Here is a 60,677-nt window from a genome sequence, read left to right on the forward strand (position 1 = left end):
TCAAGAATGTAGAAAAAGAACAGTAAATTGAATCTTAAGGAAATAGAAGGAAGGAAAAATAAAGATAAGAAAAAAAGAAAGCAAGAAGAAAAAAATCACAATACAATTGATTGATACATACAAGTTATTTGAGAAAATTTTTTTGGCAATTCTGATCAAAGAAAAAAGAAGAGACAATAAACAACATTGGGAATTATAATTATAGATATAAAAGGCAATAGGAAAAATATAAGAAAATACAAGTCAGAATTTTATAACACTCAAATTGAAATTTCAGACAAAATGGATCATATATTAATAAAATACAACTAATCAAAACTGGCTCAAGAAGTAGAAAACTTGAATAGAACAATAAAGAGATAAAAATTTTACTCAGGCCGGGCATGGTGGCTCACGCCTGTAACCCCAGCACTTTGGGAGGCCGAGGTGGGTGGATCACTTGACGTCAAGAGTTTGAGGCCAGCCTGGCCAACATGGTGAAACCTCGTCTCTACTAAAAATACAAAAATTAGCCCGACATGGTGGCACACACCTGTAGTCCCAGCTACTCAGGTAGCCGAGGCATGAAAATCACGTGAACGGAGGTTGCAGTGAGCCAAAATCGTGCCACTGTACTCCAGCCTGGGTGACAGAGCGAGACTCTGTCTCAAAAAAAAAAAAAAAAAAAAAAAAAAAAAAAAAAAATCTTACTGCTTAAAAACAAACAACAAAAGGAAAGAAAGACAATTACCGTGCTCAGGCTATTATTTTTAGAAAAGTTCTTCCCCAAGCCTTTAAGGAATGGAAAAATTCTCTTGTTATATAAACTAATTCCAGAACACAGAAAACTTCCTAACGCATTTCATAAGGCTAGTATAATTATATTATGCATTTCATAAGGCTAGTATAATTATAATACCAAAAACTGAAAAAGGATGGTATATAGAAAAAGAAAACTATAAACTGATCTCATCTACAGAAATGTAAAACCAGATATTAGCAAATTGAAATCCAGCAGTTTATTAAAAAAAATTGTCACTACCGTGTGAGGTTTATTGCAAGAATTCAAAGGTGGTCCAATATTTAAACATTTTTATTGTAATCTACTATATTAAAATCATTAAAATATGATAATCTCAATAGGAACCATAAATTTTTTTGTTGAAATTAAACATCCATTCCTGATAACAACTCCTGGCATTCTAGGAATAGAAGTTTCCTTAACTTGGCAAAGGATTTGTGTAGGAGATGCATAGAAATATTGTACTTAATGATGAAACGTGAAAAGCATTCCTGTTATATTCAGGAGCTAGACTCTGACTATAAGGATGTCTGTTATCACCTTTACTATTCAACATTACTCTGGACTTCTTGTTACATATAATAAGATGAAAAGATAACATGAATAGTATAAAGTATCAGAAAGGAAAAATATTAAACTGTCATTTACAGACAATATAAATATCTTTTGAGAAAATCAGAGAAAATCAACTGACAAACTTTTATAACTAATAATACAAATTCATTAGGGTGGCCTGATACAAGGTCAACATTCAGAAATTGTAGCTTTGCTTTGCACCAGCAATACACAAATGGAAAATGGATAAGAAGCTTCTATGTTAGAATAGAGGGAAGATACCATTTCACCAGATCTCTCCTAATATTCAACAAAATGCAGAAAAAACAAAACAGCAGAAGAGTGGAGATGATCATCAGCAACCAAAGAAAGGGGCACATTCCAATGACGTAAACTTCAAAATATCTCAGCCAAGTAAAGAAACAGGAGATTCCAGAACTGGGCATTGTGGTGCAGTGTAACCAGGCTCTTCCATTCCTCAGAAGCCATATAAGATACAGGAAGCACAAGACAAAGAATCTAAACAAGAAAAAAGCGTACCACAAAGAACAGAAGGAAATTTCCAAGTACTTTAAGCTATAGAACAACTTAATAAGAATATGAACTTAATAAAACAAGAATGCAAAGATGAGATGTGAAAACAGCAGAATTAGGTAAAAAGGAAGATTGCAAACTAAAGAACCCATTAGGACAAAACAACATTATAGAATAAATTATAAATAGAGTGAAATAGAAACATGTGGCTAAAAATTGAATTATGGACAGAGGAAGGGCTTCAGATAATTACATTGACGGGAAATGAAAAAGAAGAAATTAAATGAAATAACTATATGTACATATATATGTATATACATACACACACACATATATATATTCTTAAGAAAGAATAAAATGTTTAGATCTAAATAGCATAACATGTCCTGGGAAGTTTGATTGTCATTTGAAAGTTTGTTATTTCACAGTGCTAGAATCTGAGATGATATTTTATCTTATTCTGTGTACTTTATTGCATTGCATTGCTTCTTTATAATGAGCATGCATCATTTTTATAAAAATAGTGAAATCATTTTTCTAAAAAATGTAGAGAGAATATAATGTACAAAAAGCCACATTCATAATATTAACAAAAACTATGAAATATTGGGGAATACAGCTAATAAGAAATGTATAAAATCTATAAAGAAAACCACACACACACACACACACACACACACGAAAAATGACAATTTTCCTGAAGAGCACAAAAGAGGATGTGAATAAATTTTAAAAATACTACATGACCCTGGGTGAAAATACTTTATTACTAAGATTTTAATTATTCCTTAAGTTGATCTATAAATTCCTTTTTTTTTTTTTTTGAGACAGAGTCTTACTCTGTTGCCCAGGCTGGAGTGCAGTGGCACAGTCTGGGCTCACTGCAACTTCCACCTCCAGGGTTCAAGCGATTTTCATGCCTCAGCCTCCCGAGTAGCTTGGACTACAGGTGTGCGCCACCACCCCTGGCTAATTTTTGTATTTTTAGTAAAGACGAGGTTTCACGATGTTGGTCAGGCTGGTCTTGAACTCCTGACCTCAAGTGATCCACCTGCCGTGACCTCCTAAAGTGCTGGGGTTACAGGCATGACCCACCACACCCAGCTTAATCTATAAATTGGATGCAATCCTAATGAAAAGTCCAACAAGATTTTTTAAAAATGAAACTTGGAACTTCACTTGAAATGCCCAAGGATATCCAAAAATAGTTGGAAAAAGCAGGGCAATGAAGGATTTGTCTTCCCCGACACCAAAACTTGCTACAAAACGACACCATGTAAAAGTGTGATATTGAGGCAGTTTATATATATTATCAGTGAAACAGAAAAGTCAATCGATGAAACAGATCTGAGTATAAATGAGAATTTAACATATGGTTAAGTTAGCTCTTTAAATTTATTGGGGAATAATGGACTATTATATGAATGGTGCTAGGATTTGGAGACACACACACACACACACACACACACACACACACACACACGCAATGACCCAGAAGCCATACAAGAAAAGGTTAATGTTTTGACCACATCATAATGTAAAAATTCTGGAGTTAGGTGCCATGGCTCCAGAATCCAAAGTGCTGGGATTATAGCCCTGGCTCATGCCTGTAATCCCAGCACTTTGGGAGGTCTGGGTGGGAGGATCTTTTGAGACCAGGAGTTTGAGACCAGCCTGGGGAATATAGTGAGACCCTGTCTCCACAAAACATAAAAATTAGCTGGGCGTGGTGCCATGCATTTGTAGTCCTAGCTACTCAGGAGACCGAGGCAGGAAGATCGCTTAAGCCCAGGGGTTCGAGGCAGCAGTGAGCTATGATCACGCCACTGCAGTCCAGCCTGGGCGACACAGCGAAACCCTGTCTAAAAAAGTAAAAATTCTGAATATCAAAAATACCATAAAATTAAGATGTTAGTGATAGATTGAGAAAATATATGTACAACCTATGTAACAGAAAAATAACTAATATACAGAAATATGTAAAGAACTACAAACCAGTGAAAAAAATACAGCTGAATAGGAAAATACTCAAAGGATATTAACTAATACTCAGAGAAGAAATGCAAATGGATGTTAAGCATGTGAAATTATGCTCAAGATAATAGATATTTAGGAAAATGTGAATTAAAAGGACAATCTTGGCCAGGTGCAGTAGCTCACACCTATGTGATCCCAGCATTTTGGGAGGCCGAGGTGGGTGGATTGCTTGAGCTCAGGAGTTCGAAACCAACCTGGGCAACATGGCAAAAACCCGTCTATACCAAAAGTACAAAAATTAGCTGGGCGTGGTGGCACGCGCCTGTAGTCCCAGCTACTGGGGAAGCTGAGGTGGGAGGATCACCTGAGCTCAGGAAGGTCGAGGCTGCAGTGAGCTGTGATTACATCACTGCACTCCAGCCTGGGCAACAGAGTGAGAACCTGTCTCAAAACAAAACAAAAAAAAGGACAATCTTTTGTTGACTCTTATATTGGCAATAATTACTAATACAGACGGTCCCGAATTTATGACAATTCAACCTTTGATTTTTTTACTTTAATTGGTGGTGCAAAAGCAATACACATTCAGTAAAATCTGTACTTCAAGTACTCATACAACCATCCTGTTTTTCTTTCAATGTAGTATTCAATAAATTATGTGAGATATTCAACACTTTATTATAAAATAAGCTTTGCATTAGATGATTTTGCCGAACTGTCAGCTAATGTGAGTGTTCCGAGCATTTTTAAGGTAGGCTAGGCTATGATGTTTGGTAGGTTGGATGTATTAAATGCATTTTAGATTTATGGTATTTTCAACCTATAAGTTTATTTGGACATGACCCCATTATAAGTTGAGAAACATTTGTACACAGTGTGCATGAGAGTGTGGGGAAATAGATCCTGTCTTATGTTTGATGGGGGTATAAATTGGCCAAGCCTTTTTGGAGGACAGTTTGGTGGTATATCCATTAACTATATAAAATCTCACATCCTTCTTTTGGCAATATCAAATGTATAAAATCTCATACATTTAAGCAAATAATTATATTTATAGTAGAATATCCTAAAGAAATTCTTCTACCTGTTGGCAAAGCTGTATGTGCCAGATTGTTCATTGTAACCTTGCTTTATTAGCTCCGGATCCAGAACTCATAATATGCAGCAGTTAAAAAGAATGAAGCAGCTTTAAATGTACTGGTATGTAGAGCTCTTTGAGACATAATTTTAAATGAAAAAAAAGCAAGTTGCAAAACAGTATGTTAATTATGATCCTGGCCAGGTGTGGTGGCTCACACCTGTAATCCCAGCACTTTGAGAGGCCCAGGTGGTCGGATCACTTGAGGCCAGGAGTTTGAGACCAGCCTAGCCAACATGGTGAAACCCAGTCTCTACTAAAAATACAAACATTAGCTGGGCATGGTGGTGCACACCTGTAATCCCAGCTACTAGGGAGGCTGAGGCATGAGAATCGCTTGAACCCGAGAGGTGGAGGTTGCAGTGAGCCAAGATCGCACCACTGCACTCCAGCCTGAGTGAAAGAGCAAGACTCCATATAAAAAAAATCTCATTTATATATTTTAATAAGACATGTATGTGTATATCATGTATACAAAAGGTTAATACACCAAACTTAAAATGGAGAGGTAACTGTGATTTGGGTGAGGATAGGGGAGTGAAAGTGGTACTAGTGCTTTTTCTGGGTTTGACTATTCTTTTCTTTTCTTTTCTTTTCTTTTCTTTTCTTTTCTTTTCTTTTCTTTTCTTTTCTTTTCAGAGACAGGGTTTCACGCCATTGCCGGTCTGGAGAGCAGTGGTGCAATCATAGTTCACTGTAACCTTGAATTCCTAAGCTCAAACAATCTTCTTGCCAAGTAGCCTCCCAAGTAGCTAGGACCACAGGCATGCACCACTAAGCCCAGCTATTTTTTTTTTAATAGACAGGGTTTCCCTATGTCGGGAAACCTATGTAGGGTGGTCTCAAACTCTTGGCCTCAAGTAATGCTCTTGCCTCAGACTCCCAAAGTATTGGGATTATAGGCGTGAGCCATCACACTTGGCCTTGGGTTTGAATTTTATACTAGAATTGTACTCTTGTGGAATTTGTATGTAAAGTAAACAGCAAATATTAAAACACCCCAATTATCTTTCCACTGGGATACACAGAGCTAACTCCATCAGCCACACTGTATAAATATAACATGAGTTATTTAATCTCTCCCCTATCAATAGCCATTTTATGTTGCGTCAGGTTTTTTTTTTTTTTTTTTTTTTGACAGAGTCTCACTCTGTCAGCCAGACTGGAGTGCAGTGGCGTGATCTAGGCTCACTGCAACCTCCATCCCTCGGGTTCAAGCCATTCTCCTGACTCAGCCTTGCAAGTAGCTGGGGTTATAAGTGCCTGCCACTGCGCCTGGCTAATTTTTGTATTTTTAATAGAAACGGGGTTTCACCACGTTGGCCAGGCTGGTCTTGAACTCCTGACCTCGTGATCCACCTGCTTCGGCCTCCCAAAGTGCTGGGATTACAGGTGTGAGCCACTGTGCCCGGCTGCGTCAGTTTTTTCAAACCTTACAAGCATTGCAAAAAAAAAAAATTCTAGTAAATATATCTTTGTGAAACTGTGTAGGCATATAGGTTGGCTAAATTCCAAGGAATAGAATTATTGGGTCAAAGAATTTGTGAAATATTATAGTTATCATTTAATAGAGTTTGCCAAATTGCCCTATATAAAAAGGTTGCATCAATATCTGCCTCCAACAGAGTAGAGGAGTGCCCATTTCTTGACAAACCAGTCAACAATATTATCAAGTTTCTAAACTTTGAGAAAATCATACTTGAAACATGGTAAGGCATAGTTGCTTTGATTTGCATTTCTTTGTTTGAGCATCTTTTCATATGTTTATTAGTAATCTATTTCTTTTCTGTGAACAAATCTGTTCATGTCTTTTGGCACATTTTTCTATTGGGTTGTTTATCATTTTACTAATGATCTGTAAGAGCTTTTAGATTATTACAAGTTAGCCTTTTGACAGTCAATGTTTATGGTTTTTTTTTTTTTTTACTTTACCAAAGTTTAAAATTTGTATGCAATTAATTTATCAATATTTTCCTTTGGTGGAGAAAGTAAGTTCGTCACTTTCAATTGAGTTCTGAAAAGCCATTAGTAAGATTGTAAGGCACTAGGACTTCCTTTCTTGGCTCCTGAAAGGGCCTCCTCCACACAGGGGCCCCTCACAGTGGAGCCCCTCCCTCTGGGGTGTCCTATTTCAATGTTCTAAGAAAGAGGCTGCCTGGAGGGTCTATATTTGGAGTATGACTCCTCAGCGGGGACAGGTGGATGCGTGGGGACTAACTTCTGCATATTTGGTCCCTGAGTTTTGGGATTATTCTGAGGGGCTTGTATGGGAGGTGCAGTGAAGTTGTAACACAAGGCAGGACATGAAAAAACTTCTTTTTCTTGGCAATTGCTTGGGATCCTGTACATTGCCCTTCCACTTGTGAGGGAAAAAAATAATGACACGGACATCAGGTGTGTTGCAGTGATTCACAGTCATCCACAGACCCTCACCACCATCTCCACTGGAAAATATTGAACACTCGCCACTGCTAGGGTAGTGTGTAGTACATGAATGGCAGACACCGGCGAGATCTCAAGTGTTACGACGGATGAAAATTCCACCTGTTAAGTCTCCTTTCCATCCAAGCTCTAGCAGTTGGTTGTTCCATGGGTGTGGTGAGGCTGATCTGATTACATGCTTATGTAAAATCCAAATAAAGCCCCTTGAATGGAAAACAGGTTAATTTGGGAAGTCGCTAGTAAAGCAGGTTAATTTGGTAAGTCACTAGTAAAGCACTAGGCTCATCAGGAGTTGGGTCTTAAATATATCCTCTAGGAGTCTTCTCTGAAGAAGGTCTTAGACACCTGAAAAAAGATGCTGAGTTCAGCCAGAACTTCAAAAGTTACAAATCACCTGTGTAAAATTGTCAATATTAGAAAACGAAATGTCTTTCCAAAGATTAACTTATAGATCATATTGAATACGTGCTGGTTTTGTTTAGGACAATTTTGTATTTAAAATGTCAAGAATTACTAGTCAATTTTGAAAGCTGTAAAATAGTTTGCAGTAACAGAAGACATTTTAAAATGTGGCACAAAATAATGTAAACAAAAGAATGAGTCTTTTGTTATTTTTACACCCTGAATATTTTTTGTGTCAAATGAAAATGGCTATACTGTATTTTCTGATTACAATATTAGAAAATAATGTCATATTAAAAGAAAAAAGAAGGAACACAAAAAAGAAAATTAAAGCTCTACTTGCACCTTCTGCTTTCCTTCCTGATACCCCCTTCCACAGCCCATTTGGTGCAGGCATTGTACTTAGAGAGGGCAGGTCGTGTAGGGGGCGGGTGGGGAGTGCTGGTCTTATAGTCTAAGAGAGAAAGAAGTGATTACTCAAAGAAGAAACATAAAAGGCCACAGCCAAGGGCCGGGAGTGGGTAGGGGGATGCAGACCCTCCCCTGTAACTGAAGATGGGTAAACTCCAACCACAAGGCGATGATGCCACTTGTGGGCCCTCAGATTGGAGAGGACGGAGATGAGTGACAACGGCGTGCGCACTGGGGCACCGAGCACAGACCAGAGAACGGGGATGTCTGTGCGTGCGGAGTGGAGGAGGGGGGAGTTCCTGGTGACTGGCCGCCGGCCCTTGGTGGGTGGTAGGGGGTGCTGGGGAGGAGGGCGAGCTCGGCGGTGACGCGCGGTCCTCACGTGACCCGGAGCTGCAGAGCTACGCAGCCTTCGTTGCAGTCGTCACTCGCATCTGGCTACCAGCTCCCCGCTGCCCTGCGCTCGGCGGGCTGGCATCGGGCCCGGGGAAAGCGGAGCAGGTAAGGGCCCCGGGGCCCGCGCGCCCTGGCCAGGCCGGCAGAAGCTCACTGACCCCGGCAGCGGTTACGGGGCTTGAGGGGGCGGTGGTCTATGCTGCCTCAAGTTCGAGGAGCCTTTGCCTCTGATTCTCCCTAGCCCCCTTGCCCCCGCCTACATCTGTGCAGGCGAACCGTGGGCTTTGATTTGTGGGGAGATTGTCTCTGCCAGAGGGAAATACAGAGATTGAGATGCCCATCGCTCTAATCACTGGCCACACATGTCCGCTCGCTTCCTGCTCAATTTAGTGGAAGGGATGCGCCACGTTGGCGTTTGCAGAGAAAATGGTGGGCCTTAGAGACTGGACGGTGGGGTTGGTAAGGGTGGTGTCTCAGACTGTTGGGAGGGACGTTTGATAACCAGGTTCCTGAACCCGGAAAGGCGAGTATTGGGATCTATGTCCTGGGCTCTAGACCAACACTAAGTGGTTTTACTCTCTCCTGTCTGTCGGACAGTAGTTCGGTGTAGCACTGTTTGCGGCGAGGAGAAAGGAAGGAGAGGAGAAAACTGCACTGGATCAAGGAGGTTAGTGTGAGTACAGACACTATCTAAACCATTGGAGTTCCATATGAATTCTATGACAGGAACTTAGGTGCGGCTGTCTGATTGGGATGTGGGGTGGGGCTAGCTTGGGGACTTTCCCTAAACTGCATTTTACTTACCAAGCTTAGGACTTTTAAATTGTATGTTGAAGACCAATGAAGACAGCAAACTTTTCTACAGATGCTTTTATTTGCATTTCAGATAATATTGAGAAAAAGATAAATTATATTAAAGAATATTATTATTATTATTATTTTTTAGATAGCCTTTGGTGGGGAAGGATAGTGATTTTGTAGAAGCAAAAGGCTTCCCCTATAGCTTTTCTCTTCTGCTGGAGACTCCTAGAGATAGGTTGAAAGGGACGTGGACAGCAGTAGGTTGTGGTTCTAGAGTATGGGATCTGGGGGCTCCCATCTCTCCTGCCATCCTTCAGTTTTCCAGATCCCTCTACCTACCTGACCATCTTGGTGAAGGAAATGGTGGGCTTTTGGGGAAATCCCTAGAACCCTACAGGTGGTTTTAAAATAATTTGCCTTGTCGGGCCTAGTAGCTCTTGCCTGTAATCCCAGCACTTTGAGAGGCCCAAGCAAGAGGATTGCTTGAGCTCAGGTGTTCAAGACCAGCCTGGGCAACATAGCGAGACTTCATCTCTACATATAATTTAAAAATTAGCTGGGTATGGTGGCACAGTCTGTAGTTCCTGCTACTTGGGAGGCTGAGGTGGGAGGATTTTTTGAGCCTGGGAGGTCGAGACTGTGGTGAGCCATGATCTTGCCACTGCAATCCAGCCTGGGTGACAGAGTGGGGCTCTGTCTCAAAATAAATAAAAAATAAAATAAATAAAATAAAATAAAATAAAATAAAATAAAATAACGTGCCTCTGTCTGTTGCCTTTTACTTTTCCTGCCTCCCTTTTCCATCCTTCACATTTCAGTGCTGGGGAAGCCCCAGGCTTTTTTTTTTTTTTTTCTGCCAGCAAATGGGTCTCTAAATCCAGGCAGGCAGGTACAGGGACCTATGTCTTAGATGGTAAGTGTCACAAGTACTTAACATCCACTCTCTTCTTTTTCTCCATCTGTTCCAAGGTCTTCCCATAGGCCTGCAGTAGGGCTGTTTACCATTGGAAGCAAGGGAAAGAGGAGGAGACCAATCTAGAAGCATGGAGGTTGGTGTGAAGTGGGGGTAGTCTCTGGGGATGACAAGAGAGGGTGGGCATAGGAGGTGGGTGAGATTTAAGAGGGTCTCAGTGGAGTGCTGGATTGCCACGGTGCTGCCATGCCTCCTGTGGATTTCAGTGCAGGAAATGATAGGAATATGGGGGTAAGGGTGGGCTGGAGTATGACTGGGGGAAGACTTGATGGGGGGACCATGAGATGGTACACATTAGTATATAGAACCTGGGCTCTGGTGAGGCAGACATTGGGGTCAGGGATCAGGTTGCTTGTCTGTTCTACCAGGGACTCGGTTTCCATTACCTACTGTTTGTTTACTTGTCCATAGATCTGCCTGCATGTCTGCTGCAGGGCTTAAGATCACTGGAAGCAAAGAAACAAAGAGGAGATTGCTCCTGATCGGTATAGACTGGTAAGAGTGTGGGGACTGCCTGGGTAGACCTCTAGAGTGGGTGGTGGAGACCAGTGTGCATCCAGTAAGGACCAGTGACCAGTCTGGAGGATGAGGATCCTCAGTCTCTCCTTTTCCAGCCACCTTTCCCACCATCCCTGTCATTTACTCCATACCCTCACCTTAATTCTGGTACAGGGAAAAGAGTGTGACAGTGTCTTGGGGAGTGGGGTGGACTGAGAAACGTAGAAAGGTAGTTTGCTAATAATATGTCTGTCCCATCAAGAACAAACTCTCTACTCCCATCTGTCCCTCCATCTGTCTGTCTGTCTCTAGGTCCAGAGATCTCATGAATTTATATATCTACTTTAGGGTGTATTGCCAAGAGAAGCAAGAGGAGAGGAGGGAACTGCCTCGGATCATTACAGGTTGGTATGAGGGTGGGGCCCTGTAGACAGGTGACCAGAGTAGGTCCAGTAGAAATCAAAGTCTGGGACTTCTCGGTTGCTCCCATTTATCGTCAGACCTCCTACCATCCTTTCCACTGTTCATTTGGTGTATAGAAATGTATATAGAAGTATCTTGGAAGAAAATTATTGGGCATTGGGGGAGGTGGAGAGAAGATGAAATAAGAGGAATGGAGAGGCTGCTAATCATCCTCTCTTCCACCAAGCACATGGTTCTACCATTTTCTGTTCCTCTGTGTATCTATCTGTATGATGCAACAAAATCAGAAGAGAAATTTTAGTCCATTTCCTTCCTCCACTTCTAGGTCCACCTCCAGAGGCAGCTGTAGTGGCCTTTGAGTGGCTGAAGACCAGCACCCTCACAGGCCTACACCCACAACTACCACTCTCTTTACCCCAGCCCGAGTGCGCTCTACCATACCTTGTTCGTGCTTTTAGCAGGGGTGATTACATGGGCCGCATTCAGGAAGTGGGCTGGGTGACTGCAGGACTGGTGATCTGGGCTGGCACCTGCTACTACATTTACAAATTTACCAAGGGAAGAGCCCAGAGTGTGAGGACTCTTGCCAGAAATGGATCCACAGTTAAGATGGAGACTGTGGTTGGGGTACAGAGCCAGACCTTGGCCATAAATGAAGCAGAGATTAAGACTAAACCCCAAGTTGAGATTGGAGCAGAAACTGGAGCAAGAAGTGGGCCTGGGGCTGAAGTAGAGACCAAGGCCGCTGCTATAGCCATACACAGAGCCAACTCTCAGGCCAAGGCAATGGTTGGGGCAGAGCCAGAGACTCAATCTGAGTCCAAAGTGGTGGCTGGAACACTGGTCATGACAGAGGCAGTGACTCTGACTGAGGTCAAGGCCAAAGCCAGGGAAGTGGCCATGAAAGAAGCAGTGACCCAAACTGATGCTGAGGCTGGCAAAATAGTTAAGAAAGAAGCAGTGACACAGACCAAGGCTAAAGCTTGGGCGCTGGTTGCCAAGACAGAGGCCAAGAGAGAAGCAATGACCCAGACCAAAGCTGAAACTCATATATTGGCTGAAAAAGAGACAGAGATTAACAGAGTAATGGTTACACAGAGTGAGACCTTGGCAGCACCCAGGGAAGTGGCCAAGATGGGGGCCACGAACAAGACTGGAATTGTGGATGAAACCAAGACAAGAGCTCTGGAAGAGACTGTGAGTGTGGCTAAGACTCAGTCTGAGGCCAGGCCTGGTGCCACAGTTGATGCTAGGGGAAATCTCAATGGCATGTCCAGGGAGGTGGCTGGAGTGGACATGAAGTCCTGTGCACAGTCTCAGGCTGTGACCAAGATCCAGGGTGATGACATGCCTGGTACTGGGGTTGAGGACATGGGGAATTGTAAAACCATGTCTAGGGCAGAGTCTGGGGCAGACACGAGGGCTTCTGCTCAGCCTCAAATTTTTGCCAAAACCCAGACTGAGGCCATTCCTGGGGCAAAGATTGATGCCGGGGGTAACACCAATGCCATGTGTAAGGTGGGGGCAGGGGCAGATGTGAGAGCTTGTATACAACCTCAGACTGTGGCCAAGAAACAGGCTGAGGTGACGTCTGGTGCCAGGGTTGATGGTAGGGGAAATACCAATGTCATATCTAAGGCAATAACTGGAGCTGACATGAGAGCTGCTGCTCAGCCTCAAGCTGTTGCCAGTACTCACGCTGAGGCCATGTCTGATGCCAAGGTTAAGAACAGAGGCAATCCCAATGCCATGACTAAAGCAGGGGCCAAGGCAAACTTGAGGGCCAATTCCCAGGTTGAGGCCTTGCCTGATGCCAGGGATAAGAGCAGAGGCAATCCCAATGCTATGGCTAAGGTGGGGGATGGGACAGACATGTTGTCCTGTACACAGCCTCAGCTTGTGGCCAGTGTTCAGGCTGATACCTTGTCTGATGGCAAAATTAAGGTCAGGGGCAATGTCAATACCATGCCTAAGGAAGGAGCTGGGGTGGATATGAAGGCTCAAGGTATGGCCCAGAGCCAGGGTGAAGCCTTACCTAATACTAGAGGTAAGGCTAGGGGCAAAGCCAAAGCCAAGTGTAAGACAGGGCCTGGGATGGACATGAAAACCTGTACACAACCTCAGGCTGGGGTCAAGACCCCAGCTGAGGCCTTGCTTGATTCCAGGGTTGATGGTAGGGGCAATCCTAATGCCACTTCTAAAGCCGGGACTAAGGCAGACCAGAGGGTCTGTGGTCAGCCCCTGGTTGTGGCCAATCCCCAGGGTGAGGCCTTGCCTGGTGCCAAGAATAAAGTCAAGGGCAATCCCCATACTGTGCTTAAGGTGGGAGCTGGAGAAGGTACAACAGACTCTGCCCAGCCTGAGGCAGTGGTCAGTTTCCAGGGTGAGGCCTTGCTTGGCACCAAGAATAAAGTTAAGGGTAGTCCCAATGTTGTGCTTAAGGCAGAAGTTGGGGCAGGTGCAATGGGCACTGCCCAGCTTCAGATTATGGCCAGTTCCAAGGGTGAGGCCTTGCTTGATTCTAAGAATAAGGTCAAGGGTAATTCCAATGCTGTGTCTAAGGCAGGGGCTGGGACAGATACAACAGGCTCTGTCCAGCCCCAGATTGTGGCCAATTCCCAGGGTGAGGTCTTGCCTGGTGCCAAGAATAAGGTCAGAGGCAATCCCACTACTGTGCCTAATTCAGGGGTTGGGCCATATACAACAGACTGTGCCCGGCCCCAGGCTGTGGCCAATTCTCAGGGTGAGGTCTTGCCTGGTGCCAAAAATAAGGTCAAGGCCAATCTTAATGCTGTGTCTAAGGCAGAAGCTGGGATGGGTGCAACAGGCTCTGTCCAGCCCCAGGCTGTGGCTAATTCCCATTGTGAGACCTTGCCTGGTGCCAAGAATAAGGTCAGGGGAAATTGGAATGCTGTGTCTAAGGCAGGGGCTGGGATGGATACAAGGGGCTCTGCCCAGCCCCAGGCTGTGGCCAATTCCCAGGGTGAAGTCTTGCCTGGTGCCAAGAATAAGGTCAAGGGCAATCCCAATGTCGTGTCCAAGGCAGGGGCCAGAGAAGATACAGTGGGCTCTACCCAGCCTCAGGTTTTGGCCAGCTCCCAGCGTGAGACCTTGCCTGGTGCCAGGAATAAGGTCAAGGGCAATTCCAATGTTGTGTCTAAGGCAGGGGCCAGAGAAGATACAATGGGCTCTGCCCAGCCTCAGGTTGTGGCCAACTCCCAGCGTGAGACCTTGCCTGGTGCCAGGAATAAGGTCAAGGGCAATTCCAATGCTATTTCTAAGGCAGAGGCTGGGGCAGGCATAATGGGCTCTGTCCAGGTCCAGGTTGTGGCCAGTTCTCAGGGTGAGGTCTTGCCTGGGGCCAAAAATAAGGTCAGGGGCAATTCCAATGCTGTGCCTAAGGCAGAGGCTGGGGCAGATACAGTGGGCTCTGCCCAGCCCCAAGCTGTCGCTAATTCCCAGAGTGAGACCTTGCTTGGTGCCAGGAATAAGGTCAAGGGCAATACCATTGCTGTGCCTAAAGCAGGGACTGGGGCAGGCACAAGGCACTCTGCCCAGCCTCAGATTGTGGCCGGTTCCCAGGGTGAGACCTTGCCTGGGGCAAGGGACAAGTCTATGTCCACTTCTGAGGCAGAAGCCACAGCAGAAGATGAGGCCTATGCAAAGCCTGAGGCTGAGGCTATGCCCACTTCTGAGAGTGAGGGTGGGTCAGGCACTCAAGCCTGCAGAAAGACTCAGCCTAACATCCATGACTACTACTGGAATGGGATTGGTGTTGAAGACTGGATTGCTGCTGAGCGGTGGATCAAATTTAGGTTTCAGACCATGGATGGAGACTGGGAAAATAGCGTGTCCTGGGCTGATGATGAGAATGAAGCCAGTATTGGGTCCTGGAGTGGGGCTAGTGATAAGGCTGGGATTATTCGGTCTTGGGCTGTGGCTTGTGATGAGACCAGTGTTAAGTCCTGGGCTGGGGCCAGGGCTGAGAATGTGGTTGGTATTGGGACTTGGGCTAGAGCTGGGGAGCAGGCCAGTGGAGGGCTCTGGGCTGGGGGTCAGACTAGTGAGGGGACCTGGGCTGGGGACAAGGCCAGTGGAGGAGCCTGGACTGGGGCTGAGAACCAGGCCAGTGGGGGGTCTTGGGCTCTCACTGGGAATCAGGCCATTGGAGAGCTTTGGGCTGCAGGTCAGGCCAGTGATGGGTCCTGGCCTGGGGGACAGGCCAGTGGGGTGTCCTGGGTTGGGGAAGAGGCCATTGGAGGGTCCTGGACTGGGGCTGAGAACCAAGCCAGTGAAGGGTCTTGGGCTGGAGCTGGGGCTGGGAATATGAGTAGTGTTTCATACTGGGCTGGGGTTGTGGATCAGGCCGGTGGAGGGTCCTGGGCTGGGACTAGTGATCAATCTGGTGGTGGGTCCAAGCCTAGATTTGAGGATCAAGCCAGTGGAGAAGGGTCCTGGGCTGGGGCTGGTGCTCAGGCTAGTGGAGGGTCAATGTTGGGGCCTGAGGACCAGTCCAGTGGAAGGTCTTGGGCTGACACTGCAGACCAAGCCAGTGGAGGGTCTAGGCTGGGCCACGTAGATCAGTCCAGTGGTGGGGCCTGGGCTGGGACACTTGATCAGTCTGGTGGTGGGTCCAAGCCTAGATTTGAAAATCAGACCACTGAAGAAGGGTCTTGGGCTGGGGCTGGTGGCCAGGCTGGTGGAGGGTCCAAGGTGGGGCCTGAAGACCAGTCCAGTGGAAGGTCATGGGCTAACTCTGGGGACCAAATCAGTGGAGGATTCTTAGTTGGGATTGTGGACCAGGCCAATGGAGGGTCCTGGACTGGGGCTGGGCATCCAGCTAGTGTTGGGCCAAAGCCTATATTTGAGGATCAGGTCAGTGGCAGAGGGTCCTGGGCTGATGCCGGGGAGCAGGTTGTTGGAGATTCTAGGCTGGGGCTTAGGGACCAGTCTAGTGGAGATTCCTGGGCTGGCACTGGGGACCAGGCCAGTGGATGGTTCTGTGTTTGCCCTGGGAGTCAGACGAATGGAGGGTCTTGGGGTGGGGCTAGTGGCCAGGATGTTGGAGGGTCTAGGCCAGGGCCCATGAACCAGTCCAGTGCTGGGTCCTGGGATAGCACTGGGAGTCAGGTCAGTGGAAGCTGCTGGACTGGGGCTGGGGCTGTGGATCAGGCTGGTGGTTGTTCCAAACCTGGATTTGAGGATCAGGCCATTGGAGGGGGGTTCTGGCCTGGTGCTGGGGACCAGACTGGTGGAGGCTCCAGGCCAGGGTCTGAGGATCAGTCCAGTGGAATAGGTTCCTGGGGTGTGGCTGGTGGCCAGGTCCTTGGGGGAGCTAGGCCGGGGCCTGCAGACCAGTCCAGTGGTGGGTCCTGGGCTGGCACTGGGAATCAGTCCAGTGGAAGGTCCTGGATTGGGCCTGGGGATCAGGCTGTTGACTGTTCCAAGCCTGAATTTGAGGATCAGGCTTGTGGAGGAGGCTCCTGGGCTGGTGCTGGGAGCCAAGCCAGTGGAGAATCCTGGGCTGGATCTAGGCCTGGGAATGAGGCCATTGGAGGATCTAGGATGGGATCTGAGGACCAGGCCACTGGAGGATCCTGGGCTAGATCTGAGGACCAGGCCAGTGGAAGGTTCCAGGTCAGTTTTGAGGTGGAGGCCAATGAAGGATTCTGGTTTGGGCCTGGAGCTGAGGCCGTTATAGGGTCTTGGTGCTGGACGGAGGAAAAAGCTGATATTGTGTCCAGGCCTGATGATAAAGATGAGGCCACTACTGCATCCAGATCAGGGGCTGGGGAAGAGGCCATCATTTGTTCTAGGATTGAGGCTGAGAACAAGGCTAGTAGTGGCTCCTGGATTAGATCTGAGGAGGTGGCTTATATGGGCTCCTGTGTAGGGGCTGGGGCTGAGGCTGGGGCTGGGGCTGGGGCTGGGGCTGGGGCTGGGGCTGGGGCTGAGGCTGAGGCTGGGGCTGAGGCTGGGGCTGGGGCTGGGGCTGAGGCTGGAGCTGGGACTGAGGCTGGGGCTGGGGCTGGGGCTGGGGCTGGGGCTGGGGCTGAGGCTGGGGCTGGGGCTGGGACTGGGGCTGGGGCTGGGACTGAGGCTGGGGCTGGGGCTGGGACTGAGGCTGGGGCTGGGGCTGAGGCTGGGGCTGGGACTGAGGCTGGGGCTAGGGCTGGGGCTGAGGCTGGGGCTAGGGCTGAGGCTGAGGTTGGGGCTGGGGCTGGGGCTGGGGCTGAGGCTGGGGCTGAGGCTCGGGCTGAGGCTGGGGCTGGGGCTGAGGCTGGGGCTGGGGCTGAGGCTGGGGCTGGGGCTGGGGCTGAGGCTGGGGCTGAGGCTGGGGCTGGGGCTGGGGCTGAGTCTGGGGCTGGGGTTTGGTCCTGGGATGGAGATGCAACCACTGTAGAGTCTAGGCTTGGGGCTGGGGAAGAGGCTGGTGTAGAGTCCTGGACCTTGGCTAGGGATGTGGGAGAGGATGAGCTAAGTAGAGAGTCCAGCCCTGATATTGAGGAGATCAGTTTAAGGTCTTTGTTTTGGGCCGAGAGTGAGAACAGTAATACGTTCAGATCTAAGAGTGGGAAAGATGCCAATTTTGAGTCTGGAGCTGGGGATAACACCAGCATCAAGGATAAGTTTGAGGCTGCTGGTGGAGTTGATATAGGGTCTTGGTTCTGTGCTGGTAATGAAAACACAAGTGAGGACAAATCTGCACCTAAGGCTAAAGCCAAAAAGTCATCTGAGTCAAGAGGCATATATCCGTCCATGGTCCCTGGGGCAGGAATGGGGTCATGGGATGGAGCCATGATCTGGTCGGAAACTAAGTTTGCACACCAAAGTGAGGCCAGCTTCCCAGTTGAAGATGAGTCCAGAAAACAAACCAGGACTGGGGAAAAAACTCGGCCCTGGTCTTGCCGCTGTAAACACGAAGCTAATATGGATCCACGAGATCTTGAAAAACTCATTTGCATGATTGAGATGACTGAAGATCCTTCTGTTCATGAAATAGCCAATAATGCTTTATATAACAGTGCTGATTATTCTTATTCTCATGAAGTTGTTCGTAATGTAGGTGGAATTTCAGTTATTGAAAGCTTGCTCAATAATCCCTACCCCAGTGTTAGGCAGAAGGCTTTAAATGCACTGAATAATATCTCAGTGGCTGCTGAAAACCATAGGAAGGTTAAAACTTACTTAAACCAAGTATGTGAAGACACTGTCACCTATCCCTTGAATTCAAATGTGCAGTTGGCTGGACTAAGGTTGATAAGGCATCTGACTATTACCAGTGAATATCAGCATATGGTTACAAATTATATTTCAGAATTTCTTCGTTTGTTAACAGTGGGAAGTGGAGAAACTAAAGACCATGTTTTGGGAATGCTTTTGAATTTCTCTAAAAATCCATCTATGACAAAAGACTTGCTCATTGCCAATGCACCAACATCACTGATTAACATTTTTAGCAAGAAAGAGACAAAGGAGAATATTCTTAATGCTCTTTCACTATTTGAAAATATAAATTACCATTTTAAAAGAAGAGCAAAAGCATTTACCCAGGACAAATTCAGTAAAAATTCCCTTTATTTCCTATTCCAACGACCTAAAGCATGTGCCAAGAAACTTCGAGCCTTAGCAGCAGAATGCAATGACCCTGAGGTGAAAGAGAGAGTTGAGCTATTAATAAGTAAACTCTGATTGGCTGTATGTTCCCAAACAAATTTGAGTAATATTTTGGTTTTGCACTCTGGAAGTAATGCACATTGTAAATTGCATTATAACTTTGAAACTGATGTTACCTATGATGGTCTATAGCTGGACCATTTTATGAACACCAAATGAATTCAAGCTTGTACTAAAAATACATGTGTTGATTTTTATCTTGTCTGGATTGAGATATTTTTAGTATGCTTCATGAGCAGAAACTGAATGGATTCTTCATAAGTAAGGTAATCTTTGGTCCTTTGTGTGGACTTATGTTTATACATTTAAGACTTTATTTTTATGTCATCAATAAAGTTGTGTGTTTTAAGCAGCAGAAAAAAGTCATTGTCCTTGTCCTTGAGTTTATGATCTGTTTGGAAAGGCAAGATATATGGAAACAAAAAGATAGCAATAAAACTGGGAGCTTCCAATCATGGCCAGATGCCTCCTATCAGTGTTTAGAGGAGGCAGAAACTGCTGCAGGCAACAGTGCTCAAGGAAAGTTTTACAAAGGAGGGGGACCATTAGGTAAGCTGGGCTTCAAGGATACAAAAGGATCAGAAGGGCACTCAAGATGGAAGGAGTGATGGGAAAAAAGGCATGGAGATGGGAATCCTTCTCCAGAGAGAAGTGCTGGCCTGCTTGGAGTGCGAAGTGTAGGGAGGGTAGTGATGAGAGAGAGAGAGAGAGTCAGGCAGTAGAGGTGAGTCCTGTTCGTGGAGCACCCCTAACTGCTAAACTGGGGTGTCTGAATATTACTACGTCCACCCCTGGGAGACATCAAGGCCTTTTGTGACCAGAGGAATGACAAGACGAAAGGAAAATGATATGGTAGATTTATGTGCAGCAGGAGTCCAAGCTGGGGCGGGGATAGGAGTGGTGACTGGAGATTGGAAAAACAGGAAGCTACCACAAGTTACTCCAGGCATGAGATAATAAAGGTTTGAAATTTTACTGGAGGCCATGGGAATGGTAAGGAGAGGATGGACATGAGAGGCCCTTTGAACCAATAAGTGCTGAGATGTATTCTGGAGACATACAGAGAGGACCAATTTTATTTTAGGGTCCTTGGGGCCTTTGACAGAAAAGTGTCCTCTTTGCCAATTCTGGTATCCATGTAAGTAAACAGTTACAACTTTGAAATAATAAGAAAGTATACTAGAAGAAAGAAGTTTTAGTGCTTGTATCAGATTTCCTTTATAAGGTTGGTTAAGGTGGGGCCTTTATGGAACCATAGAGAATGTTGTTGGGATACACATAGAAGATCTACCTCTCTCCCACCCCATAGTGAGGGTGAGGGTGTCGGGGGAGGAGCACTCTTAAACTGCTGGTGGGACTATACACTGGTACAAGGTCCATTGGAATATATGCATATCCTTTGACCCTGTAATTCCACTTGTAGAAATGTATCTTTAGGAAATAACACGTAATTGGCTTGTAGGAAGCTGTGCATCTTCAAACTGTTTTGAATGGTGAAAAGTTGTAAACGACCCAAGTATCTCAAGATAGGCAGTCGGCTAAGCAAATTGATGTATGTCTACACATTTAAATATTATGCCGCTATTGAAAATGTTGATGGACATCTACATGTGCTTACATTAGAAATTCAGCATATAATCTTAAGTGGGAAAAATAGGCTGTAAAAGCACATGCCATACATTTAATGAAGAAAAAGTATATATCTAAATTATCTTGCTACATACTCTGAGAATATTAATAGTTTTCTGTGGGTGTTAGAATGATGGGTGATTTCATTTGTTGTTTTTTCTCTTTCTTTTTTTTTTGTTTTAAGACGGAGTCTCCCTCTGTCACCCAGGCTGGAGTACAATTGCGCGGTCTGGGCTCACTGCAACCTCTGCCTCCTGGGTTCAAGCGATTCTCCTGCCTCAGCCTCCCGAGTAGCTGGGATTACAGGCGCCTGCCACCACACCTGGCTTTTTTTTTTGTATTTTTAGTAGAGACTGGGTTTCACCATGTTGGCCAGACTGGTCTTGAACTCCTGACCTCAGGTGATCTGCCCACCTTGGCCTCCCAAAGTGCTGGGATTACAGGCGTGAGCCACCACGCCCGGCCTCATTTGTTTTTACTCATCTCTATTTATGATATTTATATAATAAGTGGAATTTTATGCATAATTTACCAACAAGGAAGAGGATGGATTCATATTAGGCAGGCCTGGTCAGTAGTATTTGAGGGACCTGGAGCAAAAGTATAAATGGAGGCTCACATATTTATGTCTACATATTTGGAAAGTATAACTTAAAATTTTAAATAAATATTATTTGTAAAGCAATAAGTGTTTTAAAATTTAAATCATATTAGGTATTTAAAAAATAAAACCATTCTCAATACTAGCATTCGATGGCCACCAACTTACTCTACTGTAAAAAAATAATGTCACACTTGTAGTGGATTCTACCATCTGCTGCCCTGATCCCCCTTCAGGAATGAAAAGCTTATTATTTTAATTGCCAGGAGTGCGGCAAGTAGACAGTCCTCAGCTGTCAGCCCTCTTCAGGAATTTCCTCAGCTGAAGAAAGCCACCTCCCCCAAGGTTACACCCCCTACCTGGGGGTATTTCACATCCAATTACTGATGGATATGGCCTTCTTGCCCCAAATTGGGACAGCTTAACTCCTCCCTCTGTCCAATCCTGCTTCCTTCTTTTCCCTTCCACAGGTGTTGATCCCAAGAGCATTCCCTAGTAAAAACGCTTCATGCTGAACTCTATCTCTGGGCCTGCTTCCTGGGAAGCCAACCTGCAACAGTTGGTACAAGAAGTGGTTCGAGAAAGCAAACACTGTGATGAAATTTTGGAGATGAATCACCTGCTACCCAGCTGTCAATGAAGACTCCATCATTGGTGGTAGGTGGAGTAGATAGGCCTCTGGAACAAGGTAGCAGAGGAATTGTTAAAATTTTCAATGGTGGTTAACTGGGGTGGCATACTGGTAAAAGGGGACACATTAACTGGTGCCATGTATCAGACCTTTGAGAAATATGGGATATATTAAATATAAGGAAGGCCAGAAAATTGGGCGGCTGTTGCTAAGCAGATTGAGCTCTGGAAAAGAATAACAAAAAGCTGAATTAAATTAATCAACAATTGAAAGCTATGTTTGAAAGTCAGATGGCTTTATTCATAACATATAAAGAGGCTCTCATCTTTTCCAGGTAGAAGGTGGAGAAATCTGAGGAGTAGACTCAGGATTTGTTAAAAGCAAGCTTCAAAGAAAGTTAAAATTCTAACCAAGACAAGTCTTCTATGCCGAGTTATGTGCCATGGTTAAGAAGGAATGGGACTCTGACACTTGGAATGGGGGACATCTGGATTGATGTCCCTAAAAATCTTATATCCCCAGATTCCCCTGAGCCCCTTGAGAAGTGTCCTACTCCTCCCTATTAAGGGCTGGCACTCCATCTTGCTTCAATATATGGAATCCTTTCCCCTGTAAGATAACCTGGGTTTCCCTCAGAATCTGCCCGCACCTCCTATCCTGGCCACTGGGCCTATAACTAGGGTTAAGCCACGCATAATCTAGCTGGTGATGTGCTGGGTGTAATAAGGAAAGAAAGAGAATACACCAACAAAGAGTTTCAGGACATAACCTAGCCAGCATGTACTAGAAGGTGCTGAGGGAGTAAGTATGGCATCAAATTCTAAGGAGCTTGATCAGGAGGGCTGGAATATAAACTTGAATATGAGAGAATTAATCAATTTGAAAGTGCTTTCCCAGAATACAGGATTTAATACCCTGGAGAAGACCACAGGAAATGACATGAACTCATTACTGCGATGGCTCCTCGAAGTATGGAAAAAGCCATGGCATACCTAAAGTGAGGTGTAAATGCCAGAGTTGCCATAGAAGATGGCGGGAAAAGGGATCAAAGACTCAGAGAGGTGAGAATTATATAATAAACCTATTATGTAAGGCCAGAAAACCCTCCAGAAGATTATATTCTACAGGAGGATCCAAAGGACAAACCATTTACCAAAGCTATAAGAAATATTCTGGTGAGAGGGACATCAGCATCACTGAGAAGTTCAGTAGTGGATCTCTTCTGCATGCCAGGGCTCAGAGTAGGAGAGGATCTTATGGAAGAAGGATCACTGATAGAAATGATGATGCCTCTGAAACAATAGAGGCAAGATAGTTGCACTTAACTGTCAGAAGTTAGGCGGATGTAAATACCACAATGCACTGCAGGGTCAGAGTGGCAGGTGGGGAGGCCTGACCTGCAGAGAGCTATGGAGATGGTTAACAGAACACAGTACCCCTAGTGGGTAGATGGTTAAGAGACAGTTAATAGGACATGGACAGTCAATACAACATAATGTCCTGGGGGGAAATAGGCAGCCAACAATCTGCACTCTATACAATCAAAAGAAATGAAAGGTGTTCACAGGTTTGAGGGAGGTTGCCTCAATAAAAAGTCATAATTACTTATCCAGCTTCTAGTCTCAAGTCAGGTTTTGATCCACAATACATGGTTTGAAAGAAAGGCTGAGTGCCCAGGAAGAAGGACCCTACAACGCATGTGTAGTAATGATTTCTCTGGTCCTTCCATTTACTCAGGTAACTGTGTACCAAGGAAAGAGAAATACTCGAACATTTTGAGAACAGATGGACACTGGTTCTGAGTTGATATTGACACCCAGAGACCTAAAGTGTCTTAATTGGCCCCCTTATTAGAATGGGGGCACATGGGAGCCAAGTATTAAGGGGGATCCTGGCCTAGGTAGGGTTCACAGTGGGCCCACTGAGTTCACAGACCCACTCAGTGGTTATGTTTTTGATCTCTGAATGTATAATTGGAATAGACATAGTTGGTTAGTTGGTACAAGCCCTATAGTAGTTCTTTGGCCTGTGGAGTCAGAGCTATTTGTAGATGAGAAGGCCAAGTGGAAGCTTCTGAAACTGCCCTCACCTTCCCTGGCCAAGATAGTAAATGAAAACATATGGCATCTGTGGAGTGGAGGATGGCAGAAATTATTGCCGCCTTTGAAGACCTAGAGAATGAAGGGGTGTGGTCTCCATCATATCTTCGTTTAATTCACCAGTTTAATCCCCTGCAAAATGTGGACAGAGCCTAGATGACACTAGACTACTGAAAACTCAGCCAAGTAGTAAGACAATTGCAGTGGCATACCAGACATGATATCTTTGCTACAGCAGAAAGCATGGCCTTAAGTACCTAGATTTTAGCTATTGATTTAGAAAATGTGTTTTTTTCCCTATCTGTATCATAATGGAAAGTTCATATTCACACAGAATGGATAACAGTATGCATACACAGTTTTTCCTCAGTGCTCTACTAACTATCATGTCCTCTGTCATAATATAGTCTGAAGAGGTCTGGACCACTCAAACATCCTTCAGAATATATACTAGTCCACAATGTCTGTGACATCATGCTAATTGGACCAAAATAAGTAGGAAGGGGCCAGCACATTGGAGGCCTTAGTAAGGCACATGCACTATGGAGAATGGGAGATGAACCCTACAAAGATCCAGGCGGTTGGCCACATTAAGTATAATTTTTAGGGGTTGAATGGCCTGGGGAATGCTAGAATATCCTCTCAAAGGGAAGGACAAATTAAGGTATTTTTTACCTTCTTCACAGAGAATTTTCTGGAAGTGCACTGCCTGGTAGGCCTCTTTGGGTTCTGGAAATATCACATTTCACACCTGGAATTACTGTTTCACCCCATATACTGGGTGACACAAAAAGTGCCAGCTTTGAGGAGAACTATAGCAGAACAAGGCCCTATAGCAGGTCCAGGATGCATTTTTAGGCAGTTCTGCCACTTGATACATACAAGAGACAGTCCTTATGGTACTGATTCAGGTGAACTCCAAAACTGGGGCTTAGCCCGGGAGGGTTCTTGGCTTCACTCAGGAAAGAATTCAAGAGCAAGCTGACGGTAAAAGAAGGCAAGTTTATTAGAGCAATAGTGTATAGCAAAATGGCTGCTCCATAGACAGACCAGGGCTGTCTCATAGGCAAAGGAGCCCTGAGTAGCAGTGTGCAGCAAAGTTGCTGCTCCACAGGCAAAGCAGCCTGGAGCAGCAGTAGCAGCAGCAGCAGCAGCAATATATAGCAACAGTAGCATTCTGGAGCAGCAGAGGGAGCAGTAGCAGCAGTTCTGCTGGCTAGCTATATTTATACCCAATCATAATTATATGCTAATGAAGGAATGGGTTTTTGGAATTTTCTAGAAAAGGAGTGGAAAGTTCCTAGAACCATATAAGGCAACTTCTAGGTCATTGTCATGGCACATTGCCATGGCATTTGTAAACTGTCATGGCACTGGTTGGAGTGTCTTTAATAATGAGCAGGGAGGACAACCAGAGGTTGCTTTTTTCATCATCTCCTGGTGTCTTTACTGCATCCTGTTTTTGATGAGCAGGGCCATTACCAGTGCTTGGAAAACAAGTCCTGCTGATGTCCTATCTCAGTATTAGAGGTATCTGTGTTGGAAAAAGATGCCATGTGGAGTTTTTGGAAGTCCCTATGGGAAAGGCCCTATGGGAAGCCCCTATGGGGAAATCGCAACTTAGCTAGGGTTGTGGAGCAAAGCCATGTCATATGAATGGAAAATTATATACCTTTTAAGAACAGCTCCTGACATGCTACTACATCCTGGTAGAGATGAAATGCCTGACTATAGAACATCTAGTGGCCATGCAGCCAGAACTGCTTCATGAGCTGAGTTCTGTCAGATCCACCAAGGTATAAGGTTGAGTAGCCCCAGCAATGAGATGGAAGTTTCTTTTTTGTTTCTTTTTTTGAGACAGGGTCTTGCTCTGTCACCCAGGCTGGAGTGCAGTGGCACGATCATGGCTCACTGCAGCCTTGACCTCCTGGCTCAAGTATCCTCCCACCTCAGCCTCCTGAGTAGTAGGAATATAGTCACACACCGTCATACCTCGCTAATCTTTTAATTTTTTTGTAGAGCTTAGGCTCCACTATGTTGCTCAGGCTGGTCTCAAACTCCTGGGCTCAAGGGCCTTTCCTGCCTTGGTCTCCCAAAGTGCTGGGATTAGAGGCATGAGCCACTGTGCCCAGCCAAGATGGAAGTTTTATATATGGGATCAAGCACAAGCAGGACTGGAGGGCATAAGCAGTTGCACAATCAGGTAGAGCAGATCCTCTATGATAGCCACCACTGTTGCACTAGTACCTTTCCTTATCTATAGCTATGGCCTTACACCAGATCCTATGTGACACAGGCATTCAAGTGTTCTTTATTTTTTTTTTATTTTTATTTTTTTCTTCTTCTTTAGGACAATTTGCTTAATTTATTGCCTTGGAATTTTTTTTCTCTTTTTTTAATTATACTTTTAGGGTACATGTGCACAATGTGCAGGTTAGTTACATATGTATACATGTGCCATGCTGGTGTGCTGCACCCATTAACTCGTCATTTAACATTAGGTATATCTCCTAATGCTATCCCTCCCCCCTCCCCCCACCCCACAACAGGCCCTGGTGTGTGATGTTCCCCTTCCTGTGTCCACGTGTTCTCATTGTTCAATTCCCACCTATGAGTGAGAACATGCAGTGTTTGGTTTTTTGTCCTTGTGATAGTATGCTGAGAATGATGGTTTCCAGCTTCATCCATGTCCCTATAAAGGACATGAATTCATCCTTTTTTATGGCTGCATAGTATTCCATGGTGTATATGTGCCACATTTTCTTAATCCAGTCTATCATTGTTGGACTTTTGGATTGGTTCCAAGTCTTTGCTATTGTGAATAGTGCTGCAATAAACATACATGTGCATGTGTCTTTATAGCAGCATGATTTATAATCCTTTGGGTATATACGCAGTAATGGGATTGCTGGGTCAAATGGTATTTCTAGTTCTAGATCCCTGAGGAATCGCCACACTGACTTCCACAATGGTTGAACTAGTTTACAGTCCCACCAACAGTGTAAAAGTGTTCCTATTTCTCTACATCCTCTCCAGCACCTGTTGTTTCCTGACTTTTTAATGATCACCATTCTAACTGGTGTGAGATGGTATCTCATTGTGGTTTTGATTTGCATTTCTCTGATGGCCAGTGATGATGAGCATTTTTTCATTTGTCTTTTGCCTGCATAAATGTCTTCTTTTGAGAAGTGTCTGTTCATATCCTTCGCCCACTTTTTGATGGGGCTGTTTTTTTTTTCTTGTAAATTTGTTTGAGTTCATTGTAGATTCTGGATATTAGCCCTTTGTCAGATGACTAGACTGCAAAAATTTTCTCCCATTCATTAGGTTGCCTGTTCACTCTGATAGTAGTTTCTTTTGCTGTACAGAAGCTCTTTAGTTGAATTAGATCCCATTTGTCAATTTTGGCTTTTGTTGCCATTGCTTTTGGTGTTTTAGACATGAAGTCCTTGCCCATGCCTATGTCCTGAATGGTAATGCCTAGGTTTTCTTCTAGGGTTTTTATGGTTTTAGGTCTAATATTTAAGTCTTTAATCCATCTTGAATTAATTTTTGTATAAGGTGTAAGGAAGGGATCCAGTTTCAGCTTTCTACATATGGTTAGCCAGTTTTCCCAGCACAATTTATTAAATAGGGAATCCTTTCCCCATTTCTTGTTTTTGTCATGTTTGTCAAAGATCAGATGGTTGTAGATATGTGGCATTATTTCTGAGGGCTCTGTTCTGTTCCATTGATCTATATCTCTGTTTTGGTACCAGTACCATACTGTTTTTGTTACTGTAGCCTTGTAGTATAGTTTGAAGTCAGGTATCCTGATGCCTCCAGCTTTGTTCTTTTGACTTAGGATTGACTTGGCAATGCGGGCTCTTTTTTGGTTCCATATGAACTTTAAAGTAGTTTTTCCCAATTCTGTGAAGAAAGTCATTGGTAGCTTGATGGGGATGGCATTGAATCTATAAATTACCTTGGGCAGTGAGGCCATTTTCACGATATTGATTCTTCCTACCCAAGTGTTCTTTAATAAGTTTGTGTGTGTGTGTGTGTGTGAGAGAGAGAAGGAGAGAGAGATTCTAGACCCAAGACCCTTCAAAACATGGGACTTAGGGGGGCCTTCTGGCTCAGTCCTAAGAGCCCTCCTGCCTAGTTATGAGGCTAGGGTAGCAGTGGACAACATTTCTAAATGTTTTGGAGAGATAGCTGGTCTTATAGTCAGTTCTGGGTCTGACTCTGGCCCCGGGTCCCCAGATTCTTACTCTAGTGTTGTTGTAGTAGTAGACTTAGGGCTTAGAGGCTGGTTTAAGATTTTGAGTACAGTGGGTTTGCTGGGTCATGCACATATAAGAAATCATATAACACCACTTTTCAAAGGTGAAAATGCAATCCTTCTTCTTGGGCAAAAAGGTCCATTTCTGAAAATCATATGAACTGATTGGTCCTTGAGGCAGTTTAGTGTAGGGGAAAGAATATAATCTGGAGTGAGGAATGAATGGGGAGGGATATTAACATTTCTCTTCCCCTTTTATTTTTCAGACATAAAGGAGAAGATTTGGGAGAGGGAGAGGATTAATCCTGATTTGAACTCTTCGAATTTGAAGTGCTTATGTACTATGATTTGAATATGGTTTATCCCCATCCAAAGTCATGTTGAGGATGGGTTCCCAATGTGACAGTGTTGGGAGGTGGTACCCTTAAGAGGCATTTGTGTCATGAGGAATCTGTCCTGATGAGGGTATGAATGCAGTCTCTTTGGAGTGGGAGAGTTCTTGTGCTCATGGGACTGGATTAGTTACTGTGAGAAGGTTGGTTGTTATAAAGTGAGTCTGCCTCTTGTGCTTGGTGTCTTTTGCGTGCACCTGTTTCCCCTTTTGTTTCTTTGCCATGTTTTGATGCCCTCAAAAGAAGTTGTCGGATGTGACTGCCCAGTCTTGAACTTCCCAGCCCTCAAAACTGTGAGTTAAATAAAATGTTTCTTTATAAATGTCTAAGTCTTAGGCATTCTCTTATAGCAACACACAACAAACTAAGACACTGTGGGACTTCCAAGTGGAGAAGCTCAGTATTTATTTGAGAGGTATGGGTCTAGAGCTCAGAATAAATGTCTGGGCTGAATATACATATTACAGATGATAACAGAAGAGTAAGTCAGGTAGCCTCAGTGAGGAGTACAGATGGAAAAACTGAGGACAGAACACTGAGGAAGCCTAGTACATGTGGGGCTTTGGCAGAGAATAGTGCAGAATTGAAACCGAGGGTACAGCCTTCCAGCAGTATTATCATGCATGTCCTTGTACATCCTTCTTTTTTCTTTAAAAAATTGTGATAAAATATACATAACATTTACCATCTTCACCATTTTTAGGTGTACAGTTCAGTGACATTAAATACATTCACATTGTTGTGCAACCATTACCACCATTCATCTCCAGAACTGTTTCCTTTTCTTTTATTTTTTGAGATGGATTTTCGCTCTTATTGCCCAGGCTGAAGCGCAATGGCACAATCATGGCTCACTGCAACCCCCGCCTCCCGGGTTCAAGCGATTCTACTGCCTCAGCTTCCCAAGTAGCTGGGATTACAGGCACCTGTCATCACTCCCGGCTAATTTTTTGTATTTTTCATAGAGACGGGGTTTCACCATATTGGCCAGGCTGGTCTCGAACTCCTGACCTCAGGTGATCCACCCACCTTGGCCTCCCAAAGCGCTGGGATTACAGGTGAGAGCCACCACGCCCCGCCCAGAACTGTTTTCATCTCCCAAACTGAAATGTTTACCCATTAAACAGTAACTCCTCCCACTGCTCCCTCAGCCCCTGCAAAGTGCTATTCTACTTTCTATTTCTATGAATTTAACTACTCAAGGTGCCTCATTTTAGTGGAACCATATATGATTTGTCCTTTTGTGACTTAGCATAATATTCTTCTATTAGTCTACTTGGGCCGCTACAACAAAATACCACAGACTGGGTGGCTCACAAACAGCAGAAACTTATTTGCTGGAGGCTAAGGAGTCCAAGATCAAAATGCCAAAAGTTTCTGGTAAGGGCTTTTTTCATGGCTTGTCAATGGCTGCTTTCTCACTGTGTCCTCATGTGGCCTTTCCTTGGTGCGTTGAGAGAGAGAGAGAAAGAGAGAGAGAGACACTTTCTGATGTCTCTTCTTATAAGGATACTAATCCTACAAAATCAGAACCCCACCCTTATGATTTCATTTAACCTCAATTACTTCCTTAGAGGTCCTATTTCCAAATACAGCCACATTGAAAGTTAGGGCTTTAACATGTGAATTTTGCGGGGACACAACCATTCAGTCCATAATGGTTCTCAAGCTTCCAGTTCTTTACACAGAATTGGAGTACTCTATGTTCAATTTCAGAACCTGGTTTTTAAATGTAATTTTCATAGTTATAGGGTACCATAACAATTACAGAAATCCTACAGAACCTTCCTTCATCCTTCCCCACCCCAGATTTCTGCTTCCAAATTAATTTCAATTTCCTTTTAAAATTACTTTTAATTCCAGATTACTTACAATTCTCTTAACTATTTCTTCTGATATTGCCTTTATATTTTTTATTAACTATTTTATTTCTTGATTTTTAAATTTTATGTATCAGCTGGGACTTCCTACAGTGGAAGGATTCAGTTGTCTTATACCTCCCATCCTATACACAACCATACTTCTCCCATATTCTCCCAATATATTGTTGTTGTTGTATCACTATATTATGTTCAATCAATATTCAGTGTTTACATTATGTCTATGTAAGGATTTTTCACAATTGAGACATTAGAAGGAGAGGCAGATAAGTGCATGGACTCTGCCACTAGACAGCCTGGCTTCAAATCCTGAATTTGTCATGTAATAGCTACATGTTCTTGAACAAATCTCTTCCACTCTCTGTCTCACTTTCCCCATATTTGAAATGGGAAATGGCATATCTCATAAGATTTCTATGAGGATTAAAAGATTAAGCACTCAGAGTCATACTTGGTACATAGTAATTGGCATCTATTATATATTATTGATGTCCATTGTATAAATTTTTTCCCTAGAGTTCATGGATCCTTCTGTGTTCCTGCTCCATTTTGGAAGATTACTCTTCAGGCCTAATGTACGGCTATTGTCCTAGAAACTCCCTTGTCATCATAGTGGAATTTTCTTAGTCTCTTTTTCATGTTGGATCTTGCTTTCCCTACATCCCATGGCTTAATCTTTCTTGATTTATGACCTCATTTTGACAAAGTAAATCTAGGTTTATGAGAAAGAGTGTATAGTATATAAATACCTTGAGATTTTGCCTGTCTGAAAATGCTTGTATTCTACCCTTACACTTGACTGGTAATTATTGGATGTAAAATTCTAGGTTTAGGTCATTTCCCTCAGAATTTTAAAAATTTACTTTTCAAATCAAAGCTGTATATGCATATAGTTTAAAAATCCAATACAGTCATGCACTGCATAACAACATCAATGATGGACAGCATATACGATGGTGGTCCCATAAGATTATAATGAAGCTGAAAAATTCCTATCAGCTAGTGATGTCGTAGCCATTGTAATGTCTCAGCACAACACATTACCTTTTCTATGTTTAAATGTTTAGATATGTAAATACCATTGTGTAACAATTGCCAACAGTATTCAGTACAGTAACACGCTGTTCAGGTCTATAGCCTAGAAGCAATAGTTTATACCATATAGCCCAGGTAGGTAGTAGGCTATATCATCTAGGTTTGTGTAAATATACTCTGTAATGTTCACACAATGACTGTATCACCGAACAATGCATTTCTCAGAATGTATCTTCATTGTTAAGCAATGCATGAGTATAATCATACAAGGCTAATGTATTAGTCCTCTTGAGCTTCCATAACAAAATTCCACAGGTTGGGTGGATTAAACAACAAAAATTTATTTTCTCATAGTTATGCAGGCTAGAATTAATTCCAAGATCAAGACGCAGTCAGCGTTAGTTTCTGGTGTAGCCTCTTCCTGGCTCGTATATGGCCACCTTCTTGTTGTGTCCTCACATGGCCTTTTCTCTGTGTGGGCGTGGAGATAGAGAGAGATCTTTGTTGTCTCTTCTTATAAGGACACCAATCCTATCAGATTAGGGCTCTATTCTTAGTACCCAATTTAACCATAATTACCTCCTTAAAGGCTCTATCTCTGAATACAGTCACATTAAGGGTTTAGGGCTTCAATATATAAATTTTGGGGGACACGATTCAGTATATAACAGCTTACTATGAAAAACAGCAATATCCTTGTATCGCAACACTATTTTCTACACCCAGAAGCAATAAATTTCAACTCTTTTAATGTATTATTTTGGTATTATCTACCTATGTCAAAATGACATACTTATATTGTTTCTTGATTTTTGAGTTTTAAGTCACTGACTTCCCACTATGGGAGATGAGTTTAGCTCTTCTTTTATACTCACCCCTGCTTATTGTAATCATACATTTCTACATTTCTTATACCCTGCCCTCTCAATTGCTTTATTCTTATTTTAGTTATATTGACAGTATTATGTTGACTATGTACTTGTTATTGACAGTTGAGTTACATAGTATATTAGGATTATTTTTTCCTGTCCTGCACAACTTTTTATTTTCTCTAGATTTAATTTCTTCCCCCCTCTCTTTTTCTATGTATTTATCACCAATTTATTTCCAAAATACACTCCCAATTATGTAAATATTCTTCCATTATGTTTAAATAAATTAGGTATTCCAACAATTTCATTTTCTGGACAAAGTTTCTCTTGGGAATCTTTGGACCTGCTTTAAACTAGACTGGTTGCACTCTAGGCATGCAACACAACTTTTATTTTGGGATCTCTTTTCACAATAATCTTGGTGACTTTCCTTGCTCACTATTGTGTTAGATTCACTGTTTCCTGGATCTCACATCTCCCTCTTTCTTGGTTTATGCTCTCTTTTGGCAGAACAGAACATATCTTCCAGTAGCTTCCTGAGAAAGTGTATATGCAAAGCACACTTCTGAGATCTTTCAGGTTTGAAAGTCATTTTTCTTTTTTTTTAATCAGAAAATTTTATGTAAGCAAACAGCATACAGTATTAAAGGAAAAAGATTTAATATATTCAAGAATCACATCATGACAAATGATACAAATTTGTGAAATATCATTTCTTCCTCCTTTTGTATTTTTTTGTAGATGGTTTTGCCACATTGCCCAGGATGGCCTTGAACTCCTGGGCTCAAGTGATCCACTTGCCTTGGCCCCCCAAAGTGCTGGGATTACAGGTATGAGACACTGAGCACTTTTCTATTTTAACTAAACTTGCCATCTTTTCCCCTGTGCTTTTCTGTTACTGTCCCCTCCTGTTTTCCTACTACATTGACAGGTTATCTTGAAAATGTCATTTTTCTACTCCAATACTTGATTGATAGCTTGGCTGGAGATGGAATTTTGAACTGGAAATTCTCTAAGAATTTTGAGGACATTGTTTCTTTGTATTTTAGCTTCCAGTGTTGCTGTTGAGAAGTCAGATGTTACTCCAGTTCTTTTTTATATATTTACTTTTTCACTAGGTAATACATTCACATGGTTCAAATTAATAATAAAAAATGCAGTGAAAAACCTTCCTCCAACCAACATTCTTCTTCCACTCAGTTCCCCTTTTCCGAAAACAGATAACTATTGTTATTAGTTTCTTTTTCATACTTCCAGGATTTCATCTTGCATATGTAAGGAAACATAAATGTAAATATTCTTATTTTACCCCTTTTATAAATGATGAAATATAGAATATATATACGCATATATTCACACACTTGCTGTCCTGCACTTTGCTTTTTTTAGGTTGTTTATTTGCTTTTTTTACTTAACAATATATCACGGAAGTCTTTCCACATGAGTACATAATTTACTCGCATTTTACAGCTGCATAATCTCCCTTTGTGTGAATGTACCAATTTTATTTAGAAAGCTCTCTTCCAATGAATATTTTGATTATTTCCAGTCACTCCGATGACAAACATTGCTTCAGTAAATAATCTCCAGTCTTCTGCCAGGGTCGGGGAGTGATAGTCACTGAGGTACTTGGAGTGGAAGGGTGAGGGTCTGTTTTTGAAACATTTAACCAAGCCTCCTATTTTTGGTCTTATTTTCACCCTTGCTTATTACAGAATACTATTCTCTGAGGTTGGGGGTTATGTGATGTAAGTTATATTACTTCTCACCTTTCTCTACTTTAGGGATAGGATGCAGCTATCTCAAATCTAATAAGTTGATTGCAATGTGCCCATCTGTACTCCAGCTTCTAAAATTGTGTTACTGTTGTCTCCTATCCTCTTCTTTTTTTATTGTACCTTTAAATATCTTTACTGTAATTTTAATGGGATTTTTAGGAAGAAATAAAGTCTAATGCTAAGTTCATCCCCAAATATTTTATTGGGAGTTCATGCCTTAGAATTTTGAAATTATCCTTCTGAAATCGTTTAGTTGTGTGTGGTTTGAGAAGCCTAATGCTCTTCTATTTCTTGTCCATTATACATGACATTTTTTTCCTCTCTGAAAATGTTTAGGTTCTTCTTTTCATCCTTAATATTTTGAAACTTATCAATAATATGATTTTTTAATTTTGTAGGTTGCTATGAAAAGAAAAATCATGATATTAAGTAAGTCTATTTTTATTCATTTTGATAGGAACTTAATGGGCTGTTTCAATCTGGTGACACATATTTTGCATTAGTTCTTTAATGATTTTTTGATTTCTTGTATTAGCACTTTGATTGTTTCTTCTTACCATTTTTCTGTTCTTTCGTTATGGAACTTGTACTATTTCTGTTTTACCTCCCATATGATAATTTTATTATCTTTTTCCTATTTTAAAAAATCTCTTTCTTATTGTGTTCTACATTTGGGGATTTTTTCCCCTACTCTTTTGATCTTCTATTGATACATGGAGCTTTTCCTGACCTCTGATTGTTTCTTTTAAAATAGAATTCTGCACGTGTCTCATGGATATTATATATTCTTATCTATTTATGGATATTATAGATTTTTATGGCTTTCTTCTGTTTCATGTATTGTCTATTTTACTCTCAGCTTCCTTTTTATGGCCTTTTGTCTTGGTCTCACCAAAACAATGTTAGTCCTCTAACAAACATATATTTATCTTTAAGAATGAGCCCCTCCATAGGGTTAGGAGGGATCCAGTTATATCATTGTGGCACACACAAATGCCAGTTTTCATAGATACTTTTTTTTTTCTGAGCATTCTGTTGCCCACACTGGAGTGTAGTGGCGTGATCATAGTTTGCTGTAACTTTGAAATCTTGGGCTCAAGTGACCCTCCCACCTCAACCTCTGTAGGTACTTTTTATTAGGCTAATTAGTTTACATGGAGAGGAATCCTCCAATCTCCTTCCTTGGGCATATCAGCACAGTTGACAGTGCTCAGGAGGCTGAGCAAGGGAAAGGACCTTGAGTGGGGAGAATGTCTCACCTTTCAATATGCAAACTCTCACTTAATTATTCCTTTTTTTTTTTTAGTACAACTTATTATACCCACCTTAGCTGCACTCATAAGTTCAGACCTTTTCTGGTTTAACTTCTCCAGAAAGTAAACCATCTGTTTTCTGAGAGAACTCACCTAGTATAGGGGCTGGAGGAGAAGATCTTGGGGTCTAACTGCCCCTTATTAAAAATTTCAACTAATGGGCGGGGCGCGGCCGCTTACGCCTGTAATCCCAGCACTTTGGGAGGCTGAGGTGGATGGATCACTTGAGGTCAGGAGTTTGAGACCAGCCTGGCCAGCATGGCGAAACCTCATCTCTACTAAAAATACAAAAATTAGCCTGGTGTGGTGGCAGGCGCCTGTAATGTCAGGCTGAGGCAGGAGAATGGCTTGAACCCGGGAGGCAGAGGTTGCAGTGAGCTGTGATTGCGCCACTGCACTCCAGCCTGGGTGACAGAGCAAGACTCTATCTCAAGAAAAAAAGAAAACAAAAATTTCAACTAATCCTTTTGTTCTTAGTCCAATGAGGACCCTTCAGCAGTTAACTGGTGCCTCAAATTCCTGAGCTTCTGTATTGCTCTGTGGAGTGAATCACATACTCCTAACTCATCATCATCATTAATGGGAGATTGGAGTTTCAGCTTTTCCTGTTTTTCTAGGTCATTCAATGTTTATCCACTGATCTTCCAATATTTTGTTAATATATTCCATGAACTATTATTTCTTCTCCATTTCTGTTTGTATTTCTGATTATTTTAATGAGATTTCAAGATGGACTTGAGATAAATGCATATGTTGTATTCTGTATTAGGACTCTCTAGAGAAATAGAACCAATAGGGGAATATATGTGTGTATACATACATATATATACACATATATATACACATATATACACATATATATACATATATATATGTATATATATATATATAGAGAGAGAGAGAGAGAGAAGAGAGAGAGAGAGATTCATTTTTAAGGAGTTGGCTCACATAATGGGAACTGACAAGCCTGAAATTTTTAGGGCAAGCTGGCAGGCTGAAAAGTTAGGTAAGAGTTGATGTTGTGATCTTGATTCTGAAATCCGTAGGGCATGTTGCAGGCTAGAAAGTCAAGTAGGATTTCTATGTCTTGAGGCAGAAGTCCTTCTTCTCCAGGAAGCCTCAAGTTTTGCTCTTAAGGTCTTCAGCTGATTTGGTGAGACCCATCCAGACAATGAAAAACAATCCATTGTGTCAATAGATTATAAATGTGAATCACATCTACAAAATGCCTTCACAGAAATATCTAGACTAGTTTTTAAACAAACAACTGGACATCACAACCTAGCCAACTTTACACATAGTATTAACCATCACAGTCTACCTTGGCACCCATACACATCTCCTTAAACCGTACGTAATCTCTAAATATAGACAATAACAAAGCAATACCTCCACTTATCATGATACAGATATCCTGTGTTCAACTGAAAATGCACCAACCTTTTCCCCAGAAGAGGACGCAAAGTCCTTGGGCAATGTTTACACTTCTCCTTGATATCCTGTAACTTAAATGCTATGATGTAAAGCTAATACATATTTTGTTATATGACAAGGGAATAAGATATTTGCTATATACACATACAAAGATATTTGCTATATACACACAAACAAACATAATCATAATGAAATAAGGAAAAAATACACATGACAATTACAGTCCTCATTTCTGCAATTGGTTATGTGGTCATAGCTGGTTTTTATAACTAGTTTCTTTTACTATCCATTCCATATTCCCTCTGCCCTCAGCAAGTACTCCAGCTGGTCATGGTTCTTTGCTAGGTCAGGTGACCTACACCTTCATTCCTGAAGAGTTTGGGTCTTTATTAGTCCTGCTTGAATTGAGTGATTGTAGCTTTCCATTGACTTTAATCACAGGGCATGGAAACACTAAGGGGTACTAGTACCAGTACTAATACTAGTGGATATTAGTACTAGTATTAGTACTAAGGGATACTAGTGCATGGTAGCACTAAGCCCTAAGGGATATCCTATATTCCAGACAAGCTGTTCCTTACTTCCATTGTGGAATAGACTCACATTTCCCCCTTGTTAATCAAGACCAATAACCCCAGCTAGTACAGCAAATCTGTTCATTGCCTGTTTATTCACAGGCATGAGAAGCCCAAAGTGGCCTGGTGGCAGTCTTAACTTCAATGGAATCATTGTTGAGTTTCCTACTGGAAGCATTTCTCCCTTTGAAACTAAGATCTTCAGACCAGCAGAGCATAAGATCATGGAGGCAGGAAGCAAAAATTTTGGTAGTGGAACACTAGGGGTGATAGAGAGTGATGCCACTCCCATTTCCACCCCTTGATTCCTGGGCCCATGAAACCTGGCTATGAAAAAAATAGCACCATATATTGGATTGCTGATGTAGATCACATAAAACTTCCTGGAGAACATTACTCCTATAGAGAGTTGCCTGTAAGAAATTGTTACCTACCTCATGCTGTAACTGAGTCTTCAAAAGGCCATTCTGTTAAGTCAGCTGCTTCAGGATAATAGGGAACATGGTTTAATACCAGTAATTCCATGACCATGCACCTATTGTTGCACTTCACTTGCTGTGAAGTAAGTTTCTTACGAGAAGCAACGCTGTGTGGAATACCATATAGTGAATAAAGTATTCTGTACATCCATGGATGACAGTTTTGGCAGAAGCATTGCAACCAGGGAAGGCAAATCCATATCCAGAGTGTCTGTTCCAATAAGAAAAAAATGATGCCCCTTCCATGATGGTAGTGGTCCAACATAATCAACCTGCCTCCAGGTAGCTAGTTAATTTCCCTGGGGAATGTTTCCATAATGGAGGACTCAGTTTTGGTCTTTAATGCTAGCAGGGTTAATCTCCTTAGACAGGGATGGAAGGGCTGTCTTTACTGGCAAAGAAGAATCAGTTGAATTTAGGGGTTTAAATTCCTTAACGAAGGTCCCCAGCTTCATCAGGATCTACCCATATGTTCTCATTTAAACTTTCAGAATCCAATTCCCTCCTAATCAATGCTCTCACTTTAACATCAGACACCCTGAGAGTTGGGAATTCAATTTACATTGTAATTCAGCCACTTGCAGACATAGAAACTTCCAGGTCATTTATACAGTACTTGTGTTGGGAATTTGAAGCCCTGAGCTCATCCCTTTCTTCTGCAACTTTATCCAGCACGATTAACAGCAACCAACTAATCTCATCTTACTTGTTAGTTTGACAAAAAATGTCCTCAGGTATAAAATACATGTTTGGTCACTCAGAACCTTGACTCTTCCAAGTATGTTATTAGGAGTATCCAGTGATGATATTTTGTGTATTTTTTTCTTTTCTGTTTTCTTTTCTCCTCCCTTCCTTCCTCCCTTTCTTTCTTTCCTTTTCTTTCTTTCTTTCTTTCTTTCTTTCTTTCTTTCTTTCTTTCTTTCTTTCTTTCTTTCTTTCTTTCTTTTTCTTTCTTTTTCTTTCTTTCCCTCCCTCCCTCCCTCCCTTCCTTCCTTCCTCCCTCCCTCCCTCTCTCTCTTTCTTTCTCTCTCTCTCTCTTTCCCTCTTTCTCTCTTTATCTCTTTCTCTCTTTCTTTCTTTGACAAAGTCTCACTCTGTTGCCCAGGGTGGAGTGTAGTGGTGCAATCTTGGCTCACTGCTACCTCCGCCTCCTAGGTTCAAGAGATTCTCGTGCCTCAGCTTCCTGAGCAGCTGGGATTACAGCCAGCTGCCACCACACCCAGCTAATTTTTTTGGTATTTTTAGTAGAGATGGGGTTTTGCTATGTTGGTCAATCTGGTCTTGAACTCCTGGCCTCAAGTGATTCTCCCACCTTAGCCTCCCAGAGTGTTGGGATTACAGGCGTGAGCCACTGTGCACGGCCATGTTTTGTGTATTTCTACTGCCTCATCATGCCATTGACTATCCGTGTTCTCTTTACCACTGGAAACAGAGTTATTAGTATCTTTAAATCTAATCAGATTAGAGAACTAATTCTAAAACCACAGAATTCACACTTAAGATTCTTTATAGAAATAATATAAAAATAAAAAGTACAGAGAATTAGAACAGTGCAGTAAGGATGATTTAAGTTTAAAATTTTAAATTAATGCTGTTTGTTGAGATAACAGTTATATTTTAAATTAGAAGTATGGGCCAGATGATGGGACATAGCTTCTCGGAAAAAAACATATCCACATTCTTATATGCAAAATCAGAAAGCTCATTTATCTTTCTGAATCACTTGTCAAGGATAAATTGGCAAGTCAATACTTGAAAAAAAAATTGGTTGTCATCAGAGCAGAAAATGAAGAGTCATTCCATGTCTAATTAATAACTTTATAAACAGCGGATTTCTAAAAAGTGGGCCCCTCTTTTCTCCCCACTAACATTATAAAATTATAAGTGTATCTTAATTGGAAGAAACATTCTTCAATAAACAAAGTAAGGCATTGTTATCAATAAAATAATAAAAATTGGGGCCTGATCCACAAAATGTCTTTTTCTCTTATTACCCCCTAGCTAAAGAACATTCAATTCCTCAACTGTAGTTATATCTGCATCCAAATCTCTAACAAATGTGTCGTGTTATTAGAGCTTCAGTTGTATTATAATATGGTAATTTTGGAGTCCTAATAAAGGAAAAGGAGTCAGGCTGGCGGGAGCAGGAGAAAGCAAGAAGAGAAAGCAGATAATCTATAAGCCTGTCTTTCTTCATGGTCCAGGACACATACCCCTCCTGCGCAGATAACTCACAATCTTCTTGTGTCCAGCTATTACCAAACCCTCGTCTGATAGAAAAATGCAAGTTAGCTCACTGCAACCTTGGCATTATCAGTACTGCACGCAGCCCTCTCCAGCACAAGCACCGTCCTAAAAAATCGCCAGCAAGCCTTTGTCTTTTTGCAGTCAGCTCCTCTCTTCCTGATTTGCTTGTTGCTTTCTTGCAGCATATTTTCATACTTTCTCTAATAAATTTACCTTTATTTACCTACAACTGTCTTCATAAATTCTTTTTACTGCTCATGCCACCAGCCTGGATAGTTGATACCCGTGGCAGTAATCTTGTATTTGACTAATTGGTTTTGGTCAAGGCTTCACATAAAAAATTATTTCTTCACTTAATTTTCTTTCACTTTTAACACAAGTTAGAAATTACATCTTTACCTAAATGAGTGATTCATATTCAAAGGCAACCTAATATGTAGTGTCTGTTTTACTGAATGTTGAGATTTAAACAATGAGGCTTCTGTTCAGTAAGTTGTATTCTGATTTAGAAATTTTACATATATTTGAAAGGAAAATATGGGCTAAATAAATAATATTGCTGCGGAAATTATCTATTTAGATTTAGAATAACTGTACCAACAATAGTTATTACTTTTCTTTTTCTTTTTCTTATTGAGATAGAGTCTCACTGTGTCACCTGGGGTGGAGTGCAGTGGTGGAATCACTGTTCACTGCAGCCTTGACCTCCTGGTCTCAAGTGATTCTCCTGCCTCAGCCTCCTCAGTAGCTGGGACTACAGGTGCATGCCACTATGCTGGGCTAATTCTTTTTCTGTATTTTTTGTAGAGATGGAGTTTTGCCATGTTGCTCAGGCTGGCCTCGAACTCCTGGGCTCAAGCGATCCATGAACTTCTGCCTCCCAAAGTGCTGGGACTGCAAGGGTGAGCCACCACACTTGGCCTGATTATTACATTTACTTTTGTATTTTGAAGTACACTGAGATAGTTGAAAAGTAACAGACCTTTTAAGACAGTATCAAAGATGTGAAACAAAAAACAAACACCTCATCAGAAGTACAGAAGAACCTAATGGATATGACTGAAGGTGGAATTTGTTATTTGGGAGATTTAATCATGGAATTCTTCCTAGATTAAAAAGAGATGGAAATTATAAAAGAAAGATTGAGTGACATAGAAATTAAATCCAGTAGATCTAATATCTACTCAAGGTTTGTAAAAAAAACAAACAAAGAAATAATAGAAAGAAATTTCCTGAAAGTCTGGGTCCTCTAGATTTAAATGCCCCACCAAATGCTGAGTAAGAAAAATTTCAGAGCACACATAAGAATAGTTAGACACATCTTAAGCACATAAAACATATAAAATCCTACATGCTTCCAGAGGGAGAAAAAAGGTAATTTTTAAAGAGAAAATTAAAATGTAATTGGATTTTTTTACCCAAAAAAGTTTATGTTAGAATGTAATGGAGCAATGTCTCTAAAATTCTGAAGGAAAAAGATCATGAACCTAGAAGTCTGTACACAACCAATTAATCATTTGTAGTAGTAATATTCTGTAAAGTTTAATGCAATTGTTTGTAAAGAATTCCTAAAATTATAGTGACATACTATAATAACAGAGTAAAAAATAGAGAAATAAAACTGAAGTTCAAGGTAATGTGAACACATTTGGAAGCGGAGTTAGGATATAATTGAAAGCATATTAAAGGTCGTATCTTACTTGAGATTGAGTGCAGTTATAGATAGTGGTTAAATGGTGACATTAGTAGGAAATACATTTATATACATTTGGTAAAATTTTCACTTGTAGTCAATAGTAGACTAGCATTAAAATGTAGAATTTTCAAGTGACTAGAGGGAAAAATTTGTCAGAAAAGAAAAACTAAAAGGAGCAATAAGGAATCATGATTAATAGAAAGCATAAATATAAGATGGCAGGAATAAAACCAAAAAGAAGTAATCACAATTAACATGGATGGTTAAATTCCCTTATTAAAATACAAGGATATCCAGATTGGACTAAAAAGCCAACAATATAATCTTTTCAAGATACACATCAAAAACAAACACACAAAGATTGAAAATAAAAAGATTTAAAAAACCCAGGTAAATGTGAATTAAAAAATCAGAATTGCTAAGATTAATATCAGATAAGTTAAATTCGAAGCTTAGCTGGTAAGCTTTGAATATCAGAGCTTATCAGAGCTTAAAATAACTATCTTATTTTATATCTATATATTTTATTTTATATTTATAAATGGTGTGACCCACCAAGAATATACAAGAAACTTTATCAAACAGCATAGCATTGAAATATATAAATTAAAATTATTAGAAATATAGCAGAAGCCCTATTATCCAATGAAATTTGGACTGGTAGCTCATCAGTTAATTGAAAAATAATTGAGACATTGGAGAAAATAATAAAATATATATTAGGCATTTTAACTTAAAATACACAAATTCTCTTTCACTTGGCTGCCTTTGATATAGAACCAACAACTTAACTTTGAGTATAAATCTTCTGGTTAGAGTTTCACATCATTTTCCTTGTATAAGCCACATCCATGATGTATCAGCTATAATTTTCAGTTTTGTTAACTATAAGTACAATGTTTTATAGCAAATCTCCAAAACTTGTTTATCTTGTATCACTAAAATTTTATATCCATTGAACAGCAACTCCCCATTTCCCCCTACACCCAGCTCCTAGCAACCACCATTCTATTCTCTGTTTCTGAGTTTAACTATTTTAGATACCTCATATAAGTGGAATCCTACAGTATTTGCCCTTCTGTGACTGGCTTATTTCATTTAGCATGTCTTTCAGTTTCATCCATATTGTCACATAGGCACAAGGGCAGAATTTCTTTCTTTTTAAAGACTGAATAACACTCCATTATATGTATATTCCACATTTTCTTTCTCCATTCATCTTTTGGTGGACATTTAGATTGTTTTCTGTCTTGACTACTGTGAATAATGCTGCAATAAACATGAGACTGCAGATATCTCTCTGAGATTCTGATTTCAATACTTCTAGATATATATACAGAAGTAGAATTGCTGGATCATGTGGTAGTTCTATTTTAGTTTTTTGAGGAACCTCCATACTGATTTTCATAATGGCTGCACCACTTTACATTCCCATCAACAGTGTGCAAGGGTTCCAGTTTCTCCACATCCTCATCAACACTGGTTATCTTTTTTTTTTTTTGATAATAGACATTCTAACAGGTGTGAGGTGATATCTCATTGTGGTTTTGATTTGCATTTCCCTAATGATTAGTGATGTTGAGCATTTTTTTATATACCTGTTGGCCATTTGTATGTCTTTTTTGAAGAAATGTCCATTCAAGTCGTTTGCTTATTTTAAAATCAAGTTATTTGGTTTTCTCCTATTGAGTTTTAGAAGTTACTTATATATTTTGGAGATTAACCTTTATCAGATATATGCATGATGCTGTTTTAAACAGAATTATTTTCCTAATTTTATTTTTTGATTGCTTGTGTATAGAATTATAACTGATTTTTGTATATTAATTAATCTTGCATCCTGCAACCTTTCTTTAAAACTGTTCATATACAAGGTTATGTTATCTGCAAATAGACATCATATTTTTTCCTTTCCAATCAGGATGCATTTTATTTCTTTTTCTTATCCAATTACCCTGGCTAGGACCTCCACTAAAATGGTGAATAAAAGTGGTAAGAGCAGATATCCTTGTCTTGTTCCTGATTTTCACCATTGAATACGTTATCTGTGGGTTTTTCATAGACATCTTTTATCAAATGGAGGAAGTTCTCTTCCCTTCCTAGTTTATCAAGCATTTTTTATTATGAGGAGTGTTTAATTTTGTCAAATGCTTTTTCTGTGTCTATTGAAATGATCATGTGTTATTTCTCCTTTACTTTTTAAATCTGGCATATTACATTGATTGATTTTCAGATGTTAACCTGACTTTACATTCCTGGGGTAAATCCTTCTTGGTCGTGATGTATAATTATTTTTATGTGTGCAAGTATTGTGTTGAGAATGTTTTTGTCTGTATTTATAAGTTATATTGGTTAGAGTGGTTTTCCTTTCCTGTGACGCCTTTATCTGATTTTGGTATCTGGGTAATACTGGCCTTACAGGATGAGTTTTGAAGTGTTCTCTTTAAGTTTTTGGAAGAATTTGTGAAATATTCATATTAATTTTTCTTTAAACATTTGGTAGCATTTACCAGTGAAGCCGTTTGGTCCTGGAATTTTCTTTATGAGGTTTTTTTAAAAAAAATTATTACTAATTAAATGTCTTTTTTTTTATTTTTGAGATGGAGTTTCGCTTTTGTTGCCCAGGCTGATTGGAGTGCAATGATGAAGTCTTGGCTCACCACAGTCTCCACCTCCCGGGTTGAAGCGATCCTCCTGCCTCAGCCTCCCGAGTAGCTGGGATTACAGATGCCTGCCACCATGCCTGGCTAATTTTCATATTTTTAGTAGAGACGGGGTTTCACCATATTGGCCAGGCTAGTCTCAAACTCCTGACCTCAGGTGATCTGCCCACCTCAGCCTCTCAAAGTGCTTGGATTACAGGCATGAGCCACTGTGCCCAGCCTAAATCTCTTTACTAAATTGGTCAATTTTTATTTTGTATTTCTTCTTTAGTCAGTTTTGGTAATTTTCAGTTTTAGGTATTTGTCCAATTTCATATATGATATCTAATTTGTTGGCATACGATTTTTCATAGTATTCCTTATAACACTTCATTTTGTAAGGCTGGTAGTAATTTCCCTGTTTCATTCTTTATCCTAGTAATTTGGGATCTCTCTCTTTTTCTTGGTCAATCTAGCCTAAGGTCTGTCAATTTTGTTGATCTTTTTAAAGAGCCAGACTTTGGTTCTATTGGTTTTCTCTATTATTTTTCTATTCTGTTTCATTTATCTCCTCTCTAATACTTCTTTCTGCTTGACTTAAGTTTATTTTTCTCTTCTTTTCACAGTATCTTTAGGTTAGGTTCTTGATTTGAGACCTTTTGGTATTTATAGCTATATTTTTCTCTGTAAGCACTGTTTCAGCTGTACCTCATAAGTTTTGGTATGTTGTATCTTTGTTTTCATTCAGCTCAAAATATTTTCTAACTTATTTTGTTTGACTCATTGGTGACATAGGCATATGTTTAATTTGCACATATGTGTGCATCTACCCCTATTTTTTGTTGCTGATTCTTAATTTAATTTCATTATGGTCAAAAAACATTCTTCATATGATTTCAATCCTTTTAAATTTATTGAGACTCTTAAAATCTAATATGTGCTTTATCCTGAAGAATGTTCCATGTGTCCTTGAGAAGAATATGTATTTTTCTGTTGTTTAGTGAAGTGTTCTATAGATGTCTGCCACTTCTTGTTGATTTAAAGTGGTGTTGAAGTCTTATATTTCCTTGTTGATCTTTTATCTAGTTGTTCTATCCATTGTTAGAAGTGGAGTATTGAATTCTTCAATTATTATTATTGAATTGTCTATTTTTCCAATTCTGTCTACTTTTGCTTTATGTATTTTGGGGATTTGTCATGAAGTACATATATGTTTAAAATTGTTATATCTTTTTGACCTTTTCATCATTTTAAATTATCCTTCTTTGCCTCTAATAAAAATGCTTGTTTTAAGGTATAATTTTTCTGGTATTAGTAAAGCCCTCCAGGTCCCTTTTGGCAACTGTTTGCATGGTATATCTTTTTCTGTCCTACTTTCAACTTGTTTGTGTCTTTGAATCTGAAGTGTGTCTCTTATAAACAGCATATGGTTGGATCACACGTTTTAAATTAATTCTGTCAATCTCTGCCTTTACATTAGAGTGTTTAATCCATTTATATTAATGCAATTACTTATAGATTGGGATTCACATATGCCATTTTACTATTTGTTTTCTATATGTCTCATATCTTTTTTGTTCTATTCTTCTATTACTGCTTCTTTTTTGTTAAATAGGAGTTTCCTAGTGTACCATTTTCATTCCTTTGCCATTCCATTTACTATATTTTAGAATTTATTTTCTTAGAGGTTGCCCTTGGAGTTACAATTAATATCTTAACATAAAAATCAAGTTCATATCAATGTCAACTTAATTTCATATCTTTGCTCTTAATAACTTCATAACCTCCTCACTCCTTTGCATTGTTATTGTCATACAAATTACATTTTTATACATTGTATGAACATCAACACAGATTTATACATATAGCTTTATAAAGTCTTGTAAGTTAGATAGGAGAAAAGACAGAATTATAACAAAATTCATTTATATTGTATTTTATATTTACCTATGTCATTGTTGTTGCATGTATTGGCAGAACAGCCAGGGAAGGAGACCATCAATAACAACCCTTCTGGGATCACATACAATTCGGGGAGTTAGGAAGGCTATGTACTTATATGAAGCTACATTCACTTAGGAGAAATCAGAGAAGGATGGAGCAGGCTTGAAAGAATTCCTCAAGCCACACACAGACCTATAAACATAGGGCAAAAGCACCAGTGGCACAGGGACTTAAACACAACTTCTGAGCAAACACTGACTCAACCATAGGCTACTCTGACCCAGGGGCAAATCCTAGAAATCCAGGATGAAAAATAAAATCAGTATCATCCCTGGAAGTCTAGAAGAATGTGTGTATGCCCAAGGCTATGCCCTTGAAGGAGCAATCACAGAAGGATCCTCCAAGGTACTAGTGGCTGAATGAGGTGGTGGATGGGGGACAAGGAAATATGTAAATTCACTGAACTATGAGAGCCATCTCCAAGCCATCCACATATCCAATGGCAAAGGATAAAAATCTAATTGGCTAAAGGGTGCTTAAGCACAACCTTTAACTAATAAATAGCTTATGCCAAACTACGGTCAAAACCTAAGTAGCCAGGCTAAAAGATAAAAATAAAGAAAAAATATCTGAGCAGGGACACCAGAGTTGCACATGTTGGGGGAAATAGACTTCACAGAATTAGTTCAGCCAAGCCAACAAGCAAACCCATGACCAAGCAAACAACAACAATATCCAGGGTGTGGGCAGGTGGTTCAGTATTCAGGGTTTCTATAATATATTATCTAACATGTCCAGCTTTCAACAAAAAATTACAACACATACAGCAACAACTACATAGGTAAATACAAGACAATATAAATGAATTTTGTAATAACTCTGTTTTTTTCTCCTACTTACTTGACTTTATAAAGCAACATGTATAAATTTGTGTTGATGTTCATACAGTGTATAAATATAAATTATTGTCTACCAAGATCTTCACTGTTTTAAAAAATGCCTGCAGGCATAGCTTTTTTTTTCCCCCCTTTTCCAAGTTAAGTCAGTACCCTCAAGCAGAGCTGCAGAGTCCTTTATCCTTATGTCCTGCCTTTCCTCCTGGGAAGAATCCCTGAACCACTGCACCAGAGCTGGAGCCAGGGACCTGCTTTTATCTGAGTGATGCCCCTGCTCTGTGAGATAGTTCTAGGAAGGGGTGGCAGCTCCTGGTCCTCTTGGATTGCCCATTTTGGAGTAGAAAATATATTTGAGGAAATAATTGTCAAAATTTTCCAGATTTGTTGAAAGATATAAATTTATAAATTCAAGAAGTTTCATGAATTCCAAATGGAATAATCTCAAAGAAAACCACCTCTAGGCACATCTTATTAAACTGCTGAAAATGAAAAGTAAAGAAAAAATTTTGGACTGATCGTTCCAAGATGGCCAAATAGGAACAGCTCCGGTCTACAGCTTCCAGTGTGATCGATGCAGAAGACGGGTGATTTCTGCATTTCCAACTGAGGTACCTGATTTAACTCACTGGGACTGGTTGGACAGTGGGTGCAGCCCATGGAGGGTGAGCCGAAGCAGGGCGGGGCATCGCCTCACCTGGGAAGTGCAAGGGGTCGGGGATTTCCCTTTCCTAGCCAAGGGAAGCAATGACAGATGGTACCTGGAAAATCGGGACACTCCCGCCCTAATACTGCACTTTTCCAATGGTCTTAGCAAACGGCACACCAGGAGATTATATCCTGCACCTGGTTCGGCGGGTCCCATGCCCATGGAGCCTTGCTTACTGCTAGTGCAGCAGTCCGAGATCAACTAGGCTGGGGGAGGGGCATCTGCCATTGCTGAGGCTTGAGTAGGTAAACAAAGCAGCCAGGAAGCTTGAACTGGGTGGAGCCCACCACAGCTCAACAAGACCTGCCTGACTCTGTAGACTCCACCTCTGGGGGCAGGGCATAACCTAACAAAAGGCAGCAGAAACTTCTGCAGACTTAAACGTCCCTGTCTGACAGTTTTGAAGTGTGCCATGGTTCTCCCAGCATGTAGTTTAGGCTCTGAGAATGGACAGACTGCCTCCTCAAGTGGGTCCCTGACTCCCATGTAGCCTAACTGGGAGACACCTCCCAGTAGGGGCCGACTGACACCTCATACAGCCAGATGCCTATCTGAGACACAACTTCCAGAGGAAGGATCAGGCAACAACATTTGCTGTTCTGCAATATTTGCTGTTCTGCCACCTCTGTTGGGGATACCCAGGCAAACAGGGTCTGGAGTGGACCTCCAGCAAACTCCAACAGACCTGCAGCTAAGGGTCCTGACTGTTAGAAGGAAAACTAACAAACAGGAATAGCATCAACATCAACAAAAAGGACATCCACACCAAAACTCCAAATGTAGGTTACCGTCATCAAAGACCAAAGGTAGAGAAAACCACAAAGATGGGGAGAAACCAGAGCAGAAAAGCTGAAAATTCTAAAAACCAGAGCTCCTCTTCTCCTCCAAAGGATCGCAGCTCCTCACTAGCAATGGAATGAAGCGGGATGGAGAATGACTTTGACAAGTTGACAAAAGTAGGCTTCAGAAGATTGGTAATAACAAACTTCTCTGAGCTAAAGGAGGATGTTGAAACCCATTGCAAGGAAGCTAAAAACATTGAAAAAAGATTAGATGAATGGCTAACTAGAATAAACTGTGTAGAGAAGATCTTAGGTGACCTAATGGAGCTGAAAACCATGTCACAAGAACTACATGACGTATGTACAAGCTTCAGTAGCCGATTCAATCAAGTGGAAGAAAGGGTACCGATTCAACCAAGTGGAAGAAAGGGTATCAGTGATTGAAGATCAAATGAATGAAATGAAGTGAGAAGAGAAGTTCAGAGAAAAAAGAGTAAAAAGAAATGAAAAAAGCCTCAAAGAAATATGGGACTATGTGAAAAGACCAAATCTGTGTTTGATTGATGGGAGAATGGAACCAAGTTCGAAAACACTCTTCAGGATATTATCCAGGAGAATTTCCCCAACCTAGCAAGGCAGGCCAACATTCAAATTCAGGAAATACAGAGAACACCACAAAGATACTCCTCAAGAAGAGCAACCCCAAGACACATAATTGTCAGATTCACCAAGGTTGAAATGAAGGAAAAAATGTTAAGGGCAGCCAGAGAGAAAGGTCGGGTTACCCACAAAGGGAAGCTCATCAGACTAACAGGGGATCTCTCAGCAGAAATTCTACAAGCCAGAAGAGAGTGGGGGCCAATATTCAACATTCTTAAAGAAAAGAATTTTCAACCCCAAATTTCATATCCAGCCAAACTAAGCTTCGTAAGTGAAGGAGAAATAAAATCCTTTACAGACAAGCAAATGCTGAGAGATTTTGTCACCACCAGGCCTGCGTTACAAGAGCTCCTGATGGAAGCACTAAACATGGAAAGGAACAACCGGTACCAGCCACTGCAAAAACATGCCAAATTGTAAAGACCATTGATGCTAGGAAGGAACTGCATCAACTAATGAGCAAAATAACCAGCTAACGTCATAATGACAGGATCAAATTCACACATAACAATATTAACCTTAAATGTAAATGGGCTAAATGCCCCAATTAAAAGACACAGACTGGCAAATTGGATAAAGAGTCAAGAACCATCAGTGTGCTGTATTCAGGAAACCCATCTCACGTGCAGAGACACACGTAGGCTCAAAATAAAGGGATGGATGAAGATCTACCAAGCAAATGGAAAACAGAAAAAAGCAGGGGTTGCAATCCTAGTCTCTGATAAAACAGACTTTAAGCCAACAAAGATCAAAAGACAAAGAAGGCCATTACATAATGGTGAAGGGATCAATTCAACAAGAAGAGCTAACTATCCTAAATATATATGCACCCAATACAGGAGCACCCAGATTAGTAAAGCAAGTCCTTAGAGACCTACAAAGAGACTTAGACTCACACACAATAATAATGGGAGACTTTAACACCCCACTGTCAACATTAGATAGATCAATGAGACAGAAAGTTAAGAAGGATATCCAGGACTTGAACTCAGCTCTGCACCAAGCAGACCTAATAGACATCTACAGAACTCTCCATCCCAAATCAATAGAATATACATTCTTCTCAGCACCGCATCACACTTATTCCAAAACTGACCACATAGTTGGAAGTAAAGCACTCCTCAGCAAATGTAAAAGAACAGAAATCATAACAAGCTGTCTCTCATATCACAGTGCAATGAAACTAGAACTGAGGATTAAGAAACTCACTAAAAACTGCACAACTACATGGAAACTGAACAATCTTCTCCTGAGTGACTACTGGGTAAATAACGAAATGAAGGCAGAAATAAAGATGTTCTTTGAAACCAGTGAGAACAAAGACACAACATACCAGAATCTCTGGGATGCATTTAAACAGTGTGTAGAGTGAAATTTATAGCACTAAATGCCCACAAGAGAAAGCAGGAAAGATCTAAAATCGACACCCTAACATCACACTTAAAGAACTAGAGAAGCAAAAGCAAACAAATTCAAAAGCTAGCAGAAGACAAGAAATAACTAAAATCAGAGCAGAACTGAAGGAAATAGAGACACAAAAAACATTTAAAAAAATCAATGAATCCAGGGGCTGGTTTTTTGAAAAGATCAACAAAATTAATAGACTGCTAGCAAGACTAATAAAGAAGAAAAGAGAGAAGAATCAAATAGATGCAATAAAAAATGATAAAGGGGTTATCACCACCGATCCCACAGAAATGCAAACTATCATCAGAGAATACTATAAACACCTCTATGCAAATAAACTAGAAAATATAGAAGAAATGGATAAATTCCTCGACACATACACCCTTCCAAGAATAAACCAGGAAGAAGTCAAATCTCTGAATAGACCAATAACAGGCTCTGAAATTGAGGCAATAATTAATAGCCTACCAACCAAAAAAAGTCCAGGACCAGACGGATTCACAGCCGAATTCTACCAGAGGTACAAGGAGGAACTGGTACCATTCCTTCTGAAACTATTCCAATCAATAGAAAAAGAGGGAATCTTCCCTAACTCATTTTATGAGGCCAACCTCATCCTGATAACAAAGCCTGGCAGAGACACACACACAAAAAAGAGAATTTTATACCAATATCCCTGATGAACATCCATGCAAATATCCTCAATAAAATACTGGCAAACAGAATCCAGCAGCACATCAAAAAGCTTATCCACCATGATCAAGTGGGCTTCATCCCTGGGATGCAAGGCTGGTTCAACATACGCAAATCAATAAATGTAATCCATCACATAAACAGAACCAAAGACAAAAACCACATGATTATCTTAATAGATGCAGAAAAGGCCTTCGATAAAATTCAACAGCGTTTCATGCTAAAAACTCTCAATAAACTAGGTATTGATGGGATGTATATCATAATAATAAGAGCTATTTATGATAAAGCCACAGCCGATGTCATACTCAATGGCAAAAACTGGAAGCATTCCCTTTGAAAACTGGCACAAGACAGGGATGCCCTCTCTCACCACTCCTATTCAACATAGTGTTGGAAATTAAGGCCAGGGCAATCAGGCAGGAGAAAGAAATAAAGTGTATTCAATTAGGAAAAGAGGAAGTCAAATTGTCCCTGTTCACAGATGACATGATTGTATATTTAGAAAACCCCATCATCTCAGCCCAAAATCTCCTTAAGCTGATAAGCAACTTCAGCAAAGTCTCAGGATACAAAATCAATGTGCAAAAATCATAAGCATTCCTATACACCAATAACAGACAAACAGAGAGCCAAATCATGAGTGAACTCCCATTCACAATTGCTTCAAAGAGGATAAAATACCTAGGAATCCAACTTACAAGGGCTGTGAAGGACCTCTTCAAGGAGAACGACAGACCACTGCGCAATGAGATAAAAAAGGACACAAACAAATGGAAGTACTTTCCAAGCTCATGGATGGGAAGAATCAATTTCCTCAAAATGGCCATACTGCCCAAGGTAACTTATAGATTCAGTGCCATCCCCATCAAGCTACCAATGACTTTCTTCACAGAACTGGAAAAAAATACTTTAAAGTTAATATGGAATCAAAAAAGAGCCCGTATTGCCAAGACAATCCTAATCAAAAAGAACAAAGCTGGAGGTATCACGCTACCTGACTTCAAACTATACTACAAGGCTACAGTAACCAAAACAGCATGGTACTCGTACCAAAACAGAGATATAGACCAATGGAACAGAACAGAGCCCTCAGAGATAATAACACACACATACAACCATCTGATCTTTGACAAACCTGACAAAAAAAGAAATGGGGAAAGGATTCCCTATTTAATAAATGGTGCTGGGAAAACTGGCTAGCCATATGTAGAAAGCTGAAACTGGATCCCTTCCTTACATCTTATACAAAAATTAATTCAAGATGGATTAAAGACTTAAATGTTAGACCTAAAACCATAAAAACCCTAGAAGAAAACCTAGGCAATACCATTCAGGACGTAGGCATAGTCAAGGACTTCATGTCTAAAACGCCGAAAGCAATGGCAACAAAAGCCAAAATTGACAAATGGGATCCAATTAAACTAAAGAGCTTCTGCACAGCAAAAGAAACTACCATCAGAGTGAACAGGCAACCTAGAGAATGGGAGAAAATTTTTGCAATCTACTCATCTGACAAAGGGCTAATATTCAGAATCTACGAAGAACTTAAACAAATTTACAAGAAAAAATCAAACAACCCCACCAAAAAGTGGGCAAAGTATATGAACAGACACTTCTCAAAAGAAGACATTTATGCAGCCAACAGACACATGAAAAAATGCTCATCATCAATGGTCATCAGAGAAATGCAAATCAAAAGCACAATGAGATACCATCTCACACTAGTTAGAATGGCAATCATTAAAAAGTCAGGAAACAACAGGTGCTGGAGAGGATGTGGAGAAATAGCAACACTTTTACACTGTTGGTGGGAGTGTAAACTAGTTCAACCATTGTGGAAGACAGTGTGGCGGTTCCTCAGGGATCTAGAACTAGAAATACCATTTGCCCCAGCCATCCCATTACTGGGTATATACCAAAAGGATTATAAATCATGCTATTATAAAGACACATGCACACGTATTTTTATTGCGGTACTATTCACAATAGCAAAGACTTGGAACCAACACAAGTGTCCATCAATGATAGACTGGATAAAGAAAATGTGGCACATATACCCCATGGAAGACTATGCAGCCATAAAAAAGGATTAGTTCATGTCCTTTGTAGAGACATGGATGAAGCTGGAAACCATCATTCTGAGCAAATTATCACAAGGACAGAAAACCAAACACCACATGTTCTCACTCATAGGTGGGAATTGAACAATGAGAACACTTGGACACACGGCGGGGAACATCACACACCGGAGCCTTCCGTGGGGTCGGAGGATGGGGAAGGGATAGCATTAGGAGAATTACCTAATGTAAATGATGAATTAATGGGTGCAGCAAACCAACATGGCACATGTATAGATATGTAACAAACCTGCACGTTGTGCACATGTACCCTAAAACTTAAAGTATAATAAAAAAATAAAAAATAAAAATAAAAAAGTGGTATATAAAAAAAAGAAAAAAATTTTAAGGTAGTTAGAGGAAAATAACTCATTTCTTCTAGGGGAACAATAATTTGAATGACTGTGATTTTCTTATCACAATGAAGGCCAGAAAACAGTGGAACATCTTTAAAGTGTTGTAAGAAAAGAATTGCCAACCCATAAATCTATGTCCAGCAAAAATATCCGTCAAAAATGAAGACAACATGAAAATATTCTCAGATGAAGGATAGCAAACATAATTTGTTGCCAGTAGACATGCTGTACCAGAAATGTTAAAGGAAGCTCTTCAGAGTAAAGGAAAATGATACCAGAGGGAAACTTGAACCTCAGGAATGGAGAAGCAATAGAAATGATAAATATCTGAGTAAATAGAAAATACTTTTTTCCTCTTTTGTTCTTTAAAAATAGCTCTTACACTAGTTTCCTACTGCTATAACAAATTGTATAAAATGTTACCACACACTCAATTGCTTAAAACGACAAATTTATTATCATACAGTTCTAGAGGTCAGAAGACTAAAATGGGTTGAAAGGGCTGTGTTACCACTGGATGCTCTAGTGGAGAATCTATTTCCTTGCGTTGTCCAGCTTCTACAGGCGGCCTGAATTCCACTGTTTCACTGCCTGATTCTATTGTCACATCTTTTTCTGACTCATCTGCTTCCTTCCTTCCTTTACAAGGACGCTGTGATTACACTGGGCCCACCCAGATAGAACTGGATAATCTTCCTATCTCAATATTCTTAACATAATCACATCTGCAAAGTCCCTTTTGCTATATGAGGTAACATATTCACAGGTTCCAATATGTAGACATCTTTGAGGAGCCATTATTCTTCCCACAACAACAATTGTCAAGGATTCAATAATTCTTATACAATTTAAAGTGTTCTAGAGCATAGGAAAATGTAGAAATTTACCTAATTCTTTCTCTAAGGCTAACATAATGCTTATGTCCAAAAAAGAAGAATAGAAGTAAAAAAGTAAACATGAGAGGTCAGTCTAACTTAGAACTATAGATGTAAATATCCAAAATAGAATAGTAGTAAATTCAAGCTAGTACTGTGGCAAAATAATAGAATAGTGCAAATAGTCATATTTTTATGTCTATGTTATCTTTGCTAGATTTTAGCATCGATATTATGGAAGCTATGCCTGGACTCAACAACACGAACTTCTACTCACCAAGGCTGATCTTGTACTAATACTAAGTGCCCAACCTGACAACAGAGAAGATGATGAGCCTTTATAAGACACCATTCCTTAGGGGCATCAGCCAGTCCCATGGTGGTAGGATTATTACATGGGACACCTTTCATCATGATGAAAACAGAAACTTTTCCTCATGGAAATGAATATGTATTTTAGACACACATTTACCTTCTTTGCTGACAATGATTCTGTCATCATCATCTCCATGGACTTCCAGAATGCCTTAATCATCATCAGAGTATCCTACACAAAGTTGTCTCTGACCAAGGAACTCATTTAGTGGTAAGTGAAGTGCACATCCAAAGATTCACTAGTCTTTACTACTTACTTTACCATGCAGAAGCAGCTTGCCTTACACAAAAATAAATAACTTACTGGAAGCTTAGTTATGGGATCAGCTGTTCCTGGGAGTACTGTACGACAAGATTGCAATAGATGCTTTAACAGAGCCACCCATATATGGTGCTTTTTTTCCCCATAGTGAGGTTACACAGGACTAGGAATAAAGAATTCATGAAAGCAGTGGCCCTTTTCACTATTGCACCAGTTAACCTACTGAAGAAGTATGTGATTCTTTTTTTCTGTCTCCACAACCTTGGGCTCTTAGGTATATCAGGGATGAATGCTTTCACCAGGGAATAAAGCCATGGTTCCATTATATTAAAAGCTGAGACTACATTCTGGCCATTTTTGTCCTCTCGTGCCACTGAACTGACAGGCAGGGAAAGGGGCTGCTATAGTGGCTAGAGGGATTGAGCCCAATTACTAAGGGGAAATAAGGTTGCTGATATACAAACAGGGAGAGCAATGCTCAGAGCCCAGGGATACTCACTGGGGCACCTCCTAGTACTGCTTTGCCTAATAGTCCTGGTAAGTGGGAAAGTGCAGAAATTCAATAAATACAGGATTGAAGATTAGGGTCACTACATCAGGGAAATAATTTTGACCAGGTTTCTGTAAGGGGAATATGAAATGGGTGGTAGAAGAATGAAGTTGATTATTGACTTTGGCCTCATGATCAGCTTCAGTGGGGAACTGTAACAGCTATGCACATCTTTGTTAATTTATTTTTCTCTTCCTTTCCTCTGGTTATATGAAAAATACTTGAGATAATTGTTATAAATCAGGTTTCAGGTGGGCGAATATGATTGAATTAGCATTATCCCGTAACAGTACGGTGGCTGATGGGATTTTTTTTGTCCCTGCCTCCCTGTTGGGAGAATAGAATAACAAGAATAGATGCTGAATGTGAAAGGAGTGGGCCATGGTGGTTAGTCTTTATTTTCCCACACATCCTGATTCATTTCCTGTCCATCTCTGTCTTGTTCTATGCCCTGGGCGGCTGATCCTTAGGGACTGCATCCCCCAGACTCCATTTATAATTGACTTCTGCTTGGGTTTGGTCAATGGAATGCCCTGGCACAGCTTTGGAGGGAAGAAGAGAGAAGACAATGTATTTCTTCACTGCTCCCACTCTGATTTGGGCTATGTTTTATTGGCAGGGACTGCATCCCTTCAAGATTTTAGCTTCTTCCAGAAGTCCCCTCCTCCATGACTCTAGCTCTCACTAGGCTCCAGAAATACTATTTCTTCCTCTTGCCCTCTTAGGCCTAGGGTAACAGCTACCTGCTATTGCTAACTTCTGGGTGCCACAAAATTGCTTGTTGGGTCTCATAATCTTGCATATACCTCTGTAAGTAGTCCCTACATTAAAATCCCTTGAACCATCTGATTTAGATTTTTTTACTGGCTAGGACTCTGACTGAGGTGCTGGTGTGAGGCCTAGAATTACTGCAGCTATTTTGATACCATTAGAATGCACAGTCAAGGATAAAGCTTTCATGTAAGGAAGGGTATAGCAGAGAAAATTATAGAAAAATGAAGCAGAATCTTAATCAAATTGTACTTAAAGTCAGATAACTTCTGGATGCAACTCACTGAAGTAAGAATAGGTGGATATTTCTTAAATATGACAAAAATATATACATTTCTAACAAGAAGCCTTTCATGTTTAAGGGATAAACACTAGAAGCATTTCCATTAAAATTAGGAAAAAGACAAGAACGCCAGTTATTTCCACTATTATTTAACATTGTTCTAGAAGTACTAGTTAATGCAGTCAACCAAGAGAAAGAAATGTAATATTGATATTGGAAAGGAAGGGGCAGGCAAGATTATCATTACCACAAATGAAGCAAATCTAAGAGAATCAACTAAAGACTACTTGAAACCTTTGGAACTCCATAAAAAGGCTGGTTATGAAATCAATAGAATAAAAACTGATCACTTTCATATATAAAAACAACAAACAAAATGTAAAATAAGAAAAAAAATCTAAATTACAATAGCCATGGGAAAAGATAAGCTCCTTTTGAATAAACTTAACAAAAAAATCTGTAAGACATATCCACTCATTCAGTAAATATGGATTGATAACCTACAGTGTGCCAGGCAATGTTCTAGGAGTTATTTTTATTTAAAAAATTTAGAAACTCTGCTGAGAAAAATAAAGACAAATAAGTAGAAAAACTGGGTTGTTGGATAGAAAGATATTCCTGTAAAGATGCCAATTATCCCTCAGTTAACTTATAAATTATGTGCAACACAAATTGAAATTAAAAACAGTAGTTTTTAGGGGACTATAACAAAATAACAGATTTTAGTCTCTAAATAAATACATGTGAACAGGCAGGTAATGATAAAAAAGATGAGTTATGAGAGACCTTACCCTTCAGATATTGAAACATATTATGAAGATACTATAGTTAAAACAGTTTGTTATTTAAGAAGAAAGAAAAGATAACAGATTAAAAGAATATAATAAAGAATAAAGAAATAGATACAAACATATGTGGATGTTTAGATTATGATAATTATGGTAAAGATGGCACTTTATTTTTTATTTTTCGGGTATTATACATTTAATTTAAAGACTTCGAAGTAAAAAAAAAAGGTACAGAAATACAGATTACATTGTGATGACCCCAGTAGTATTCTACATGACAAAAATAAAAACAGATTTAAGTAAATGTATCGGCACTGAACAAGCATTTACTTAACATCCAATCCAGGCTGCATATGCACAAAATGATCTGACCACATGCTTATGCAAAGTAAAGTTTTTCTTAGAATGCCAAAATTCCAACCATTCTGACTGTCCGCTGCCCATTCCCCTGTTGAGTATTTTGAGCGAACTTCTATAGAATATAAAAACAATTGGCATGGCACTTAAAGACTGCAAAAAACAGAACACAATTAAAAACATTTATAATGCATTTCTGTATAAAATATACACCATAAAGACCATCCTGAATAATGGTTAAAACCTCATCATAGAAAAATGCTCATCATTTTGCACATTATTGATAGAAACTACTGAGAGGTTTTCTTGGGGGGCTGGTGGGAAAGTAGACACCTAACTTAAAGATTCATTCAAAATTTGCTTTAAATTGTGGGTAACAACTCACTGCTTACCCCTCTCAAAATGTTTTATCATGAATACTCTAATATTTAACCACAGGACAAACATAAAGAATAACCTGAAGACGGTGTTTCTCAAAGTGAAGTTGAAGGCCCCAAAAGAAGTCTAAGGTGGGTCCACTAGTGTGCATTTTAAACAAACTTCCTAGGTGATTATTTCACATTCCAAAATCTGAGAACTAATGCCCTGTGGGAAACAGCACCACTTAAAAGCAAGGCCATAACATATTTCTGACATGAGATACAGAATTCTAAGTTTATGATTTGAAGTGAATACTGCTTTTTGTTTTAAAACAAGTTTCAGATGTTAAGAGAAACATATTAAATAAACATGTGCATGTATATAAACATTTTCCTTTGAGGTTTTCATTGCTTTCAGACTTATGTTATTTGAAGGAAAGAGAGTACACAGCTAGAAACTTTGGAAAAATGACATTTCCAATGAAATGTAGCATCCACCCCTCCAAAAAAAGATAATTTATTAAATGCCTACAAAGTTTGAAACATTTGAAATTTAAACTAGGACACTTTCCTAAAATTAAGTTTTACTAAGATTAAAAAACTTTAAGTAATTTAGATGATCATGGTTACTTTTTAAGTCCCTTTTCATTAAAAAATATTTAAAATAAACAACAGAAGGATGCTATATTTGGCACCCCCTTAAATAATAAACTGCTAAACACTAATATTAATAAAAAATAATCCAAGGAACTCTGCCTCTGAAATGTATTCTACTATGTGTTACATGTGTTATCCAGTTAATAAAAACTCACTGAAAGAGCTGATACTGTGACGTGTGTGAGTGTATGTGTGTGTCCTGAACATTTATTCATGCCTACTTGATTTTTCTGATTTCACTAAAGACTCTATAAACAGGGTCCAATCATATAGATAATGTGGTTTAGGGGGAGAAATGAGCATAATTAAGATACCCTACTTAAAAAATAAATAATTTTCCTGTATACTAAATTGTAAGGAAAAAATATTATACATTCTGCCTCCACTGAATACATGGAATGCTTTTACAAGTTTGGTAACAATAATGAGTGCCTCATTTGAATCAAGTCACAAAAGCAACTGTGGGGATTCCCTCTCCAATAGGAAATAAAAATATTACCGCTGTACTTTGCTGTATCTATTTTAAATTTCTGTTTTTTTCCTTTCTATATACTGAGTAATCTTCCATTCAACTGCATCCTTGGTCTTTTGCAGTATATATATTAACATTGCAGTTAAAGTTTCCAATAAATGGATAGGCTCAGGAGCTACCCCGTTAATATACTTAAAAAGAAAAATCACTTGTGCCAGTTTTGCAAAAATAGTTAATGATTTGCAATCTGATTCATAATAAAAAGTGTCTGTTTTTTAACTCAAGAAGAATTTCCCAATTTGGTTTTTGTTTTGTTGTTTCGTTTGAGACCGTGTCTTACTCACTGTTGCCCAGGCTGGAGTAATCTTGGCTCTCTGGAAACTCCATCTCCTGGGTTCAAGTGATTCTCCTGCTTCAGCCTCCTGAGTAGCTGGGATTACAGGTATGCGCCACCATGCCCAGCTAATTTTTGTATTTTTAGTAGAGACAGGATTTCACCATGTTGGTCAGGCCGATCTCGAACTCCTGACCTCAAGTGATCTGCCCGCCTCAGCCTCCCAAAGTACTGGAATTACAGGCGTTGAGTCACTGCACCCAGCTGAATTTCCCAATTTTAAGCAAGCAGCATCTTCTATTACCAATTTAGTAACTGCTGCCTTAAAAAATCAATAATTTATTTATCCAAGGCAATAAAATTTACACCTGAATTTTTAAACATAAAGAACTCCAAAACTAATAGGTAATATAAAAAGTTGTTGCATTTTATATTAATCTTTTATTTCAAAATTA

General features: G+C 40.5%; 1 protein-coding gene across 1 annotated transcript; it reads left to right on the forward strand.

Moving 5' to 3' along the window:
* Positions 1-5,310: 5,310 nt before the first annotated feature.
* Positions 5,311-19,370, forward strand: ARMCX4 (armadillo repeat containing X-linked 4). Its single transcript, XM_034950273.3, has 7 exons — positions 5,311-8,741; positions 9,234-9,303; positions 10,407-10,486; positions 10,822-10,905; positions 11,221-11,312; positions 11,657-17,220; positions 17,581-19,370. The coding sequence occupies exons 4-7, from the start codon at positions 10,832-10,834 to the stop codon at positions 19,021-19,023; spliced, it is 7,173 nt and encodes a 2,390-aa protein (XP_034806164.2). The 5' UTR covers positions 5,311-8,741; positions 9,234-9,303; positions 10,407-10,486; positions 10,822-10,831; the 3' UTR covers positions 19,024-19,370.
* Positions 19,371-60,677: the final 41,307 nt, after the last annotated feature.

This window comes from Pan paniscus, chromosome X (genome assembly GCF_029289425.2).
Source record: "Pan paniscus chromosome X, NHGRI_mPanPan1-v2.0_pri, whole genome shotgun sequence".
Taxonomy (NCBI): domain Eukaryota; kingdom Metazoa; phylum Chordata; class Mammalia; order Primates; family Hominidae; genus Pan; species Pan paniscus.

Coding starts and splice junctions, on each gene's coding strand:
- ARMCX4 (XM_034950273.3), top strand. CDS start 10,832: ATGTCTGCTGCAGGGCTTAAGATCACTGGAAGCAAAGAAACAAAGAGG. Junction 10,906..11,220: donor CTCCTGATCGGTATAGACTG/GTAAGAGTGTGG, acceptor GTCTGTCTCTAG/GTCCAGAGATCTCATGAATT. Junction 17,221..17,580: donor TGGCTTATATGGGCTCCTGT/GTAGGGGCTGGG, acceptor GCTGGGGCTGAG/GCTCGGGCTGAGGCTGGGGC.